Source organism: Indicator indicator, chromosome 6, assembly GCF_027791375.1.
Source record: "Indicator indicator isolate 239-I01 chromosome 6, UM_Iind_1.1, whole genome shotgun sequence".
Lineage (NCBI taxonomy): Eukaryota > Metazoa > Chordata > Aves > Piciformes > Indicatoridae > Indicator > Indicator indicator.
In genome coordinates this window covers 40739605-40808113 of record NC_072015.1, presented here as the reverse complement: position 1 = coordinate 40808113, position 68509 = coordinate 40739605, and the positions used below count along the sequence as shown (strand labels likewise).

Sequence of the window (68509 nt, the reverse complement as noted above, 5' to 3'; positions counted from 1 at the left end):
AGCTGCTGAGCACGGTGGGCTCGGGCCCTACGGTGATGCTTTCTGGACCCTTGCCGCCGCACCCCGCACAACCTTTGCCCCATCTGCCAGGGCAGGGTTACGTGGTGGGGAAGGGGAGGAAGGCAGCTGCTTTCTGCTCCCCGTGAGGACGGGCACAGGGTGCAGGCTGTGCCCTGTTTAACCTCTAGGGATGGTCCCATTGGTGACCAGCCCTGCTGCACGGCAGGGGGGAGGGGGGAGGATGGCCTTGGTTCTGCAACTTGCACCGAACCGCGTTGCAAAGCGTCCTGGAGAAGCAAAGCTCTTGCTCCAAGTGGGGCATGGAGCCATGCCAGGCAGCTTCTTTTTTCCTGTGACATCATAGCCAGGTGCTAATTGAATTGGGATAGAAGAAAACAGGAGAGGTGAAAGGTTCTGGCAGCAGGGACTTTCAGGGAGGGAGCCTCCTGAAACCACTCGAGAATTTGCTACCTCTCAAAGCCATTTAATTATCTGAGCTACGTCTTTCAAACACAGGGCACAAAAAAAAAAATAACAAAACACAACAAAACAAACAAAACAAAACAAAAAAAAAAACAACAAAAAACCACCAACCCCAATCTCTTACTGCTGTGGTTTACAAGATAAGGGCTAACCATTTAATATATATATATGTATGTATTAAAAACAAACAAAAAAAGGACTTTTAGTTGATGATAACTCCAGCATAACCCTCGAGGGCTTTTGTGTTAACCAGAGCTTCTTGAGCATCTGGCAGACCAAAAGCGCCTTTGGCTGCTTTTCCCTCTTGCAGGACAGTGCCAACTGCCACCTCTGGGTCTTTGGGAGCATTTCTAGGTCCTAGGGAGTGAGAATTCTTTGGAACTCGTTTGTACTCAACCTATACTCAAAGCAGTAACCCAGGTGAGAGTCCACCTCCCCTCACCCCCCGGCGTCGCCTTGACCGCGTAGTGAACGAGGAGCTGAGGCTTGCGGTTGCCAAGTGGCTGCAGAAAATTTATAGGCCCCACTCACACCTTTCCGCCTCCCAACCCTGTAAGGAACCCCAACGAGCAGCAGAGCAAAGCCTTTCCCCTCTTGCACCTGGCGAGTTGGCGTTTCTCTGTGCCCCACAAGATTTTTCCCTTCCAGCTTGAAAGCAACTTCAGCTTCAGCTGAGAGCCTGCTGGTCGCTTTGGCGCTGGAGGCGGTGCCCTGATGTTTGTTTAGGGTTTTTATAGCAAAGACTCAACCGACCCCAGAAGAATCCAGCCCAGAAGGCCACTTGGTTCACCACTCGCCTCACCTACCCACGCCAGCACCACTCAGCTGGCTCCATCAGCTGGCTCAGCACCAGCTTTGTACCTGGTTTGAGCCTGACCTGCCCGGTGTCAGTCCAAAAATGCCTCTGTTCTGTTTCACTTTGGGATTAAGCGATTGCTGCTGCTGCTTCTTTTCTCCTACTTCTTCTTTCCTCATTTTGCTTCTTCTTTCCTCATTTCGCTTCTTCTTCTTATTATTATTTTTCTTCTTCTTCTTTTCTTCTTCTTTTTCTTCTTCTTACTTTTCTTCTTTTCTTCTTCCTTTCTTCTTTTCTTCTTTTCTTTTTTCTTCTTCTTTTTCTTCTTCTCTTCATTTTCTTCTTCTTTTCCCTCTCCTTTTCCTTCTCCGTCTCCTTCTCCTTCTTCTTTTTCCTTCTCCTCCTTCTCTTTCTCCTTCGTCTTAGCCTTTGCCTTCTCCTTTGCCTTTGCCTTCTCCTTCACCTTCTCCTTCTCCTCCTTCTCCTTCTGTCCTTCTTATTCTCCTTATTTTCTTCTTCCTATTTTTCTTCTTTTCGTTTTCTACTTCTTCTTCTTGTCATTCTTCTTCTCCTTCCTCTCCAGCTCCTCCTTCTTTTTCTTATTTTCTCCTTCTCCTTTTCTTCTTCTTCAGGGTAAATTTTAATGGGGGGGGGGGAGGTGGAGAAAGAGGAAAGAAAAAAAATTGTTTTCCATCTCGTGCTTTGAAAGTTTCAAATAACAATAATTAACAACAAAAAAATATTTATTCTATTTTTTGCAGATGTTTCCATTAATAATAATAATAATTAATAAAAATACTAAATCACAATCTTTTTTTTGTAAAGAAAGACAAAGAAATGGGTTAAAGCTTTTTATTATTTGCAAAGGGAAACAGAAGTCAATTTCTTTGTACTATAGCTGCCTCTATTTATTGGTGGTTTGCCCCTCGCTGTGCACTATCACTTGACTTTAAGCTGTATCTCTGTGAAGTTCTTGGGTTGATTTTTTTTGGTTTGGTTTTTTTGTTTGGTTGGTTGGTTGGTTTGAGGTTTTCTTTTTTATCTTTTTTAATTTTATTTCATTATTATGATTATTTGAAGGAAAATGGTGCAAATGAGTATTTGAAGTGACTGGAATGTAAATTGTTCACCTCCCTCCCACCCCCCAACCCTGTTCCCAGATGTGATTTTGGAGCTGTTTATTTTGATTTGAAATAATAATAATATAATAATAATAATAATAATAATAATTTTTAAAACCCTTTAGGTAGGGGGAAAAGGTTTTTATTTGGGGATGGTTTGAAGGATTTTTTTTGGGGGTTTCCACAGGATGCTCTGGGTTCTGGTTTGCGTGTGGACAGGAAAATGTAAATAGATGAATGTTTCCCATGATGTAAAAAAAAAACAAACCCAAACAAAACAAACAACAACCAAACAAAAGAGTAAATTAATTAATAAAATAATTAATGCACTGCTTGTACAGAGCTGTGGGTGTCCAGTGCTTGTCTGTCCTCCCAGAGCCACCAAGAGCTTTCATTCGATGCGGTCAGCCATGACAAGAAGAATCTTTCTCTTATGCTGCTTAAGGTTGAGGCTACAAAGCCTCTTATGAAGCACTGGCAGTGCTCAGAGTCATTCCTAAAATCCTAGAAAGGGTTGGGTTGGAAGGGTCTTTAAAGATCATCTAGCCCCATTCCATCCTCCCCATCCCCCTTCCCCACCATGAGCAGGGAGACTTTCCACTAGAGAAGGCTCCTCAAGGCTGGGGGTAAATGTTGCCCTGAGCAGGGTTTTGAGAGTCAGCAAAGTCTCTTTGGACATTAGGGAAAAAAAATTTGAAGGTTAGGAAGCATGAGGAACAATTTCTGCCCCCAAAAAAGGTTGTCTAGGCCTGGCCCAGGCTGCCCAGGGCAGTGGTGGAGTCCCAATGCCTAGAGGGGGTTCAAAGCCCTGGAGATGTGGTGCTGAGGGCCATGGTTTGGTAGTGCCCTGGCAGTGCTGAGTTAAAGGTTGGACTGGAGGATCTTCAAGGTCTCTTGCACCTAAAACCATTCCACAGTGCCACAGCACCCAAGGCCTTGCCAGGTACCAGTGACTCAGCTGGAGCAGGACAAGCCATGGCTCTGCTGCAGGCAAACCCAGTCCAAGCCTGGAACGAAGAGGCTGCTCCCTGCTGACAAGACAGGGACATGTGGCACCAGCTGCAGAGAGCCCCAGGGCTGGATCCCCATGCCACAGGCAGGCAGCAGGAGAGGATGCTCCAGGATGGGCATTTGGCCCAGCACCTCTCTGAGGGGATGGAGGTGTGGGAAAGAAAAGGGCTCCTGCAGGTGCATGCCTGGCCAGGGCCTTCCTCCAGGGGAGGAGGTAGCGAAGAGCTGTGTAGCTGCTCAGGGCACAGCTGGCACTGCCACCATCCACACACAGCCCTGCAGTGTTCCTGGCTGCAGGTGAGGAGCTGTGTGGCTGCTCAGGGCACAGCTGGCACTGCCACCATCTACACACAGCCCTGCAGTGTTCCTGGCTGCAGGTGAGGAGCTGTGTAGCTGCTCAGGGCACAGCTGGCACTGCCACCATCCACACACAGCCCTGCAGTGTTCCTGGCTGCAGGTGAGGAGCTGTGTGGCTGCTCAGGGCACAGCTGGCACTGCCACCATCCACACACAGCCCTGCAGTGTTCCTGGCTGCAGGTGAGGAGCTGTGTGGCTGCTCAGGGCACAGCTGGCACTGCCACCATCCACACACAGCCCTGCAGTGTTCCTGGCTGCAGGTGAGGAGCTGTGTGGCTGCTCAGGGCACAGCTGGCACTGCCACCATCTACACACAGCCCTGCAGTGTTCCTGGCTGCAGGTGAGGAGCTGTGTGGCTGCTCAGGGCACAGCTGGCACTGCCACCATCCACACACAGCCCTGCAGTGTTCCTGGCTGCAGGTGAGGAGCTGTGTGGCTGCTCAGGGCACAGCTGGCACTGCCACCATCCACACACAGCCCTGCAGTGTTCCAAGCTGCACAGGAGGTGTTGCTCCCCAGGCTGCTCTGAGGATTTCTGAACCTTCACCTGCCCCGGCTGCAGGAGCTGTTTATTGGCTTCCTGTGTCAGCTTAGCTCAGGAGACAGCGGCAGGATGACAGCACTCAGCTAGGGAACATTTCCTGGCACCTCATATCACCTCACCTGACCTGAGGGACAGCTCAGCAGTGCTCAAAGCACCACCCAGATCCAAAGCGCCTGAGGTGCAGAGGCAGAAGCACCTCCAGCACTCCCCTGCAGATGCAGCCACCCAGTTCAGAGCTGCTGTTTGTTCTCCAGAGGTGGGAGGAGGCTCAGAGTCAGGGATCTCACCTCCCAGACAGGTGACACCTGCAGACATGGTAGTGCTGGTGGAAGGGTGGCCTCACACCAGAGCCACCACCACCACCACATTGCTGGCCAGGAGCTTGGCAAGAACCAGAAAGGGAGAACAGGGCTGGGGAGGAGCAGCTGAGGGAGCTGGAGGTGTTTAGTGTGGGGAAGAGGAGGCTGAGGGAGACCTCATTGCTCTCTACAACTACCTGAGAGAAGGCTGAAGCCAGGTGGGGTTAGGGTCTTCTCTTAAGGAACAAGGTAGATAGGATGAGAGGAAATGGCCTCAGGTTGCCCCAGGGGAACAATTTCTGGTCCAAAAGGGCAGTCCAGGCCTGGCCCAGGCTGCCCAGGACAGTGGTGCAGTCCCCATGCCTGGAGGGGTTTCCAAGCCTTGCAGATGTGGTGCTGAGGGCCATGGGTTGGTGGTGCTGAGGGCCATGGGTTGGTGGTGGCCTGGCAGTGCTGGGTTAAGGGATGGCCTCAATGATCTTCAAGGTCTCTCCCAACGCAAACAATCCAACGATTCTATGACTTTCTGATCTCATCTCCTAACCTCTCCTCCTTCCCTGCACAGGGGAAACTCAAAGCTCTTTTTCTGCCACCCCAGCAGCCTGCACACCATCCCTGGTGGCCTGTGCCCAGACATCCATCCAGGCTGTGCAAACATCCCTGGGAGCGAGCCTGGCACAGCTGGCACTGCCCGGCAGCCACCACAGAGCCTGCCCCAAGGGCTGGGTTAATGTTCCAGCAGGCTGCACTTTGAGCCAGCTCCAGGCTGCTCCTGCCTCTCCTGCCCTTCAGAGAGCTGTCTCCACCAGCACCTTGAGTGCCTTGGCTCAGGGCTGCTCACACCCTGCAGCAGGGCTGCCTAAGGCAGTGGTGGAGACACCAACTCTGCAGCAGTTTCAAAGCCGTGGAGGTGAAGGGATCTGGAGGGGTTGATAGACCATGGCTGAAGATGAGGCACTATGTGCCCAGGTGACCAATAGGACCACCAGCAGCCTGGCCTGGAGCAGCAATGGTGTGGCCAAGGGATTGTCCTCCTGGACTGAGCACTGGGGAGATCACAGCTTGAGTGCTGGGGTCAGTTCTGGGCCCCTCACACCAAGAAAGACATTGAGAGGCTGGAGCAGGTCCAGAGAAGGGCAAGCAAGCTGGGGAAGGGTCTGGAGAACAGGGCTGGGGAGGGGCAGCTGAGGGAGCTGGGGGTGCTCTAAACAATTCCATGCTACTCTGTTTTAAGAGGAGGTTGACACCAGACAGCTCAGCTCAAAGATCCTGACCTCATAGATTCACAGACTCACCAAATGGACTGGGTTGGAAGGGATCTCAAAGCTCATCCAGTTCCAACCCCCCTGCCATGGGCAGTGACAACAACCCACCAGCCCAGGTTGCTCAAGGACTCAAACACCTCCCTGGAGGGGACATCCACAGCCTCCCTGGGCAGCCTGTGTCAGTGTCTCCCCACCCTCTCTGTGGAGCACCTTTGGGTGTAACTTTGGTGTCCACCAGGCTCAGGCTGCTTTTATTTGGCACCTGAGCAGTCTCCTCCTGCAAGTTGCCAGGGGGCAAAGGTTCTGTTTCCTTTGTAGTGGAAGAGTTCAGGGCCGGATTCTGCTTATCACAAGGAGTAGTAAAGTACAGGGAGCAGAGAGGCTGCTGGGTCACAGCTATCAGCCAGGAGGAGAAGCCAAACACCAGCAGCAAAACAACCCCTGCCCAGCTGGGGCAGGGCTGTCCCACATTCTGGAGGCCACAGCCCAGGCTCTGCCTCCTCTGTGCATGGCTTACAAGAAGGTCCAGGTGGAGACTGGGACACTGCATGGCTTCTGCTGGCATGGCATGGCATGGAATTAGGGGTTGGAAGGAACCTCCAGAGATCATCCAGTCCAACCCCCCTGCCAGAGCAGGGTCACCCACGGCAGGTCACACAGGAACACCTCCAGGACCTTGAAAATCTCCAGAGAAGGAGACTCCACAGCCTCTCCGGGCAGCCTGATGGACCATGGCATGGCTGCCAGAGTGTACAGGAGGGAGGATTCTCTACCTGGAACTGTGCATACACTGAAGAAGGCACCAGTGAGACTGACCGCCTTACTCCTCCAGTAGCTAAGGCTCCTAGTAAGCTCGAGTCTTGTGGACAAGGTCTCGAGTGACAGGAATGAGACAACGGCTTTTGAGCTTGGATAGGAACTGTCAGTGCAAAAGAAATTCCTTGCAAAGTCGTGTGAGACGTCTGAAAACAGGCTGCACATGAGTTCGTGGCTTGCCCCTGCCTGGGGCTGTAGTCCTAGCAAAATCCTTACACTGATCCTTCTTAGCGTGTTCCCCCCTCCCTTAGTTTCATTACTAGCTGATATTTTTTAATCCATACTTATTCAATCTTCTACTCCCAAGCCAGACTATGAGTCATGCATCACTCTTCCTAACCTACTGCATCAAAAGCTTGCAAAACCTCTAACATGCAAATCCAATATAGGTACTAGTAACCCATGCCAGGACCTACCCACTATCCGTCCTACTCGCAGAATGATAACCCCCCCCCCCCCCTCCCCCCCCCCCCCCCCCCCCCCCCCCCCCCCCCCCCCCCCCCCCCCCCCCCCCCCCCCCCCCCCCCCCCCCCCCCCCCCCCCCCCCCCCCCCCCCCGGCCCCCCACCCCCCCCCCCCCCCCCCCCCCCCCCCCCCCCCCCCCCCCCCCCCCCCCCCCCCCCCCCCCCCCCCCCCCCCCCCCCCCCCCCCCCCCCCCCCCCCCCCCCCCCCCAGAAACAAGCAGAGCAGAGAGGGGAGCAAAGGATCATAAGCAGAAAGCTCTTCACTTGGAGGCTGTGCAGCCTGCAGAAGAGCAGCCCCAGAGGGCATCTGAGCAATGCTCAGCAAGAGCTGAAGGAGCTGTGGGGGGCAAGAGGCTGGGGCCAGGCTCTGCTGAGTGGTGCCCAGGGACAGGCCAAGGGGCACAGAGTGGAAGGCAGGAGGTGGCAGCTGAGCAGGAGGAGAAAGTTGTTTGGTGTGAGGGTGCTGGAGGCCTGGAGCAGGCTGCCAAGAGAGGTTGTGGAGTCTCCTGGTGTGGAGAGCTTCCAACCCCTCCTGGGCACTGTGCTGCTGGGCAAGCTGCTGTGGGTGCCCTGGTTGGGCTGGGGGAGATCCAGAGCTCCCTTCCCACCCCTCTATGCTGAGATTTGGGAATTCTCTGCTTCCTTTTGCTCTTGGCAGGATCTGTTACCTGAGCCAGGGTTTGGACACCAGCTGTCATGATTTGGATGTGGGGATGGACTCCCACAGCAGGCTCTCCACAGGGTTTGAGTGCTGGGGACAAGCCCTCTGACCCCAGGTGCCAGCCCCCCCGGCAGCTGTCCAGCTGCAGGGCTGCGTCCTGGCCACAGCTGCGCTCAGCCTTGGCTGGGTCTGACGCACTCTTGGCTCTCCTCAAGGTTTCCAGAGACATTCCTCTGCCTCCTTATCTACAGGTCCCCCACTCCCACATCACTGCAGCCTGGCCAGCAGCACTGCTGTAGTGTGAGGTGTCCCTGGCCATGGCAGGGGGGTTGGAACTGGCTGATCCTTGAGGTCCCTTCCAACCCTGACAATTCTGTGATTCTGCTCACGTGAACTCCGAGGCCAGACGTGGGCATTGTTGTGGCTTCCTTGGAGGAAAATGCAGCCCAGGGACTGAGGTCCCAAGCTCAGCTTGGAAATGCCACCAGAACAGCTCCCAAATGCCTCAGCAGCCCCAGGCTTGCACAGCTGGGTGCTGGGCAGTGAGGGGCAGGCTGGTTGGCACAGAAGGGTGTCAGCACTGCCCGGCTGCCAGCCAGAAGCTGAGAGTCCCAGCAGCAGCTGTCTGGCATCCTGGCCAAGAAGGGCAGTGATGTCCTGGGGGGGAGGGGATGAAGAAGAGTGTGGCCAGAAGGGTGAGGGAGGGTCTGCATCTGAGCAGCCTCCAGAAGCTCAGGGACAGCCCTCAGGGCCAGGGCTGCTGATCTGGTGACAAAGTGGCAGCAGGCAAGGAGATGGAGTCGGCTGAAGCTGTTGGTGGTGAGGGCAGGGGGAGGCCTGGTTTGGTGCAGGCAGGGAGTGGAGGGGCTGTGCTCTGCAGGTGTCAATCCCTGCACTCACAGCAGGTATCTGCAGGAGGCTTTTGAACACATTCCACCAGCTAAGGGAAGAAAGGCTTCTGAGGAAGCCCTTGGAGAAAGTTGGCAGCACATGAGTGGAAATGCCTTGGCTGAACCCAAGCCAGCTGCACTGAACAACAAGAATGAGCTGCAGCAGCAACCACCTGAGCAGAGCTCCTCGGGCTGACGTGACCTGACCTGACCTTGCCTGGAGCCTGGTACAGCAATGCCTGCTGCACACTCCCGTGGGGGCACAGCCAGGACCAGGATCCTGGAACCAGAAACACCATCAGCTGGAAACCAAACCCAGGCCCTTTGCTCCTGACAGCATCTGAGGGCTTCTGTCCATAACTGCTTCTCTCTGCAGCCACACAGCGTGGTGGGGTGGGAAGGGACCTCTGGAGCTCCCCCAGCCCAACCCCTGCTCCAGCAGGGCACCCACAGCAGCTTGCCCAGCAGCACAGTGCCCAGGGGGGGTTGGAAGCTCTCCACACCAGGAGACTCCACAACCTCTCTGGGCAGCCTGCTCCAGGCCTCCAGCACCCTCACACCAAACAACTTTCTCCTCCTGCTCAGCTGCCACCTCCTGCCTTCCACTCTGTGCCCCTTGGCCTGTCCCTGGGCACCACTCAGCAGAGCCTGGCCCCAGCCTCTTGCCCCCCACAGCTCCTTCAGCTCTTGCTGAGCATTGCTCAGATGCCCTCTGGGGCTGCTCTTCTGCAGGCTGCACAGCCCCAGGGCTCTCAGCCTTTGCTCCTCACACAACTGCTCCAGGCCCCTCAGCAGCTCTGCAGCCTCCCCTGGACTCTCTCCAGCACTTCTCTGTCTCTCTGGGACTGGGGAACCCAGCACTGGACCCAGCAGTGCAGCTGTGGCCTCAGAGGGGCAGAAAAAGCTGCCTTGGCCTACCCAGCACAGAAAGCAGAAGTCCCTGCTCTGCAGCAGGAAGATGTCCTTTGGCTGATGCACAGAGGCTGAGCAGGATCTGCTGGGAGCAGGATCTGCTGCTGAGGTTGGTTCAGTGGGGCAGCAAGGACCAGCTGGCCTGCAAGCAGCCCCCCAACACTCACAGCAATCCCCAGTCCAGCCACAGGCAGGATGTGCCCTGCTGCCTAAGCAGCCTGCAGGAAGGCAGGGAGGGAAAGATGGCAGAAGGAAAGGTCCACCAAGGACTGAGACCAGAAGTGCAAAAGAAAACAGAAGACACTGTGCACAAGGTCAGGCAATCAGAAGGCTGAAGGGAGGAAGAGGAAGTGAAATCACAAACTGTCAGAGCAGCTAAAGGTTTTCTCAAGGAGAAAGAGCAAGGGAGGAGATTCAGAGAGGCATAGAATGGGTTGGGCTGGAAGGGATCTCAAAGATCATCCAGCTCCAACCCTCTGCCATGGGCAAGGACACCTCCCCCAGGTTGCTTCAGGCCCCAATCTAGCCTGGCCTTGAACACCACCAGGGAGGAGGCATGCACAGCTTTTCTGGTCAACCTCTCCCAGTGCCTAAGCATCATCATGGGGAAGAATTTCCTCCTCATGTTGGGTTGGAAGGGACCCTCCAAGGGCATCTTGTCCAATCCCTTGCAGTCAGCAGGAACACCTCCAACTAGATGAAGCTGCCCAGGGACACAGAAAGGTTGAGGACACAGTCTCAAGCTGCACCAGGGGAAGTTTAGGCTCGAGGTGAGGAGAAAGTTCTTCATGGAGAGAGTTGTTAGCCTTTGGAATGTGCTGCCCAGGGAGGTGGTGGAGTCACCATCCCTGGAGGTGTTCAAGAGGGGACTGGACGTGGCACTTGGTGCCATGGTTTAGTAGTCATGAGGTCTTGGGTGACAGGTTGGATTTTGGTGATCCTTGAGGTCTTTTCCAACCTTATTGATTCTGTTGAGCTTGAATGTCTCCAGGGATAGAGGGCTCCAAGCCCCCTGCCAAGAGCAGCCTGAGAAGGGATTTGCTCAGTGCCTATCAACACCTAAAGGGCAAGGCCAAAGCTTCCAAACCTGCACCAAAGGTGACAGTGCTCTGTGGGCACCCAAAACCCTTGGAGAAGAACCATCCACGCCACAGGAGGACCTCTACTGACCAACTTTTCCCTCAACATTAACCTCAAGGTTCTATAAAAGTGCATTTCTGTTTGATTTTGTAATAAGCTATGAAAATAAACTCATGAACACCACCCAACCATTGATTTTTCATCTTGAAGGCTAAAGGCAGAGGTTCAGCAGAACCCCAACCAAGGAGCCCTCCAGAGAGCAGAGGCTGAGCCCTTCTGACTCTCCATCAAAGCTAGGCAAGGGCTGGCTGGATCAGGTCTAGAGCAACCTGTGCTGGTGGGAGGTGTCCCTGCCCATAGCACGGGGGTTGAAGTGGATGACCTTCAAGGTCCCTTCCAACCCAACCCATTCCATGATTCTATGAAGCTGAAAGTCGCTGATACCCAACAGCGCAGACCTTGCAGGCTGAAGGCTGCAGTTTCCTCCTCACAACCATCTGCGCATCACCTCAAACTCTCCTGCTCCACCAGTCCCTTCCCCCAGCAGACAACTGCTTTGTTTGGAGAGGATTAGCAGGAACTGGGCATTTTCTCCCCCTGCAGGTCTCATGTTTCAGGGCTGTTAGAAGAAGGGTGGGGGAGTGACACCTGAGTCAGTTGAAACCCGAGCTGCAACTCCTCACATTTTTCAGGAACGAGTCATCTGCAGAGCCAAGGCCTCCTCTGAAGGGTCACCTGCTGCCCATAGCACAGCACAGCACAGCTCTCCTGAGGCTTGGCCACAGGCTGCCAGCATGGGCAGCAGCGGCTGGAGGTGAGCCAGGGGATGCCCAGGTGGCCAAGAAGGCCACCAGCAGCCTGGCCTGGAGCAGCAAGGGTGTGGGCAGCAGGAGCAGGGCAGGGATTGCCCCCCTGGACTGGGCACTGGGGAGACCACAGCTTGAGTGCTGGGGTCAGTTCTGGGCTCCTCACTGCAAGAAGAGCATAGAGGGCTGGAGCAGGAACAGAGAAGGGCAACCAAGCTGGGGAAGGGTCTGGAGAACAGGGCTGGGGAGGAGCAGCTGAGGGAGCTGGGGGTGCTTTGTGTGGCTGAGGGTAGACCTCATTGCTCTCTACAGCTCCCTGAGAGGAGGTTGGAATGAGGTGGGGTTGGGGTCTTCCCCCTAGGAAAAGTGATAGGACAAGAGGAAATGGTCTCAAATTGCCCCAGGGCAAGCTTAAGGTTGGACATGAGGCTGAAGGGTTCTCAAGGCCTGGCCCAGGCTGCCCAGGGAGGTGGCTGGATCCCCGTCCCTGGAGGTGCTCCCAAGAGACAAGAGCTGTGATGCTGAGGACCATGGGGCAGCCCCAGCCTTGGTAGAGTTAGAGAATGGTTGGAGTGGCAGAGCTGAAAGGTCTTTTCAAACCAGTTCTGTCTCCCAGCGCTGCAGCACATCCAGGAGCCAAAAGCTGGAAATCTTAGAGGGGTTGAGATACCCTCCTGAAACTTGGCAATTTGCCATCCAGCTCCCTTTGACCTCTTTATGAAATGTCCACACAGGAGATGGACAGGTCCTCCTGGCTGGCTTTTCAGCATTCCTGAAGCCACCTGACCAACAACTCCTGCTCCTGCAAACCAAATCTAGGTAGGATGAGCTCAAAAATACTTCTGCCTTCCATTGCCTTCACAGATCAAGTTGGAAGGGACCCCCAAAGGGCATCTTGTCCAACCCCCTGCAGGCAGCAGGGACACCTCCAACCAGAGCAGGCTGCACAGGGACACAGCAAGGCTGAGCTTCAATGTCTCCAGGGATGGAGCCTCAACCACCTCCCTGGCCAGCCTGTTCCAGTGTCTCCCCACCCTCACTGTGCAGAGCTTCCTCCTGATGTCCAACCTAACTCTGCCCTGCTCCAGTTCCACACCACTGCCCCTCAGCCTGTCCCCACAGCCCCTTCTGAATAGTCCCTCCCCAGCCTGCCTGCAGGTCCCCTGCAGATATTGAGATGCAGCTCTGAGGTCTCCCTGGAGCCTTCTCCTCTCCAGCCTGAACAGCCACAACTCTCCCAGCCTGTCCCCACAGCAGAGGTTCTGCAGCCTCTGATCATCTCTGTGGCCTCCTCTGGACCCTCTCCATCAGCTCCAGGTCTCTCTTGTGTTGGTGTCCCCACAGTAGGACACAGCCCTGCAGGTGAGGTCTCCCCAGAGCAGAGCAGAGGGGCAGGACCTCCTCTCTCCATCTCTGGCCACACTGCTTTGGATGCAGCCCAGGCTGCCCTTGGCCTTCTGTGCTGCCAGTGCCCATTGCTGGCTCCTCTCCAGCTTTTCCCCCACCAGTAGGACCCTGTGGGAAAGGATCCTTGAGGAAAAGAGAGGGGAGGGGAAGAGAGGAGGCAGATCTCACCCTTTGCTGAGTGAAGTTGGATCCTGCGAAGCTCCTACTCAAGCTGCAAACAAACTACTCTGTGCTTCCATTTGTAAAGAAAATATTTTATTACGTTATGGGAAGGGGGAGGGGGGAAGGGCAATAAAAAGTGTAAATCATCCAAAATTGGTATTTGTTTTTAAAAAAAAAAATAATGGAGGATTTCTTTTAGCCAGCATGTGGGGAATGCTCAGAAGAAGACTTTGTATCATCATCATCATCTAGATATTGCACAGCCTGAAAGGAACATAAAACCCCAAGCCCAACAAATCACTTGAGTTTGGGAACCAGCTCACATTATGAAAATAACAGCAACAACAAAAATAAAACAACAACCCAAAAGCTACAAAGAAAACATTAAAAAAATAAAAATAATGACCAAATAAAAAACAACAATAAACCCAGGGCACCCCCAACCCTCCCCAAACCACCAACTCAAATCTTTTTCTACAGTAGCTTCAAAAGTCTCTATACACCTTGGAATGACCAGAACTCCACTGAAGACCATCTCTCAGTGACATGAAGGAAGCTTCATTTCAGCGATCCCTTGTGCAAATAAGATTAAGAATAACCAAAAAAAACCCAACCCAAAACCAAACCAACAAACCAACCCAAAAAAACCCAAACACCACCAATGCCAAGAAAGTAATGCAGCTTAAGTCCTTTCCAAGGAGTGTGGCCGGCGAGGGCCACGCAGCTTGGGAGATCCCTGCCTAGGAGGAAGGAGGAGAGGCAAAAAGGAAGGGAGGGTGGTGGTGGGGAGGGGTGGTTCAGGCCATGAGTTTTGCCTGCAGCTCCATCTCTGCTGCCCGTTTGAGTGCAACGTCCACCAGGAGCTGGAAGCTGCTGAAGTCCTGGTTGAGGTCGGGAGGGGTAGGCGGCGGAGTGTTAAAGAGGCCGCTCTGCGCGGCCGCGCCGGGCGCCAGTCTGGATGGGTCCTCCTGGGAGGACAGGCAGCTGTCTGTCAAGCTGGTGGTGGCTGGGGGCTGGGGCAGGTCCGTGGGCTGGCCGACATCGGCTGGCTGGCAGAAGTGGAAGGGATGGGTGTCCTTGAGGGCAGTCACAGTGGTGTGGCAGATGACGGAGGGCCGGGCCAGCAGCGCGCCTGGCGCCGGCTTAGCGGAGGACAGAGTCTTGCCCAGCGCGGTGGTGGCGGCGCCGGACAGGAAGGATGCCTCCTCCAGCAGGGGGATGTAGTTCTTGGTGCCCATGGCAGGCTCCACCAGCAGGCTGCCCTCCAGGAGCTTGGTGCCACGCCGTGAGATGGTGAACTGGTTGGGGTCTTTGCCGTCCTTCCTCAGCATGTCGGGCAGCAGCCGGCGCCGTGCGTTAATGAACCAGTTGCAGACCTGGGGAGGCAATGACAGACAGCTGAGGTCCTGCATGCCTTCCATCACCACCACCCATCAGTGTCCCCAGACAGCACAGCTTCCTTCAATCAAACCAGTGCTGGGACACCAGGTCAAGAACTCACACAATGCTCTGGGTTGGGAAGGACCTCAAAGCTCATCCAGCTCCAACCCCCTGCCATGGGCAGGGACACCTCCCACCAGCCCAGGTTGCTCAAGGCCTCATCCAGCCTGGCCTTGAACACCTCCAGGGAAGGGACATCCACATGTTCTCTACTGGATCTACTGAAAAGAGTCCAACAGAGATCTAGGAGGATGATGAAGGGACTAGAACATCTCTGGAAGAGACTGGAACCATCTGCCATGGACAATGGATGGAAACAGAGGTTGTCCTGCTGGGAAGCAGCTTCATGGAGAAAAAACCATGGGAGTCCTAGGGAGCAGTAAGTTCTCCAAGGGCCAGCATTGTGTCTTTCTGGCCAAGAAGGCTAATGGTCTTCTGGGTTGCATCAAGAAGAGCGTGGCCAGCAGGGCAAGGAAGGTTCTCCTGCCCCTCTGCTCTGCCCTGCTGAGGCCACAGCTGCAGTGCTGGGGCCAGTGCTGTGCTCACCAGTGCCAGAGGGACAGGGAACTGCTGGAGAGAGTCCAGGGCAGGCTGCAGAGCTGCTGAGGGGCCTGGAGCAGCTGTGTGAGGAGCAAAGGCTGAGAGCCCTGGGGCTGTGCAGCCTGCAGAAGAGCAGCCCCAGAGGGCATCTGAGCAATGCTCAGCAAGAGCTGAAGGAGCTGTGGGGGGCAAGAGGCTGGGGCCAGGCTCTGCTGAGTGGTGCCCAGGGACAGGCCAAGGGGCACAGAGTGGAAGGCAGGAGGTGGCAGCTGAGCAGGAGGAGAAAGTTGTTTGGTGTGAGGGTGCTGGAGGCGTGGAGCAGGCTGCCCAGAGAGGTTGTGGAGTCTCCTGGTGTGGAGAGCTTCCAACCCCCCCTGGGCACTGTGCTGCTGGGCAAGCTGCTGTGGGTGCCCTGCTGGAGCAGGGGTTGGGCTGGGGGAGCTCCAGAGGTCCCTTCCCACCTCACCGTTCCATGCCTTCCAGCTCTGTGCCAGCACTGCAGTGGGAGATTAACGAATCCCTCCCAGCAACCCCAGAACAAAGGGAGCCCAACCGACAAGCCCTGGCACGCCTGGCCCAGGCCCTTCCCTCCTTCCTGAAGAACATCTGAAGGCTGCTCCGAGGCAGGCCAGGCAGGCTGTGTTCAGGGGTGAGCTCCTGAGCACACTCATTAAGCTGCTGCCATTGTTCCTCAGGCTGGGGTTAATCAGCAACAGCCCAAGCTCTGCTCCCCCCCAGCACAGCCACCCCTCCCACCAGCAGTTACTGATTTTCCTTGTTCAACTGCCTGTGTCCACAGACATAACAGCAGTGACCTCACTGAAGGTTGGTCTTGTTTAAACATCAAACCAGCTTCCTGGCCCAGACAGCAGAGTCCTTAGACTTTGTTTTATTTTTATCCCCCCCCTCCTCTCCCGCCTGTTTACTACATAAAAGGAGGTGCTCTTGAGGGCCTACCACAGAGGAACCTTCCTTTCACTGCCACTTCCAGCATTTCTACTAAGGGCTTTTCACAAGGGCTCCAAGGAGACCTTCTGGTGGCCTTCTAGCAGCAGAAGAGGGGCTACGAGAAAGCTGGGAGGGACACTTGACAAGGGCTGGGAGTGACAGGATGTGGAGCAACAGCATTGAGCTGCAGGAGGGGTGACTGAGACTGGAGATGAGGAAGAAATTCTTGGCAGTGAGGGTGGGGAGATACTGGAACACATTGCCCAGAGAGGTTGTGGAGGTGTTCAAGGCCAGGCTGGATGAGGCCTTGAGCAACCTGGGCTGGTGGGAAGTGTTCCTGCCCATAGCAGCCCAAGCCATTCCAGGAATCAATGAATTAGTCAAAAAAAAAAAAAAACCAAAGCCCAGAAGCCCAGAGGAGAAGCTCATTGTTTAGCATCTCTCAAAACCAAACCAAAGTTGACCTTTGGTTCTCCTGCAGCAACCTTCCACCAGATGGAAAGCAGCAGCTGTCAATAGCTGAAACAGAAACCCAGCACAGAGAGGTGAGAAGTGAGCTCCCCCAGCCCAACCCCTGCTCCAGCAGCACACCCACAGCAGCTTGCCCAGCATCAAAGTGCCCAAGAGGGTTTGGAAGCTCTCCAGACAAGGAGACTCCACAACCTCTCCGGGCAGCCTGCTCCAGGCCTCCAGCACCCTCACATCAAGCAAGTTTTCCACCAAAGATGATGACAGAAGACAAGAATCAAGCATCCAACATACCCCAGAGCCTGGATCCCAAGTGTGTTGGTGTGGAACCACACAAGAGTTTTGGCTGGAAGAGACCTTGGGGATCCTCCAGTCCAACCCTTAACCCAGCACTGCCAGGTCACCACCAACCCATGGCCCTCAGCACCACATCTCCACAGCTTTGAAACCCCTCCAGGGATGAGGACTCCACCACTGTGCCCTAGGCAGCCTGGGCCAGTCCTGGACAACCCTTTTGGGGCAGAAATTGTAATTCATGTCCAACCTAAACCTCCCCAGGCAAAACCTGAGGCCATTTCCTCTTGGGAGGAAGACCCCAAGTCTTGGGAAAAGAGACCAAGCCCTAGCTGGCTGCAGCCTCCTTTCAGAGCCAGAAGGCCTCCAGCCTCCACATGAGGCGGCTTCTGTGTAGCCGGTTTGGGCTCCCCATGCAAGAGGAGGAGCCAGGCCCCTGCTGTGGCAGTACCTGCAGGGTGGAGAGGTGTGTCTGGCGGGACAGCAGGGCCTTCTCCTGCTCGGAGGGGTAGGCGTTGTAGCGGTGCTCGTAGAGCCAGTCCCGCAGGATCTGCACCGACTCCTTGGGCAGGTTCCCGCGGCGCCGCCGCTTGCCTGTGCCCGCCGCTGACAGGTCCAGCGGCACCTCCATGGTGTCATCGTCCTCCGTGTCACTGCCCGAGGCCACAGCCACGCCTGCAGGTGGGAGAGGACAGCAGCAGTCAGAGCATGGGCTGGGCCCAAGGGCAGCTCCTTCAGTCCCCAGCCAAAAGGGCATCACCTCCAGCCCCACGGCCTCAAGGGCATCACCTCCAGCCCCATAGCCGCAAAGGCAGCTCCTCCATCCCCACAGCCTCAAGGGCATCACCTCCAGCCCCATAGCCGCAAGGGCAGCTCCTCCATCCCCACAGCCTCAAGGGCATCACCTCCAGCCCCATAGCCGCAAAGGCAGCTCCTCCATCCCCACAGCCTCAAGGGCATCACCTCCAGCCCCATAGCCGCAAAGGCAGCTCCTCCATCCCCACAGCCTCAAGGGCATCACCTCCAGCCCCATAGCCGCAAAGGCAGCTCCTCCAGCCCCATACCCGCAAGTGCATCACCTCCAGCCCCATAGCCAAAAGGGCATCACCTCCAGCCCCACAGCCACCAGGGCATCACCTCCAGCCCCATAGCCACCAGGGCATCACCTCCAGCCCCATAGCCACCAGGGCAGCTCCTCCAGCCCCACAGCCAAAAGGGCATCACCTCCAGCCCCACAGTCACAAGGGCAACTCCTCCAGCCCCACAGCCAAAAGGGCATCACCTCCAGCCCCACAGTCACAAGGGCAGCTCCTCCAGCCCCACAGTCACAAGGGCAGCTCCTCCAGCCCCATACCCGCAAGTGCATCACCTCCAGCCCCATAGCCAAAAGGGCATCACCTCCAGCCCCATAGCCAAAAGGGCATCACCTCCAGCCCCACAGCCAAAAGGGCATCACCTCCAGCCCCACAGCCACCAGGGCATCACCTCCAGCCCCATAGCCACCAGGGCAGCTCCTCCAGCCCCACAGCCTCAAGGGCATCACCTCCAGCCCCATAGCCACAAAGGCAGCTCCTCCAGCCCCATACCCGCAAGTGCATCACCTCCAGCCCCATAGCCAAAAGGGCATCACCTCCAGCCCCACAGCCACCAGGGCATCACCTCCAGCCCCATAGCCACAAGGGCAACTCCTCCAGCCCCATAGCCACAAGGGCATCACCTCCAGCCCCACAGCCAAAAGGGCATCACCTCCAGCCCCACAGTCACAAGGGCAGCTCCTCCAGCCCCACAGCCACAAGGGCAGCTCCTCCAGCCCCACAGCCTCAAGGGCATCACCTCCAGCCCCACAGTCACAAGGGCAACTCCTCCAGCCCCATAGCCACAAGGGCAGCTCCTCCAGCCCCACAGCCAAAAGGGCATCACCTCCAGCCCCACAGCCACAAGGGCAGCTCCTCCAGCCCCACAGCCACAAGGGCAGCTCCTTTAATATCCCTGCTAAATTCAGTTCTGGGTCCCTCACTCCAAGAAGGACATTGAGGGGCTGGAGAGTATCTAGGGACCAGCAGCAAAGTTGGGGAAGGGTCTGGAGAACAGGGGTGGTGAGGAGCAGCTGAGGGTGTTCAGTGTGGGGAAGAGGAGGCTGACGGGAGACCTCATTGCTCTCTACAGCTCCCTGAAGGGAGGCTGGAGCCAGGTGGGGGTTGGGCTCTGCCCCCAAAGAACAAGTGATAGGACAAGAGGAAATTGCCTCAAGTTGCCGCAGGGGAGGTTTAGGTTGGACATGAGGAAAAATTTCTTCTCTAGAAGGGTTGCCAAGGCCTGGCCCATGTTGTCCAGGGCAGTGCTGGAGTCCTATCCCTGGAGGGGTTTAAAAGCTGTGGAGATGTGGTGCTGAGGGCCGTGGTGCTCTCAATATCCTCATCCCCCAGCTTGGATTGCTACCTCCTAAATCCTTCAACCACTCTGCCCTAGCACCCTCTGGGCTCAGAAACTTTGTGCTCCATCACCTGTCTCCATTGTGCCTTTCAGAGGAGGTTTGTCCTGCAGCCCCGTCAAGCTGAACAAGAAGTAGCAGCACCAGGCCTGTTCTGCTCTGCAAACCCTCCGTTTCTGTTTCCCCTGGCAATCTTTTCCTTCTATCTTCTGCATAGCTCCTACCTCATGCTAAGGCTGCCCAAATTTGCTGCCTGTGGAACGCATCCCACACTTCTCCTCAAGGAGAAAAGGTCAAAAGGTCAATAAGGAAAACCTGGAGACACCCAGCTCAAGCAATGGGTCATTAATGACTTCCTAACCATCTCCTGGGAGATGGAGCTTGTGGGTTTGATAGCTCCTTCCAGATCTGATCTAGACTGAAAGAGCAACACCACCAAACAGAGGGGAAAAGCTGTGTCTGCCCCCACCTCTGGAAGGACTTGCACTTCAGAGGGACAGAAAAGAGGAGGAAAATGGCAAGAATCAGGTGCCTGAGAGTCCACCTGGTGAACTTCTTGAATTTAATTGCACTTTGAGTGTCAACCAACCACAACCACTTCATGTCTGGCTGGGTTTGGTTGTTTTCCAGTGCACCACTTTGCATCCTGATGCCTTTCTTTTTCCTCTTCATCTTGGTGGTTTTCCTCTCATGTTTTCATCTGTGGAAATGCTCAGAGATTCATAGAATGGGGTAGGTAGGAATGGATCTCCAAGATCATCCAGTTAAACCCCCACCATGCCCAGGGACACCTCTCAGCTAGACTCAGCTGCTCAAGGCCTCATCCAGCCTGGCCTTGATGGAACATCCCCAGGCAGGAGGCAGCCACAGCCTCCCTGGGCAGCCTGTGCCAGACTCTCACCACCCTCACACTCAAGAACTTCTTCCTCAGCTCCACTCTAACCTGCTCTGCCTCAGCTCCAAACCATTCCCCTTGGCCTGTCTCCAGACACCCTCAGCAAAAGTCTCTCTGCAGCCTTCCTGCAGGATCCCTTCAGGTCCTGGCAGGCAGCTCTAAGGTCCCCCTGGAGCCTTCTCCTCTGCAGGCTGCACACCCCCAGCTCCCTCAGCCTGGTCTCACAGCAGAGCTGCTCCAGCCCAAGGATCATCTTTGTGGCCTCCTCTGGCCTCTCTCCAGCAGCTCTGAGTCCTTCTCCTGCTGGGGCCACCAGAGCTGGAGGCAGGATTGGAGGTGAGGTCTGAGCAGAGCAGAGCCCAGGGGCAGAATCCCCTCTCCTGCCCTGCTGCCCACACTCCTCTGGCTGCAGTCCAGCACACAGCTGCCTGCTGGGCTGCAGGAGGGCTCTGCTGGCTCCTGGGGAGCTGCTCAGCACCCAGCACCCCCAAGGCTCTTCCTTCAGGGCTGCTCCCAACCCACTCTGCACCCAGCCTGGATCTGTGCCTGGGGCTGGCCTGACCCAGCTGCAGGACCTTGCACTGTGACTCGTTGAACCTTGAGCAGCTGACACTCAAGCCTGTCAAGACCCTTCTGGATGCCATCCCTGCCTTCAAGTCAGTCCCACAGCTTGATGTTACACCACAGCACGGGAAGGCGAAGCTATGGTATGAAAATCGAATTGAAACAAACTAATTAGTGTTAATTAGCTGAGAAAGGCTCAACTTCTGCCCCTTTGGTTGAAGTTGGAGAACATTTTGGAGGCATGCAAGGCAGTGAGGAAACAAACTACAAAATACAACACAGAAAGCAGAATGGAAACCACACTTTGGTGCTCACCACTTCAGGAATCTTACAAACTCACTGTAACTCCCACTAAGATCCTACTTCTTTGCAACTAGCACAACACTAACTTCTCAGTGAAATCAGCTCTTGTTGGCAGAGACATCTCCTAGAAGCTCCAGAAGGAAAAACAAGTCCTTCCCCTTTCTGTGCTCTCAGACTGGTGGGGGGAGGAGGAGGAGAAACTTGGGTCATTCATAACATCGAAACCAAACAAACCTCAAGAGCAAGCAGCAGCTAAAGGTCAGAAGTAAAAGGTTTTATGTGGGCAACCAACCAGAACTCAGAAATTCTGTTTGAGGAAACAAAGTCAGCCTGAAAATAGGGGCTGGAGAGGGTCCAGTGAAGGGTCTGGAGGACACAGCTGGTAAGGAGCAGCTGAGGGAGCTGGGGATGTTTAGCGTGGAGAAAAGGAGGCTGAGGGGGAGACCTCATTGCTCTCTACAGCCCCCTGAAAAGAGGTTGGAGCCAGGTGGGATTGGGCTCTTCTCCCAAGGGGCAAGAGACAGGACAGGAGAAAATGGCCTCAAGCTGTCCCAGGGCAGGTTTAAATTGGGCATCAGAAGAAACTTCTTGACTGAAAGGGTTCTCCAAGCCTGGCCCAGGTTGCCCAGGGAGGTGGCTGAATGCCCATCCCTGGAGGTGTTTCCCAGAGGCAGAGCTGTGGTACTGAGGGCCATGGGGCAGCCCCAAGCCTCAGCAGAGTGAGAGAATGCTTGGACTGGATGAGCTTGGAGGTCTTTTCCACCCACACCCACTCTGTGACTCCATGACTACTTTAAGCTCTGAGTACTTCCCCAAGAAAAGATAGTGAAGGAATGGACATCACCTGAACACCAAAGAAACCCCCCAAAGCCCCACAACACAAAGCGAAGCTGGGGGGATGGTGCAAGTTCTCCTCACACCTGGGGAGGTGGAGCTGAGGAGGACCTCCACCCACACTTCCAAGCCAAGATGCCATGGTCTTCCTTCCTCTATGGATGAGTAGCTCAGGGTAGAGGTTGCCCCAGCATCGTCCAGCTTAGTGTAGACATTGCCTTAACTTCTTTAAGTTCAGTCTAAGTTGCTCAACTGTGCCACAACTCAGTGCAGAGGTTGCCCCAAAAGCCTTCAGCTTAGTGTAAGCTGCCCCAACACCTTTAAGCTCAGGTTAAAGGTTGCCCCAACACCCTCCGGCTCCCAGCAGGTTGCCCAACCTTCCCTGCCTGTTGCTGAGGCACTTTCCCAGCAGGATGACCAAGCTGTGACTGGCCTGGCAGAGTTCCACCAGGAACTTACTCAGTACTGTTTCCATCCCCTGCACTGCTGATTGATGTCAGCAGCCAAGCCTGCACTGACACACCACCAAATTTCTCCTCTGATGACTAGCTCCATGAATTACCCAGTCAGGGCCCAGGAACAATGGGACAGGAGATAAGGTCCACGCTGTGTCAACAGGGTCTTAATTCACGGAGAAAGTATAGGGAACTTGCTTGCAAAACCATGCCCAGGAGCTGCTTTGGCATCTAGCACAGCTTAAGGGAAAGTCCTGCCACACAGCCCAGCCCCGAGGACAGGCCTTGCTCCATCAAACCTTGAGGAGCACTTCCTTGGAACAAAGATCCTGCAGGGACAAGGCAATGGCTCTGCACCAGCAGCTCAGCACCTTTAAACTGAATTTAAATACGGCTGAGAGAGTCCAGGGGAGGCTGCAAAGCTGCTGAGGGGCCTGGAGCAGCATTGTGAGGAGCAAAGGGTGAGAGCCCTGGGGCTGTGCAGCCTGCAGAAGAGCAGCCCCAGAGGGCATCTGAGCAATGCTCAGCAAGAGCTGAAGGAGCTGTGGGGGGCAAGAGGCTGGGGCCAGGCTCTGCTGAGTGGTGCCCAAGGACAGGCCAAGGGGCACAGAGTGGAAGGCAGGAGGTGGCAGCTGAGCAGGAGGAGAAAGTTGTTTGGTGTGAGGGTGCTGGAGGCCTGGAGCAGGCTGCCCAGAGAGGTTGTGGAGTCTCCTGGTGTGGAGAGCTTCCAACCCCCCTGGGCACTGTGCTGCTGGGCAAGCTGCTGTGGGTGCCCCGCTAGAGTAGGGGCTTGGGGAGCTCCAGAGGTCCCTTCCAACTCCCAACAGCAAAACTTCTCCTGAGACTGTTGCTCTCTTTCAGCCAAGAGAAGATCAGAAATGAGCAAAGCCTGCCTGGAAGCCAGCAGCCTGCAAAGCCTTTCTGTGTTTGGCAAACAAGCCCTTGAGCTGCAGTCAAAGTCACCGCCTGCCTAACCGTCACCTACCTGGCCAGGAATGAGTCACCAGGCAGGCTGCCCTTTGCTCGGGTCACATTGATTGTGTCACTAACACACTGAGTTAGTGACACACAAAGCTGCCTTTGCTCCAGCAGCAAGCCCACAGTTTCTACCACCTCTCCTCATCTCCAGAGGACCTGAAGCAGAGGTGGATCTCATCCAGCACCAGTGGTGGAGCTCCCCCAGCACTGGTGCAGCTCCCCCAGTGTGGGCCAGCAGCAGCCAGCAGCCCCACAGGAAGCCATGGTGGGACACGTCCTGCACTGTCCCAGCTGACAGCCCTTGGCAGGAGGAGCAGGAGCCACGTTGTGGCTGTCAAGGCTGTGTTTTCATCAAAGCTTTCCTGCTGATTACAGCCCAGCTTTGTTTCTCCTCTGCCTTGTGAGTAATCAGCCCATGCGCCGCTGGCTTCCTGTTCTAACAGGGACCAACTGAAAGGAGCTGCTGGCCAGGCTCCATCCCGGCCTCACTGCTATTTAACACCATCAATGAAGCCTGGTGGACACCACCAGCAACCCCCAGATGACCTCCTCAGTTATTTCATCTCCTTCTCTTGCGTCTCCTCCTAAACACACTTCATCTAAACAGAGACACTGCTTCTGCAGGGCAAAATCAAGGCAGCAAGAGTTAGCTTGCAGAGGAGCAACAAACCATAGCAGCATGGGGTGGGAAGGGACCTCTGGAGCTCCCTTAGCCCAAGCCCTGCTCCAGTAGCTGGAGCAGCATCGCATTGCCCAGGGTGGGTTGGAAGCTCTCCACACCAGGAGACTCCACAACCTCTCTGGGCAGCCTGCTCCAGGCCTCCAGCACCCTCACACCAAACAACTTTCTCCTCCTGCTCAGCTGCCACCTCCTGCCTTCCACTCTGTGCCCCTTAGCCTGTCCCTGGGCACCACTGAGGAGAGCCTGGCCCCAGCCTCTTGCCCCCCACAGCTCCTTCAGCTCTTGCTGAGCATTGCTCAGATGCCTTCTGGGGCTGCTCTTCTGCAGGCTGCACAGCCCCAGGGCTCTCACCCTTTGCTGCTCACAGAGCTGCTCCAGGCCCCTCAGCAGCTTTGGAGCTGAATTCCTTGTCCTGTCACTGGGCACCACCACAAAGAGCCTGGCACCTACATCTGGACACCCACACCCCAGATATTTATAGACAAATCCCCCAGCACGACTCTGATGGTCAGTCCACACTATCAGTGTCCCACCAGCACCACTCAGCCCATGCTACCTACGACTTCAGAACTACACCAGCAGCATCCCCTTCTTCACAGGACAACTGTTGAGGTTGGAAGAGACCCTCTGAGCTCATCGAGTCCCGCCACTCACCTGCAGCTCACCATCCCACCACTGCTGCTTGAGCCACCACCACCAAACCACATCCCTCAGCACCACATCCATGCTACAGACATTTCTCCTACTCATACTCTACACTAGGATGTGAAAACCATCCAGAACTGCTCAGCCTCAGCACATAGATGCATGAAGGTCTTTTAAACACCTCCAGGGATTGTGACTCCAGCACCTCCCTGACAGCCTGGTCCAGTGCTGAACAACCCTTTCTGTGAAGCCATTTTTCCTACTATCCCAGCTAAACGAATGATTTTATCCTCCAACTTCCCAGCTAGAGGTGTCCTACACATCCTGAATGTTCTGCTGCCCAAAACAAGACCTTAGAGAAAATCACACCTAGTCCAGGCTCAACACCCAACCGTTAACAGCTTGGCACAACTGGAGTAGAGCCATGACCAAAGCTGATCTCCAAAGAGCCTCCTGTTCCTGCAGAAGGAGGGGGAGGCCAAAGTATTTTAGGGAGGCTGAGACAGTCAAACCAGATGGAAAACCTAGGCTGGGGGTCAGGACAAACACCAACTTGTCCCATTGTGTGGAAAAGGGCTTCCATCAAGGAGCAAGAGCAGCAGAAGCACGTTGTTGTTCAAAGCAGATCCAACAGCCTTCTCACCAGAGAGGAATAACCAAAACTCACTGCCAGCCTACCCCCTTGGGGCACTCTGAACTTCCGAAGGATTCAGAGATAAAGAGTAGCAGCTCCCACCTCCCAGCCCCGATCCTGCTGTAACCTAGGTTGAGGAGGACTCCCCCACATGTCCCAACTTGAGCAGATGCCTGCCTGTGCTCCTCAGCAGCTCCTGGCCAGGCTCAGGCTCTTCCCTCTGATCCCTATCAGCTTATTAGCTATAAATGAAACCATCCACAGAGGAGCCCCCGGGGCTTTCAGACACAGGCTGGGAGCTACCAAAAACAACACACCGAAAAACAACCTCCCCTCCCCAAAACCAACTACCCCCCCACAAGCAGCCAAACACTCCCCTAAACCAACAAACCCAGCCAAAATCACAATTCCCCCCCAAATGCAACCAAACACCCCCCAAACCCGAACTCCAAAACAATCCCCCCAAACCACAACCCAAACTAAGTCCCCAAAACAGCCTGCCACAACACCCCCAAACCCACAATGAACACCCCAAAACACAGCAATGCTCCACAACACCTCAAAACCACAACCCTGCAGAAAAAAAGTAACACCCCAAAACACCTCAAAGCCACCACCTCTGGAACCACAACACCCCCAAACCGAACACCTCAAAATCACAACCACCTCCCTCAAAAAACCCCTCCCCCCAAAACATAACACTCCAAAGCAACAACCCCCCCAACTACAACAAATCACCCAACACCCCCCAAAAAAAATCTCAGCACAACTCCACCAAAAAAGTTAATTACAAACACCAACCCCCCCCAGCCAAAAAAATAAAACCACCCCCAAAATCCAGCAAAACCCCAACCCCTTTTTCCTTCGAGTTGAAGAATTGAGAAACCAGGTTGTTTTCTCCCCTGTTGCACAACCTGCACTTCATCGGTGCTAAAACGGTCAGATTTGGGGTTCTGAGTCCATAAACCAGCCAGATTTGGGGTTCTAAATCCATAAACCAGCCAGCTTGGGGGGGCTCTGGCTCCATCAGGCAGCCAGCTTGGGAGTTAGATTCTTTAGTTCGGTGTTTTTCCCCCTCTCCCCCTTTTCCAAAGCGCAAGCAGAGAGTCGTACAACAAAGTCACTCTTTGAGAACTTCTGGAGTGCTCCTCAGATGCCAGGTCACGAGTAGCTACAAGCCCAACCTTTCATGAAACAAAGGCACCCCCTGGCCCTCATTTCAAAGTTTCCCTCTGTGTCTCCACCCCTTTTAATTCCTGCCATGCAAGCCCGCGCCCCCCCCGGCAGCCCACGGCCCCCTCTTCTCTCTGAAGTTGTCCCTCCTCAGCCAGTCACCCCTCATTGTTCTCATTGTTGCGGCCCCCAGCTCAGCCCTGGTGTCCCCCCACCCCCCCGCCTCTGCCAGGCGCACACAAAGCCCTACACATGGACACCTCGGAGCGACGTCAGCGCTTTTCACCCTGCAGTTCGCAGGAGTTTGGTGTCTCAGCAGCTGCCCTGGGGGGTGGGGGGTGAGAGGAGAAAAGGGGAGGGGGGGAGCAGCCCGAACAATGGGAGCGAGCAGCAGGAAACCAGCTCCACCACTGCTGTGCAAACAGGGAGCGCTGGAATGTCCCAAAAATAACTGCGCTGGGTTCGGGCATGGCGAGGGGGGGAAAGAGGGGAAAAGAGAAGAAAGAAAAAGAAAGTGGAAGGGGGGGGCAAAAGAAAAAGGAGGGGGGGGGGCAAAAGAAAAAGGAAGGGGGGGGCAAAAGAAAAAGGAAGGGGGGGCGCAAAAGAAAAAGGAGGGGGGGGGCGCAAAAGAAAAAGGAAGGGGGGGCGCAAAAGAAAAAGGAAGGGGGGGCGCAAAAGAAAAAGGAAGGGGGGGGCGCAAAAGAAAAAGGAAGGGGGGGGCGCAAAAGAAAAAGGAAGGGGGGGCAAAAGAAAAAGGAAGGGGGGGCAAAAGAAAAAGGAAGGGGGGGCAAAAGAAAAAGGAAGGGGGGGGCAAAAGAAAAAGGAAGGGGGGGGCAAAAGAAAAAGGAAGGGGGGGCAAAAGAAAAAAGAAGGGGGGGCAAAAGAAAAAAGAAGGGGGGGGCAAAAGAAAAAAGAAAAAGGAAGGGGGGGCGCAAAAGAAAAAGGAAGGGGGGGCAAAAGAAAAAGGAGGGGGGGCAAAAGAAAAAGGAGGGGGGGCAAAAGAAAAAGAAGGGGGGGCAAAAGAAAAAGAAGGGGGGGCAAAAGAAAAAGAAGGGGGGGCAAAAGAAAAAGAAGGGGGGCAAAAGAAAAAGAGGGGGGGCAAAAGAAAAAGAGGGGGGCAAAAGAAAAAGAGGGGGGGCAAAAGAAAAAGAGGGGGGGCAAAAGAAAAAGGAAGGGGGGCAAAAGAAAAAGGAAGGGGGGCAAAAGAAAAAGGAAGGGGGGCAAAAGAAAAAGAAGGGGGGGAGAAAAAGAAGGAGGGGGAACGAAAAAGAAGGAAAATTGGAAAAGATGAAAAAAGTTTTTTATAAAAAAGGAAAAAAGAAGAAAAAATAGGGAGGGGAAAAAAAAAAAGGAAGAAAGAGGAGCAAAAGAGGGCCCCCCCCGTCCCGTTTGCACTCTCAGCCTACCTCGGGGGGGCGAGCACCTCTGCCGTGCCGCCGTGCTCCCTGCGGAGCACGCCGCGATCAAACACCCTGCAAAACTAACCCCAAACTTCAGCTTTCGGGGCTCCATCCCCCTGCGTGCCTGCTCCTGCCGGGCAGGGGGTGCCTCCAAAGGGCCGCTCCGGGGGGTTCCCCCTCCCCCCGCATTAGCGCATCGCATCTCCCGACATGTGCGTTAATTACTGCAGGGCCATTAACGAGGAGCGGGGCTGCTCTGCCCGGAGCCACAGGAATGTGTTTGGGGGGGTTTGGAAAAGAAACAGCCCAACTCCAGCGCGCTGAACATGCGCGTTTCTTACCGCTCCCCCCTCTCAGACCCTCCACTTTTGGGTCATTTAATGATGTTTTTTTGAATGCAACTCTCCCCTCCTCGCCCAGGCTGGCGCCGGGTGAATCGCGACAGAGAGCAGGAGTCGCGACTGAAGTTGCAACAGCTCGTCCCGCGCCTTTGTGGCCGAGCTACTACAAAAAAGCGATTTAAAAAGCACTTAAAAAGTAAAGTTTTGGGTCTGGGAATTGACACAAAGAAAACTTTGAAAAAGCCTTATTTTAGGAGGGGGGAGTGGAAAAACCCCTCACCCCCGCCTCTTCCTCCTTTGAACCCCCAGCCGAAACTTTTGTACTTTAGGGGTTTTTTTTTGTTGTTGTTGTTGGGTTTTTTTCCCCTCTTTTAAAGGGATAAAGAGAAGGGAAATGAAGCAACTTGAATCAAAACAAGGCAGCTGAAAGTCAAGATGAGCTTTGGGACCCTCCCCACCTCCCGTCCTCGTTTCTCACAAGCTACCCCCACCCCCAGCCCCAACGTGTTCACCGCGAACAAAGAGTCAGCGGAGCTGGGGCTGGGGGTGCCCCAAGTTGGGAAAACGACCCCCCACTCGCATCCCTCCTTTTGCCTGGTGGGCAAACAGACAAAAAGCGATTTAGGGGAGGGCACGGCGGGGGAGGGAGGGGGCTCAACAAGAAGAAAAAAACAAAAAACCCTAAAGTTGTGGTAGGCACAAAGAGGGCGGCTTTGGGCATGTTTTTGACAGGGAGCCAGCGAGGCGGCTGCTCAGACAACAGCCCCGCGTGTTTTGTCTGGGAGAGGAGCATCCACTGCCATCTTCCCTGGCAGGGGGGGGAGACACTGCGAAGGTCTTACAAGGAAAACAAGACCCCGTCTGGCTCGGCAACAACCCCCCCCCCCAGCCCGAGCTGTGCCCGTGGGGAGCGTATTTGGGGATCCCCGAAGCCTTCCCCCCGCCCCCCAGCTACCTTTTTTACTTTTCATCTCGATCGCCGGACAGATCCAAGTTTCTCTTCCCCGTTGTTGTCGGGCGCTGCTCCCCCCTTGCAACTCGGCAGCGAGGAGGCTGAAGAGGGAGAGCGCGGTGATGATGGTGATGAAGCAGCAGCAGCAGCAGCAGCTCGGTGCCAGGCGCCTGTCAGCGGGAGCCGCAGGGCTCTTTGCCTTTACCCCCAGCCCCGGGAGGATGAGAATGGGGGGGTTTATTCCGGTATGGCCGCAGCTGTGGTGGGTTTTTCCTTTCCCCGTTCTCTCCCCCCCCCCTTCCCCCCAACACACACACGGTCCCTTTGTTCCTTTCCACCGGCCCCGGTTGCTTAAAGTGAGGAGAAGCCCGGGAAGGAAAGGTGCAGGGCGGCCGCCTCCCCCCAGCGAGTAACCCAGCGACGCACTGGCACTCGCTGCTGCCTCCTCCTCCTCTCCCTTCTCTCTCCTCCCCTCCCGGCTCTGTCAGACGGGGAGGGACGGCGGAGTAAAACCGGGGTGGGGGGGCGGGTGTTTGCTCGTACCCGCTTGTTCCTGCGCACACAGAACGGAGGTGGGAGGTTTGGGGGGGGAAGAAATCTTCCGTGCCTCCTCTCGCTCCTCGGCTTTCTTCCAAGCAGACGTTTGATCATTAAACTGGAAGGAGAAGGGAGGGAAAAGGAGCAGGGAGGAGGAAGAAGGGGAGGGGGGAATTTTGACAGCTGCCCTTGACTAGCCTCCTCCTGTTGCTGCCGGATGAACCACCCACTCCTTCACCCTCAATAGAGGGGAGAAGAAAGGAGGATCCCTAGGGCTGGAGAAGGAGCGGGGCCCCTTCCCCAGCTCTGCTTGACGTCGGGGGGCATGCATCACCTCCTACCTCCCCTTCCGTAGCACTAAACACCCCCGGGGCCAGCTCTTCACACCCTAGCCTTTACCCCCGTTTTCTGGGGGTTGTTTTGGTTTCTGGTTCCGTAAAGGTTGTTTTATTAATCACCCCCAGCCCAGGTGGGTTATAGTCGCCGTGAGAAAAAAAAAAAGAAGAAAATAAAAACACACACACACACACACACCCGTAATATCTCCGGAGTTTGGCGCCTTGCAGAACAGTTTTATTTTCCTGCGGGATGGATGGGGAGAAACTGGCATCTCCTAGCTGCTCTTTTCCAGGGGAATAACGCGCACCGGTTTCCCCACCGCTTTCCCCCTTCCCAAAGCTCTTCGGAGAAGAATTCCATATGGAAAGGGATTTATGTCGGAGGGTGGACGGAAAGTCCCAGCAAGCCGCTCCCGGCTGTATTTGTGTTGTTGCTGCACCGCCACGTGTTGGGCTGCCGGAGGAGGAGCGGGGGCGTGAGGAAATGGTGGAGCCGAGTTCCTTCGCCCCTCAAGCCCTCAGAGCAGCTCGGGTTCACGGCCGAGGAGGAAGCAGCAGTGCTTTAAAGGCTAAATCCACCCGAGAACCTCGTAACTATTTTGATGTGGCGAGATTACAACAGGGATCAAACGGCCGCGATCGCCCGAGGGGTGGAATGTGACTGCGAGGAGGCCGGCCGGGGAGCCGGCTCAGCTCGGTACTGGCGGTTTGGGGCTGGGGGGGAGAGGGGGTGTTCAACTCGGTCGCTTGTGGTGGGGACCAACTCGGTATTGGCGGCTTGTGTGCGGGTGTCCAACCCGCTTGTAAGGAGGGGCCCCCACTCGGTGCTGCCCGTCGTGCCCGGCTGCTGAGAGAGGGGGCCTTGCGTGGCTATTCGGGGTCGTTACCCGCCCTCGGGCCGCCCTTTCTGCCTTCAGGCCGCTTTCCCGCCCTTGGGGGCCGCCTTTCCTCTGCGGGCTGCCCTCAGGCCTGCCCGGGCGGCGTGAGTGAGCTGGGGGTGTGTGTTTGTTTTTCTCGTGGGGGTGTTTTTATGGTGGAAGCCGCCGCGGGTGGCTGTGTCCCGAGGGCTGGGTACCTCAGGGGGGGCGTGGGTGGGGGTGTGTGTGTCTGTGTGTGTCTGTGTGCGTGTCTGTGTGCGGAGCGGGCCTGGCCTGTTTCGCGCCCGCCACCGTCTGTTGTGTGCGGGGTGTTTTTTTTTTTCCCCTCCCTCTCCTGTTTTGTTTCTCTCGCTGGAAGTGCCGCTTCCCAGCTGGGAGGGCTGACGGCTCACACTGCTGGGTGGTGTTTGCTTTGCCTTTTTTTTTTTTTTTTTTCCAGCGTCCGGGCTCCGATTCCTGCCAAAAAAGCAAAATAAAAGTCATGAGGGAAGTTAACAAAAGAGACGTCAAGGGGCTGAAGAGATTTCCCTCTGCCCACGCCGCCGCGGCCGCCTCATGCTTCCTCATTGTCCTGGGGGCTGCTGCACAGCTGGGACACAAACTCTCTTTGCCTTTTGCTCTCCTTTTTCCTTGGCACTTTTCCCCTCTTTCTGCCTCATTTACCACCCCGACCCCCCACACCCCCTCCACTTTTTGCTCCTCTCGTTTCCCCCCCCCCTTTTTTTTTTCTTACCCCCCTTTTCCCTTCCTTTTTTTCCCAGTCCCCCTTTTTTCTTCCCCTTTTTGCCCCCTCTTTTTCCCCATCCCCTCCCCCCCCCGTTTTTTTTTTTCCCTTGTCGCTTCTTTGTTTCTTTTGCTTCTCTCTGGGTTTTTTTTTTTTAGCTTTTTTTTTCATTTTATTTCCTTTTTGTTTCTTTCTGTCCCTCCCCCTTCTATCTGTCCTCTCCTTTCCCAGTGTCTTTTGTTTTCCTTTGAGGTTAGTTTGGGTTTGTTTTTTGTCTGTGGGCTTTAGACTGGTTTGGGTTTGTTGTTCTTCAGCAAGATCACATTTCTGAGGAGGAAAAAAAAAAGTTTTCTTTTCCCACTGATCTCGGGCTCCATTTTTAAGGGTGTCAGAACCATTCCTTCCAGCTCTGCTGGGCTGTGGGATCCCAGGAACATTCTCCTTGCAGTGGCTGCATGGGGCAATACCTCAGGCTCCTCTACAAATTGTGTCACAGGCTCACAGAACTGCCTGGGTGTGAAAAGCCCTCTGAGATCATCCAGTCCAACATCAACCCAGCACCATCAAATCATGTCCCCAAGTGCCATGGCCACAGGTTTCTTGAACACCTGCAGGGATGGGGACTCCACTGCTTCCCTGGGCAGCCTGTTCCAGTCACTGACCACTCTTGCAGCAAAGATATTGTTCCTCCTGCCCAACCTGCACATCCCCTGGCACAACTTCAGGCCACCTTACCACTTGAAGACTCTTGACCTCCCAGCCTCCACCAGACCAGGCCTCCTTGGCCCCCTGCTCTCACCACAAACAGCTTCAGCAAACTTCATCTCCTTGCCTACTGTGACTTCACACCATATCAGCACCCCTGGCCCTGAAGGCTGTCCGTGAGCTTCTGCAGGCTGCTCAGATGCAGAATCCAAGAATCCCAGTATGGAAGGGTGGGAAGGGACCTCTGGAGCTCCCCTAGCCCAGCTCCTGCTCCAGCAGGGCACCCACAGCAGCTTGCCCAGCAGCACAGTGCCCACCTGGGCTTGGAAGCTCTGCAGAGGAGACTCCACAACCTCTCTTGGCAGCCTGCTCCAGGCTTCCAGCACCCTCACACCAAACAACTTTCTCCTCCTGCTCAGCTGCCACCTCTTGCTTTCCACTTTGTGCCCCTTGGCCTGTCCCTGGGCACCACTCAGCAGAGCCTGGCCCCAGCCTCTTGCCCCCCACAGCTCCTTCAGCTCTTGCTGAGCATTGATCAGATGCCCTCCGGGGCTGCTCTTCTGCAGGCTGCACAGCCCCAGGGCTCTCAGCCTTTGCTCCTCACACAGCTGCTCCAGCCCCTCAGCAGCTTTGCAGCCTCCCCTGGACTCTCTCCAGCAGCTCTCAGAGTTCACCGAGTAGTGCTGGGGGAACATCTCCAAAAAGGAAACTCCCTGAAATCTCCCAGCACTTAAAATCCAGCAGAAGAAGAGACACTGGCACAGGTTGCCCAGGAGGTGGTGGATGCCCACTCCCTGGAGGTGCTCAAGGCCAGGTTGGATGAGGCCTTGATGATCTCGAAGATCCCTTCCATCCCAAACCATTCCAACAATCCACACTTACTGGCCTTCTGGATTGCAGGGCCTCAGGGGATGTCTAGGAGGTAGAGAAAAACAGCCAACACCTCTTAGCTGTCACCTTAATACGTCTCACACACCTTCCTCAGCAGTGACAACTTCATTCTCTTTAGTCATCAAAGATCGCTGCGGGGCTCCACCCAGGTGAGCACATCAGCTCATCCCCACCACCTGCAAGATGGGTGCAGCAATCCCTGGGTGGCCAAAGCTGCTCCTTTGGGCTGGAGCCTCTCCAGCAGTCACTGACACAGCCGAGTCCCACCTGCAGATGTTGGTAGTCAATTCCAAACCCTTACCAGCAACTTTGGAGCTCGAGGGGGTGAAGCTGGCTCCAAAGATGAAGAAAATGATCATGGTGGGGCAGCAGCTTTGGTGCTCCAAGCATCTCTCCAGAGATGCCTCCAGGTGCAGCAGAGCCAGCAGAGAAAGCTGTTCCCAAGTCACAGTGAGAAAAGGTCCCCAGGAGCCAGCAATGTGCCCTGGTGGCCAAGAAAGCAAGGTCTTCTGCTGGGAGGCATGGAGAAGAGTGTGGCCAGCAGGTCAAAGGAGATTCTCTTCACTCTCTGCTCTGCTGAGGCCAGAGTGGCAGTGCTGGATCCAGTGCTGTGATCCCCAGTCCCAGACAGGGAACTGCTGGAGAGAGTCATGGGGAGGCTGCAAAGCTGCTGAGGGACCTGAAGCAGAGCTTCCAAACCCCCACTGGGCACTGTGCTGCTGGGCAAGCTGCTGTGGGTGCCCTGCTGGAGCAAGGGGTTGGGCTGGATGAGCTCCAAGTTCCCTTCCCACCCCACCATACTGGGACTGGGGCCTTGCCCTTGCATTTCCAACCTTTTCTGTCAGAAGTTTTTTCCCAAGTGCTGGCTCTGCAGGCAGGAGGGGATGACCTGGACCATCTCTGTGATTCCTAGTGTCATCAGGACTGCTCCAGTCCTCCTTAAGGACCCTCCTTAAGGCTTTGTCATCTTTCTGTCATCATCCTCTCCTGCAGCTCCTTCCCCACCACTGCCATGGAAACTTTTGGAAGCTGTGATCTTTCAGCCTGGTGGAGTCATCCTGAGGTAATGCAGGTCATCAGCTGGAACAAGCATGTGCTGCTTAGTCATGGAGTGAGAGACATCCCAAGGGAATGTTCCAGCTCTTGGAGTCCTGCAGGCTCTGGAGGACAGCGATCTCCTGGAGCTAAGTCTTTCTGGAGTGGGAGAGGGCTGCTTCACTTCCTGTGTCCCCAGCTGCCTGCTCAGCAGTTATTTACACACAGTTATTTAAACAGCTGACCTCACCGGGGCTTGCCCAACGGCTGCTGACACCCAGGGACACAGCTCCCGGGGCTGAAGTTCACCTGAAGGCCCTGCAGCAAGGTCTTCCCTGGGAGCTGTGAAGAGTCCGAGCACTGAGCTGACAGAAACTGGACACACACAGAGGGGAAAGGGGCTTTTATGGCTTGTAGAATCTTGGGACTGTTTGGGTGGGAAAAGCCCTCCAAGATCCATCCAGTCCAACATCAGTCCAACATCAACCCAACACCACCATGACCACCAAAATGTGTCCCCAGGTGCCATGGCCACACAGTCCTGGAACACCTCCAGGGATGTTTCTCTCCCAGTTCATCCTTTACGCAAGCACCTAAAAGCCTTTCACTTGTCAGCGGCCTGCATCTTCCCCTCCTGCTCAAGGCCTTCCAGATGCCTGGAGCTTGAGGCCTTCTGGTGAGGGAGGTCTACCACAGCTGGGGCCTCAGCTGCAGATAAGATCCCAAGCAGCTGATAAGGCAGGCTTTGCACATTCCCAGCAGCTCAAACAGCTCAGAGGAGCTCAGGGGCTGGTGGTATCTACACAGGACATCAGAGCTCAGGCACTTCAGGCTGTTGGCTGGGAGCACAGATCTGACCCTGGGTGCATGGCAATAGGACAACACATGGCAAGATGGCCATCTGGGGGCAGGAGGGGAAGTGTGCTGGGAAAGCAAGAGATGGTTGGGGATGATGTTCTTCCTGGGGATGCTTGGAAGGCCATAGATTGTATTGGCTTGGAAGGGACCCTCCAAGGTTGGCAATGAGCAGGGACAGAGTCACAGAATGGGTTGAGTTGGAAGGGATGTTAAAGACCATCCAGTTCCAACCCAGAGACCTCCCAGCAGCCCCGGCTGGTCAAATCCTCATCCAGCCTGGCCTCGAGTACCTCCACAGAGCACAAACTGATAGAACCCAGGAAATTCTATCTGAAACAGGAGAAACGTGTTCAGTGTGAGGGTGCTGGAGGCCTGGAGCAGGCTGCCCAAAGAGGTTGTGGAGTCTCCTTCTCTGGAGAGCTCCCAACCGCCCTGGCCACTGTGCTGCTGGGCAAGATGCTGTGGGTGCCCTGCTGGAGCAGGGGTTTGAGGTCCCTTCCAACTCCACCATTCTATGATTCCTTGAGCAGCATCTGCTGTGAGTCAGCAGCATGTGCTCAGGTCATCTCCAGCTCTCTGCAAACTCACCAGAAATGGGTTTAGACATAGAATCAGCCACTGGGTTGGAGTGAAGGGATCTTTTCAGGTCATCTAGCCCCAGATCCCCACAGTCAGCAGGGACCTCCCCAACCAGAGCAGGCTGCTCAGAGCCCCAAACAACCTGACCTGCAGTGGTGCCAGCCATGGGGCAGCTCCCACCTCTCTGGGCAGCCTGGGCCAGGCTCTCCCCACCCTCAGTGTCAAACATTTCTGCCTTCTCTCTGCTCTCAATCTCCCTCTTGGAGTCCAAACCATCCCCCCTTGGCCTGGCACCACAGGCCTTGAGAAAAAGTTTGTCCCCAGCTTTCTGCTCACCCCTGCAAGCACTGAAAGGACACCAGAAGGCCTCCTGGAGCTTTCTCTTCTCCAAGCTGAACAGCCCCAACTGTCCCAGCCTGGCCTCACAGCAGAGGGCTTCCAGCCCTCCCAGCACTGCTGTGGCCTCTTCTGGCTCTGCTCCAACAGGTCCCTGTGCTGAGGGCTCCAGAGCTGCCCAAACACTGCAGGTGGGCTCATCCATGCCATCCATGCCTTGCAGGTGACCTCATTCTCCTCCCTTCTGTAGCCATTAGATATAAGAGCTCCACCTGGGCACACGTAGAAGGTGTAGTTTGAGAAGGTGCAGCAGCGGTGCCCTGGTGTCCTCTGCGTGACTGCAAAGCCCAGGAGGAGCCGCTGGTGAGGTCCTTGTGGGCTGAGCGGTGGCAGGAGTTGGGATGCCACCTGCTGTTGGCTGCTGGCAGTGTCACGGCACAGATGCCGCAGGAACTCCAGCACAGGATGGGGGTCGGTGGTTTTCATGCAGCTGTGGGAGAGGCTCATCTGCTGTGGGCAACTCGGAGACAGGGGACAGCAGGAGCTGTAGAGCTTTTTCTGACAGCTGGCTGTGGTTTCTGTGTGGGGCTGTCCTGCTCAGAAAGCAGTCTTGGCTCAGCCATTGGGTTGGAAGGGACCTTCAAGATCATCCAGTTCCAATCCCCTGCCATGGGCACGGACACCTTCCACCAGCCCAGCTTGCTCAAGGCTTCATCCAACCTGGCCTTCAACACCTCCAGGCTTGGAGCCTCCACAACTTCTCCTGGCAACCTATTGTGGTGCCTCAGCAGTGGCACAGGATTTACTACCCCAGGTTGGCAGGAAATGGGAGTTGCCAAGGTGGCAAAGGACCCCCTCAGCTACCTCCTCATGATTTAAAACACTTAACGAGGAAATTTGGGGCAGGAATCATTAAAGTGCAGCAGAAACTGAAGGATGGAAACCTCTGCCTGGCTGTGCTCAGGGAAGCAAGCACTGGAGTACCCCCAGCAGCGTAACCAACGCTTTATTTTTAAGGCCAAAAGAGGTGACAACAGGACTGCAAAAATATTTACAGCTCTGGTTGGACAAAGAGTGGGCTCCTAGCGTGTGAAATCTGTATGCTGTGCTTCACAGAGCAGGCTCTGAGCTGGGGAGGGGAAATTCATCTGAGTAGGGAGCAGCAGCTCTGGCATCTTTACCTGGCCTTCCATGATCATGGAGGGGTAGGGTAGGAAGGGACCTGTGGAAATCACCCAGTCCAACCCCCTGTTCCAGCAGGGCACCCACAGCAGCTTGCCCATCATCACAGCACCCAGCTGGGGATGGAAGCTCTCCAGACAAGGAGACTTCACAACCTCTCTGGGCAGCCTGCTCCAGGCCTCCAGCACCCTCACACCAGAAAAGTTTCTCCTCCTGCTGAGGTGGCACCTCCTGGGTTGCAGTTTGTGCACAGCGCTCCAGTCTGCATCTGTCACTGTGTCCCCTCTCCCTGCCCACACTTCTAGTTCACACAACACCCTAGGTCAGGAGAGTCCTTACGAGATCATCTGCTCCAACCTCCACCATTCTGCCACCGAAGTGCAGCCCCAGAGTCCTCAGAGGGAAAAGTTGGAAGGTGAAAAACAGTTGCAGAAAGGGTGCTGGCAAGAAACAGAGAGAAGAAGACCAGACGCTGTAGGGTGAGCCGGGCGGCGCGGGGCGGCTCAGTCGTCCTTGTCGCGGGCGCCGTGCTTCAGGATGCGCGTGAACTCGATGTAGTTGAAGTTGCCCTTCTTGTCGATGGGAGCCTCCCGGTACAGCTCGTCCACCTCCTCGTCCGTGAACCTGTCGCCCATGGTGGTCAGCAGCTCCCGCAGGTAGTCCTCCTGGATGAAGCCTGTGTGGCACAGAGAGAGAGGGGTTGGGCACCAGGCCGCTCTGGGGTCACCGAATGGGTTGGGCTGCAAGGGACCTTCAACCTCGTCCAGTTCCAACCCCCCTGCCGTGGGCAGGGACATCTCCCACCTGCCCAGGTTGCTCAAGGTCTCATCCAGCCTGGCCTTGAACACCTCCAGGGAGGGGGCAAACCATAGCCTCCCTGGGCGACCTGTTCCAGTGTCTCCGCACCCTCACTGCCAAGAATTTTTTCCCATCTCCAGTCTCAATCTCCCCTCTTCCACCTTCAAACTACAAAAGCTGATAAGAGTCAACCATCCTGAGGTCTCAAGTTCAACTCCCATAGGAGTTATTGCATTAATTTTAGGATGCAGTTCCAGAGATGAGGCATCCACAACCTCCCTGGGCAACCTGTTCCAGTGTCTCACCATCGTGTCACAAATTTCTTCCTAACCTCCAGTCTCAATCTGCCCTCCTCAAGCTTCAATCCATTCATGTTCAAGCAGATGATCTCCAAGGTCCCTTCCAACCCAAGCCACTCTGTGATTCTATGATGTTAAGAACACATCACTGGAGGTGCTTCCTCTAACCTTCCAACCACACTGGGACTCTGGGACTGTTCTGAAGCCCGTATTTTCAGCATTACAAATCAAAACCCAACAGAAGAGCAGAACTCAGCTGCTGAAAGCTTGAGGATAGCCCAAGACACCAAAGGAGCTGTGGAACCGTGATCCTCAGATGATCACCAGGATTCCACTAAAACATTCAGCATGCAGAGATGCAAGATAAGCAGCTCAATCTTATCAGCTTCCCGGGGGCCTCAACTAGTCACTTATTGTTTGCACAAAGCCAGAAGGTCACAGCTGAAAAGAGCTGGTAGCACAACCATGGGCTTTATATCCTAAGTAGCAGCCTCTTCTTCTGGTGCCCACAAAAGATCCCAGAGTGAGTCAGACAACCTGTGGAGAGACAATAATTAACCTAACAACAACTTCCTTCTCCAGGAGAGGCTGATGAGATGGCCCTGCAGAGGGAGGAAGTCGATTAGCATCTGAATAGGGCCTCTCCAAAAGAAGGGGCTGTTTGCCTCCACCTCAGCAGGACGGAGATGCTCTTTGAAAAGGTGCTAAAAATACACAGCCTGGAAAGAGCTGCTAGGAAAAAAGGGATCCTGGCCTGGGAAAGGCTGGGAGCACACGGCCTGGCTGCAAGGGTACTGGTGGACACTTGAAAGTTGTAGGTGTGGTGACCTCTCTAGCACAGAGACTACAAAATTACACCTCTTCAAAATGCTGCTCACACCTCTACAGCTCCCTGAAAGGAGACTGCAGGCAGGCGGGGGTTGGTGTCTGCTCCCAAGGAAGAAGTGAGAACTCCTCTCAAGATACAAGAGAGAAAAACTCTTCTCTAGGAATGTGTTAGACTCGATCGTCTTAAAGGTCTTTTCCAACCAAAACAGGTCTATGATTCTATGACAAGAGGAAACGGCTTCAAGTTGCCCCAGGGGAGGTTCAGGTTGGACAAGAGGAACAATTCCATCCCCAAAAGGGTTGTCAAGGATTATCCCAGGCTGCCCAGGGCAGTGGTGGAGTCCCCGGGATTTAGAAGCCATGGAGACAAGGTGCTAAGGGCCATGGTTTAGTGGTGACCTCAATCATTCTGTCTCCTTTTCATAAGCTAAAAGCAGCTCAAGTGCAGAATTCAGCTGTGGATCAGGGCAAGTTCTCACCACATGCTAGAAGGTGCCAGCTGGGTCCCACCTCACTTTAAAGGTGCAACAATCACCCAAATAAACAACATTAAAGTGCCCCAGCAAGCAGCTGAGCATCAACCACATACCTGTGGCCTCCTCATCGAAGCAGGCAAAGGCATTCCTGATGACATCCTCGGGGTCGGTGCCATTCAGCTTCTCCCCAAACATGGTGAGGAACATGGTGAAGTTGATGGGCCCTGGAGCCTCGTTCATCATGGCATCCAGGTACTCATCCGTTGGGTTCTTCCCTACAAAGGAAGGCAGTCAAGGTTACTTTAGCTTCCAAACTAAGAGGTCACAGAATCCCAGAATGGGTAGGGTTGGAAGGGACCTTAACGATCATCCAGCTCCAACCCCCCTGCCACGGGCAGGGACACCTCCCACCAGCCCAGGCTGCTTGAGGCCAGATCCAACCTGGCTTTGTGGATGCCCTGTGGAGGGGGCATCCACCACCTCCCTGGGCATCCTGTTCCAGAATCTTCCCACCCTCACTATCAAGAATTGCTTCCTCATCTCCAGTCTAAAGAGTCAGCCACCCGAGGAGCACCACAGGGATGGCAACAGCTCTCCTGAGCTGGCCCAGACTGAATCACTGTCAGCAGAGCAGCACAAATCTGCTGCACAGCCACAAGCAGAGAGGTGACCTTACCCAGGGAGGCCAGCATGTCGTGCAGGTCCTCTTTGTCAATGAAGCCATCCCTGTTCTGGTCAATCATATTGAAGGCCTCCTTGAACTCCTGGATCTGCGACTGGTCGAACATGGCAAAGACATTGGAGGTGGCGCGCTGAGGGCGCTTCTTGGTGGTCTTCGTCTTGGCCCTTTTGCTGGACATGGTGGCTTTAGGACACTAGGGAGAGAAGTAAATGGGGTAAATTCAGAACTAGGACTTCCAAAAAAACCAGAACACCCAAGCCCAAACAAACCCCATCTCTAAGGTTTAATGATAAAGTTCTGAGAGGGTCAACACCTCTGAGAGATTTCTACTACCTTCGTCAGAACATGCTGCTTGCTGTAGGTGACCTTTAGAGCTACCCTTCCAAATCAAACCACTCTATTCTACGATTCTGTATTTATTTTATGCTGAAACTTCGACCCATTTAATCTTTTTTTTTTTTTTTTATCTGCCTAAAAAAGAAGGCCTAGAGCCACATCCCCATCCTTAGGCTTTCAGGCCTCACAGATGAAGAGAAAATGGCGCCGGGGAAGGCTGGTGGGGCAGGGGGGGGAGGGTGTTCCCTTTACCTCGCCACTCTTTGAGGTTCCGTTAGCCACCTTTCCCCCTTTGCTTTTGTCGCCGATTGAGCCTGAGGCACTGGCAGCCACGGATGCTGCCGGTGTCTCAGCCAAAGCTGGCGGCGAGTGCTGTAAGGCAGAATCCCGCCCGCCGCCATTTCTTTGCCCTCAGCAGCGCCTTCCCCAACCTCCCCTCACAGCCTCTTCTTGCCTCACCGGCAGCACCCGAACCCTTCCATCCTCACCCCGATGCTCGCTGTGAAGGAATCCCCGGTCCGAAAGAAGCCGAGACAAGGAGGAAGCGACGGTAAACTACCCCCCGCCCCACACACACAAACACGCCCACCCCCGGTACTTCCCGAAAAAACCATCGCCTTCCCGAGGGGTGGAAAGGGATAAACTGAGGGGTTGTGGAGGGAGAAGAGAAGGAAGACAGGGAAACAGCAGCGAATGGCAGCGAGGGAGTTTGCCTCACCATTTCCTCCCACTCTAAATCCTCGTCCTAAGGGTGGCTGCGTCGGGGATGCCCCCAAAGTGGCTTCCTCCCCTCCCCGGGTTCCAGCGATGGCGCAGCCCGGGGGAAGTCGCTGCCGGTGCCGGCGCTGGATACCGGGAAGGGCTGGAAAGAGCTCCGCTGATGGGTTTTGAGGTGAAGAAGCCCGGAAAGGTGGTGAGATAGAGGCTCTCTCATCATCTCCCCGCACCCTAAATCCCCGTCCCCAAAGCAGCTTCCCCCCTTCCTCGGTTGCCAGCAGCGAGGGTGCGGCCCGGGAAAAGTCCCTGCCGGTGCCGGGTACCGGGAAGGGCTGGAAAGAGCAACAGGCATGGGTTTTGAGATGAGGGAGAAGCTCAGAAAGGTGGTGAGGTGGAGGTCGCCTTACCATTTCCCACCACCCTAAATCCTCGTCCTCAGGGTGTCTGGGTCGGGGATATCCCCAAAGCTGCTTCCTCCCCCCACCAAGCAGCGATGGCGCAGCCCGGGGGAAGTCGCTGTCGGTCCTGGGTACCGGGAAGAGCTGGAAGGAGCCTCGGGGGTGGGTTTTGAGGGAGAAACTCAGGAAGGTGCTGTGAAGGATAAATCCCAGCTCACAGAGGGACAGCTCCAGGCTGAGGACTGCCAGCACCTGCTGCTAGGTTGTGGGTTTGAGGGGTGGAAGGCGTCTGGAGGACTTGTTGGGTTAGCAACCTAACTCTTGTGCTGGGTGAGGTTTTTTAGGTGCCTTGTTGGAAATGGAGCTGTGGTCCCTGTTCCTGAAAGCCTTAGATGGTGACCGTGGAGTTAACATGTTGATGGTGTCCTAGCAGTGAGGTAAATAAAGCCCTGGTCAATTTCTAACTTGCTGCCTGAATGGAGGAGAGTGGAATCCCAGCATGGCTGGGGGGCAGAAGGGACCTCTGGAGCTCCCCCAACCCAACCCCCTGCTCCAGCAGGGCACCCAAAGCAGCTTGCCCAGCAGCACAGTGCCCAGGAGACTCCACAACCTTGCTGGGCAGCCTGCTCCAGGCCTCCAGCACCCTCACACCAAACAACTTTCTCCTACTCCTCAGGTGGCACCTCCTGGCTTACAGTTTGTGTCCTGTGGCCTGTCCCTGGGCACCACTGAGCAGAGCCTGGCCCCATCCTCTTGCCCCCCACAGGTCCTTTATCTCTTGCTGAGCATTGAGAAGATCCCCTCTCAGGATCCATGGAATGCAAATAAGATCTTGGCTTAGTTCAGCCCTTGGATCATATTTCTGTTGCCTCCTTTTGGTAGAGTTAGCAAGATGAGGTCAGGAAGCTAAAGCAGAGGCATGTGGCCATCAGTGACACCAGCAGCAGATTAACTGCTGGTCTCCAAAACATCCCTGAGGCTGCTTTGATTGTTGCTCACAGGTTATTTAGACTGAGGTTGTCTGAATGCCTTTGGTGTGTTCACAGAGGTATTCCAAACCCCTCAGGAACATCCCAAAGAACATTCCAGTTGAGCAAAGGCTACCAGAACCATGTGCTGGGAAGAAGCATGACACAGAGGTGTATGGCTACTGCAGGCTTGTGCCAGTCTCAGGCCCCCTGTCCCATTTTGTTTCTCCACACACGATGGTGATCCTAGAAACAAGGCAGCTAAAGATAGTTCTGAAGTCAGCAGTGAAATGGATCTAGTCTCTGAGCACTGCTTCCATGACAGCAGCTGCTGAATTACAATGTCAGCTGTCCTCATGTCCTGAAATGCTGCAGTGCTAGCTCCAGTTCTGGGCTTCCCAGTCCCACAGAGACAGGGAACTGCTGGAGAGAGTCCAGGGGAGGCTGCAGAGCTGCTGAGGGGCCTGGAGCAGCTGTGTGAGGAGCAAAGGCTGAGAGCCCTGGGGCTGTGCAGCCTGCAGAAGAGCAGCCCCAGAGGGCATCTGAGCAATGCTCAGCAAGAGCTGAAGGACTTGTGGGGGTCTGCACTGTTTGGTGCCCAGCCAAACAATCAATAAGAATGAAGCCAAAGCTTTGCTGTTCTGCAGCTGGGAGTTTACTTGGCAAAACCTTCCCAGAACCTCAGCATGGTCGGTTTGGAAGGGATCTGTGGTGCTCCCCCAGCCCAACCCCCTGCTCCAAGCAGGGCACCCACAGCAGCTTGCCCAGCATCACACTGGCCAGGGGCATTGGAAGCTCTTCAGAGAAGGAGACTTCCTGTATATGGTAAAGGTCTTCTCACTGTTGAGAAGATCAGAGATGTTCCTCACATCAGATGGCTTTTAAGCAAGCAAGGCAAATTTTTTGCAAGAGCTGTGCTGATGCTGTGGTCTGAGATTATCAAGAGAAAGGTTCTCTTGCCTTGTAGCATGACCATGGCCTTCCACAGGCTACTGCAAGCTTAAAAGGGGAATTAATCTCACCCACAGAAGTGTAAAAGTGGTAACCTCTTGTCCTGGAACCATGTGCTGACCTAATTTACATGGCTTAAAGACCCCAAAAAAGCAGCATTTTGCTTCAGCTAGAAAACTTGGAGATGCTGAGACACCATCTATGGTGAAGAGGGTTTGTGTGGTTAGGAAACAGGAACCCTTGTATCCATGTAGAGATCATCACAGGATGGCTCAGGTTGGAAAGGACCTCAGAGCTCATCCATTCCACCCTCCTGCCATGCCCAGGGACACCTCTCAGCTAGACTCAGCTGCTCAAGGCCTCATCCAGCCTGGCCTTGATGGAACACCCCCAGGCAGGAGGCAGCCACAGCCTCCCTGGGCAGCCTGTGCCAGACTCTCACCACCCTCACACTCAAGAACTTCTTCCTCAGCTCCAAACCATTCCCCTTGGCCTGTCTCCAGACACCCTCAGCAAAAGTCTCTCTGCAGCCTTCCTGCAGGATCCCTTCAGGTCCTGGCAGGCAGCATTAAGGTCCCCCTGGAGCCTTCTCCTCTGCAGGCTGCACACCCCCAGCTCCCTCAGCCTGGTCTCACAGCAGAGCTGCTCCAGCCCAAGGATCATCTTTGTGGCCTCCTCTGGCCTCTCTCCAGCAGCTCTTGTGTCCTCCTGCTGGGGACACCAGAAATGTGTGTGAGGTGAGATCTCAGCAGAGCAGAGATCCCTCTCCTTGGGAAGACAGCTCCTTGAGAGAGGACTTCCATGGCTGGTGCATCAGAGTGATACCCTTCCCAGTTCAGCCTTCCCCAGTTCAGCTTTCCCTAGTAGCTTTGTTGTCATGTAGACCTTGGGGCCAAGCCCTTCACTGCTGGAAGGCCACCAGAGCTACAGAGGCAGCCAGGAGACCATTTAAAAGCAGCAAATGTGTGAGGAACGTGCAGACAGCTGAGGCTGCTTACCGAGGGCTGTCATCAGTCATTCACTTCCAAAAATAAAAGGCACTTAGCTTCCAGAAAGAGCTCCAAGGTTCTGAGCCTGTCAAAGATCTTAGCAGCCAAACCCTCAGACCCTGCTCTTTTCTCCCTACTCTTGCCCTGGTTGAAATTAATGAGGTTCTCCTGCACCCAAGCTGCTGGTAAAAAGCTATCAGGCAATAAAAACTGGGTGTGATGTCTACTTAGGAATGACAAAAAGTCCTCTGCTGGCCCTTGGGGAAGAACCGACCCTGGTCAGATCCCACTGCAGAAACCCAGCGTGGGAGATGGCTCCAGCACGGTGTTTGCAGCCCCTAGCAGAGGCCCAGAGGCACTTTCTCTTTCTAGCAAATCTTTATTGCAAAATGTTTTTTTTCCCTTACAAAAACTGTAAAAATCACTCCCCCAGCAAAGCTGAGATTGCTCTGCAGGGCAGCAGCTTTGGCCCCATCTCCTTTCCCCCTCTCCCCCTCCAGGATTCTCCCCATTTCCAGTCTGATTACAGTGGTATAAACGGTGCCTGGAATGGCCCAGAATTGATAAACAGACTGAGATAGGCAGGAGCTGAGAAAGCTAAATGCATGCAGGGAGGGCTGGCAGGAGCAGAGGCTGGAGAAAGAGGGCGGCTGTGAAGCGGGGGCGGCGCGGGGCGGCTCAGTCGTCCTTGTCGCGGGCGCCGTGCTTCAGGATGCGCGTGAACTCGATGTAGTTGAAGTTGCCCTTCTTGTCGATGGGAGCCTCCCGGTACAGCTCGTCCACCTCCTCGTCCGTGAACCTGTCGCCCATGGTGGTCAGCAGCTCCCGCAGGTAGTCCTCCTGGATGAAGCCTGTGTGGCACAGAGAGAGAGGGGTTGGGCACCAGGCCGCTCTGGGGTCACCGAATGGGTTGGGCTGCAAGGGACCTTCAACCTCGTCTAGTTCCAACCCCCCTGCCGTGGGCAGGGACACCTCCCACCTGCCCAGGTTGCTCAAGGTCTCATCCAGCCTGGCCTTGAACACCTCCAGGGAGGGGGCAAACCATAGCCTCCCTGGGCGACCTGTTCCAGTGTCTCCGCACCCTCACTGCCAAGAATTTTTTCCCAATCCCAATCCTCTTTTAGTCTGGAGAAGACTGAGAGGGGATTTAATAAATATTTATAAATATCTGAGGGCTGGGGGTCAAGAGGGAAGGGAAAGGCTCTGCTCAGTTGCACCCTGGGATAGGCCAAGGGGCAATGGATAGAAACTCCAGCACAAGAGGTTCCACCTCAACATGAGGAGGAACTTCTTTCCTGTGAGGGTCCCAGAGCCCTGGCACAGGCTGCCCAGGGAGGTTATGGAGTCTCCTTCTCTGGAGGCTTTCCAGCCCCATCTGGATGTGTTCCTGTGTGACCTGTGCTGGATTCTACGGTCCTGCTCTGGCAGGGGGGTTGAACTCGATCCTCAAAGGTCCCTTCCAACCCCTAACATCCTATGATCAATATCCCCTCTTCCACCTTCAATCCACAAAAGTTGACATAAGAGTTGACCCATCCTAACATCTCATATTCAACCCATGGGCTTAGTCATAAGAGGTACTGCGTAAGTTTCCTTAGGATGCAGTTCCAGAGGTGAGGCATCCACAACCTCCCTGGGCAAACCTATTCCTTTGAACACTTCCAGGCTTGAAGCCGTCACAGCTTCCCCAGGGAATCTGTCCCAATGCCTCACCCTCATGGGGAAGAATTTCCTCCTGATGTTTCATTTCAATCCAGCCTCTGCCAGTCTGAAGTCAACCTGAATGTTTCCGTGATTCTGTACGCTTGGATGTGGTGCTTGGGGCTATGGTTTAGGGGTGACCCTTGTACAGTAGGGTTCTTGGTTGGACTTGGTGGTCCTGAGGGCCTTTTCCATCTGAATGTTTCTGTGATTCTGTACTCACTCCTTGTCCTGTCACTCCCAGCCTGTGTCAGAAGTCCCTCTCCAGCTCTTCTGTAGCCCTCTTCACACACTTGAAGGCTGCTCTAAGGTCTCCCTGGAGCTTCCTCTTCTCCAGACTGACCAACATTCCTTCCCTCCAGCAAGTCACCTTGACTACCAAGGTTCAACAAACACGACCTCACAGATTGCATTAGCTTGGAAAGGACCCTCAAAGGTCATCTTGTCCAACCCCTGTGCAGCCAGCAGAGACACCTCCAACTAGAGCAGATACAGGCAGGACTTTCAGTGTGCAGAAAGCAGAGTATTCAGAGCTAAATCCATCACCACTTCCATGAATCCAGGTGTTCATTGGTGCAGAAGTAACATAGCCATGAGAGCTTCTGGCTTTCTACAGCTCCCCAAAAGGAGGCTGCAGCCAGGTGGGAGGTCTCCCAAGCAACAAGTGATAGGAGTGGAAACGGCCTCAAGTTGCACCTGGGGAGGTTTAGGTTGGGCTAGAAGAAAAATTCGTTCCCCACAAGGGTTGTCCAGGCCTGGCCCAGGCTGCCCAGGGCAGAGGTGGAGTCCCCATCCCTGGAGGGGTTTCAAAGCCCTGGAAATGTGGTGCTGAGGGCCATGAAGAATGTGGGCAGTGTTTTAGAGTTGGATTCAATGATCTTAGAGGACTCTTCCAAGCTCACTGACTCTGTGCCTCTGTGGACACCATTACTGCAGCCACATACCTGTGGCCTCCTCATCGAAGCAGGCAAAGGCGTTCCTGATGACATCCTCGGGGTCGGTGCCGTTCAGCTTCTCCCCAAACATGGTGAGGAACATGGTGAAGTTGATGGGCCCTGGAGCCTCGTTCATCATGGCATCCAGGTACTCATCCGTTGGGTTCTTCCCTACAAAGGAAGGCAGTCAAGGTTACTTTAGCTTCCAAACTAAGAGGTCACAGAATCCCAGAATGGGTAGGGTTGGAAGGGACCTTAACGATCATCCAGCTCCAACCCCCCTGCCACAGGCAGGGACACCTCCCACCAGCACAGGCTGCTTGAGGCCAGATCCAACCTGGCTTTGTGGATGCCCTGTGGAGGGGGCATCTACCACCTCCCTGGGCATCCTGTTCCAGAGTCTTCCCACCCTCACTATCAAGAATTGCTTCCTCATCTCCAGTCTAAAGAGTCAGCCACCCGAGGAGCACCACAGGGATGGCAACAGCTCTCCTGAGCTGGCCCAGACTGAATCACTGTCAGCAGAGCAGCACAAATCTGCTGCACAGCCACAAGCAGAGAGGTGACCTTACCCAGGGAGGCCAGCATGTCGTGCAGGTCCTCTTTGTCAATGAAGCCATCCCTGTTCTGGTCAATCATATTGAAGGCCTCCTTGAACTCCTGGATCTGCGACTGGTCGAACATGGCAAAGACATTGGAGGTGGCGCGCTGAGGGCGCTTCTTGGTGGTCTTCGTCTTGGCCCTTTTGCTGGACATGGTGGCTGGTGGCTCTAGGGAGACAGAGCCAAGCTTTAGCCTTATGAAATCATAAACCAAGCAGCTGGATCAAGGAAGAAGCAAGCACCCGAAAGCAGACGTTTATTTGGGTGCCTCCTGCTCCTGTTCCTTCCCTTGCAACATCTCTTGCTGCTAACATGAGGGTCATTAGGACTTGGGGACTGGCGCTGTGGGCCAACAGCAGCCTACAGTGGAAACCAAACCAAAGCCTGCTTCTTGAGATGGACCTCACACAGCTCCTGTGCTGCTGAGTCTATGCTCTGGCTACACCTTCCTACACCTTCCACAGACTCCAATGACCTCCTAACGCAGCGGTTTAGGAGGCACTGTTGACCCATCATGATGAAGGGCATTGGTCTGCAGTGGTTAATCAAATCCAGCAGTTTGCTAAAGGGACAGTTAGGAAGGAAAAAGAAAACCAAACCAAACCAGATCAAAAACAGATCCCAAAAAGGGATTTTCAACTCTGAATGGTGTTTGTGAGAAGAGCTGCTGTGAACAGAGCAGAAAGTCTCAGGATCCAGGGTGCATAAAGAAGAGTTGTGACCAGCAGGGCAAGGCAGGTTCTCCTGCCCCTCTACTCTGTTCTGGTGAGGCCACAGCTACAGTGCTGAGGCCAGTGCTGTGCTCCCCAGTCCCAGACAGGGAACTGCTGGAGAGAGTCCAGGGGAGGCTGCAAAGCTGCTGAGGGGCCTGGAGCAGCTCTGTGAGCAGCAAAGGCTGAGAGCCCTGGGGCTGTGCAGCCTGCAGAAGAGCAGCCCCAGAGGGCATCTGAGCAATGCTCAGCAAGAGCTGAAGGAGCTGTGGGGGTCAGGAGAATGAGGCCTGGCTCTGCTCAGTGGTGCCCACAGACACAACAAGGGGCAGTGGGCACAAAGTCCACTTCCATGGAGTCACATAAATGCCAACAATTTTCAATTGAAGCATTAATTAATTGGATAGCTTTAATTAGATGAACTGCTCAGAGACACAGCAGAGATCTGGCTGCTTCTCAGTTGGACCAAAGTTGGGTATTTTCTATTAGAGCCCTGGAAAGCAGGTCTGAAGGCACCAACCTGGGCTTCATCCTTCTGGAATTAAGAAAAGTGACTCCCTTCCATGGTGGAGCAACCCCAAAAGCCCCCCCCCCCCCCCCCCAAAACAGTTAGTTTGTGAAGGTTTGTCTAAAAAGAGCCAGGTTTACCTTGCTTCGGAGCAGGGACCTGAGAAGCTGTACCAAGCATCTGGATCATGAAAGGAAATTCCATGGTTGGGACCTTTTGAGTCTCTCCACAGGGAGCCTGACTGTTTTCTCCCTGCTAATTCCCCCCTTTTAAGTCCTCTGTGGACATCCAGCCTTCTCCTGATGTCCTATAGCAGCCCCAGCTAAAAATAGCAGCTGCAGCATCCCCTGGCTAGGCTGGGCTGCTCCTCATGGCTTTCACTGACCACAAAGCTATCTGAGATGTTTGGCCTCCAGCAGCGCTCCAGCATCTAAAGCCAAACTCCTGACGCCTGGATACGGATGAGGACAGCTGACAGCCAAGCAAGGGGGCTTTGGAGGGGCAGCCAAGGTTTGGCCAGAACTTCAGCCTTCTTCTGACCTCCAAAACCACTCTGAAACATGGAGTTACTGGTTAAAAGCTCCACTGCTTGGAATAGGTCTCTGTGAGTAAGTGTTCTGTTTGTGGCCTAGTCAGTGACCTGACATGAAGGGAGACCTTCTGACTCTCCACAACTCCATGAAAGGAGGCTGGAGCTAGCTGGGGCTTGGTCTCTTCACTAAAGGAACAAGCAACAGGACAAGAGGAAATAGCCTCAAGCTGCCCCAGGGAAGGTTTAGGTTGGACATGAGGAACAATTGCTTCCCCAAAAGGGTTGTCAAGGTCTGGATACAGACTGGTTTCAAAGCCATGGAGATGTGGTGCTGAGGGACATGCTCTGCTGAAACCTCACCTCCAGTCCTGCCTCCAGCTCTGGTGTCCCCAGCAGAAGAAGGACACAGAGCTGCTGGAGAGAGGCCAGAAGAGGCCACAAAGATGATCCTTGGGCTGGAGCAGCTCTGCTGAGAGGCCAGGCTGAGGGAGCTGGGGGTGTGCAGCCTGGAGAGGAGAAGGCTCCAGGGGGACCTTAGAGCTGCCTGCCAGGACCTGAAGGGATCCTGCAGGAAGGCTGCAGAGAGACTTTTGCTGAGGGTGTCTGGAGACAGGCCAAGGGGAATGGTTTGGAGCTGAGGCAGAGCAGGGTTAGAGTGGAGCTGAGGAAGAAGTTCTTCAGTCCCAGGGTGGTGAGACTCTGGCACAAGCTGCCCAGGGAGGCTGTGGCTGCCTTCTGCCTGGGGGTGTTGAAATCCAGGCTGGATGAGGCCAGCTGAGTCTAGCTGAGGGGTGTCCCTGGGCATGGTTGGAATGGATGAGCTCTGAGATCCCTTCCAACCTGAGCCATTCTGGGATTCTATGAAGTCTGTCAGGGAGAAGGTGAGAAATTGGAAGGTGTTCAGGAAAAGAGGACATCCAAGCAGTTCTCCGAAGAGCCCAGTTCAGGGTGAAGCAGCTCCAAGTGTTTACCCTCAGTGCTATCTCTGTGTCAGCTGTGGATGATGTCAGGAGCAGGAGCTGCCCTCCTCTGAGTCAGGCACTCAACCCACTGATAGTCCAACTATGTCTGCTTGCTGAGCTGAGTAACCCCACAGGGAAAGATAAACCCTAGAAGGAGACAAAGCTGAGCAGCTAAAGAGCTTGAAACAGGCAAGACAGGAAATGTCATGACCCACCAAGAGTAGCGCAACTTTGATCTGTTTAGAGGCAGGGAGCGGAAGTTCTGCTTCAGAGAAGCATCACAGGAGCTTCTCATTGACTCTGGAATAAATTACCCTGAGTGGTTGTGGATGTCCACTCCCTGGAGGTGTTCAAGGCTAGGCTGGATGAGGCCTTGAGCAACCTGGGCTGGTGGGAGGTGTCCCTGCCCATGGCAGGAGGTTGGAGTAGATGATCTCTGAGATCCCTTCCAACCTGAGCCACTCTATGATCAGGTAAAGGTAAAGGACAGGGGGCAAGAGGATGGGACCAGATCTTTCCAGCGGTGCCCAGTCTTCAAAATAGTCCCAGAATGCCAGTATGGTTGGAAGGGACATCTGGGCATACCTAGTCCAACCCCTCTGCTAAGAGCAGCCCGAGGGGATCAATGCTCAGCAAGAGCTATAGGGCAAGGGCAAGGGCAAAGGAGTGGGGCCAGACTTGTCAGTGGTGCCCAGGGACAGGCCAAGGGGCAAAGACTGGAAGCCAGAAGGTGCCACCTGAACAGGAGGAGAAAGTTGTTTGGTGTGAGGGTGCTGGAGGCCTGGAACAGGTTGCCCAGAGAGGTTGTCTGGAGAGCTTCCAAGCCCAGGTGGGCACTGTGATGCTGGGCAAGCTGCTGTGGGTGCCCTGCTGGAGGAGGGGGTTGGGCTGGGGGAGCTCCAGAAGTCCCTTCCCACTTTGCCGTGCTGGAGTTCAGAGATTCCCAATCACATCTTTGGCACTGATGAATTGTTGGCTGTCTGGCCCCTGTGCATCAGTCTCTCTGTTGTCAAGGTGGATCTCATGATGCTTTTACACTGTCCCAAGAACACCACACAAGAACCATAGAAGAATCACACCCAAGGAAGCACACTCAGTGCTTTATTCTATCCCTGCCCATCAGTTAGGAATTCATTAAAGGCAGCTCTAGTAGCCACCTTCTCTTAACCCATCAAAGTCCCCCTCAAAGCCAACCCCCAGGTTGTGCCCATGGCATCAATGGCATTCGCCCACCAGGGCCAGGGTGGGAGCAGGACGAGATGGTGAGGCCAAGGCTCTGCGAGCTCCATAGAGAGCAGGTCACAAACCCCACCCTGTGCAGCCTGACGGACATCCCAGCGCATCCCTCAGCCACAAGCTTCGCTAACCGCCTGTGCAGGACTCTGACTGCCCCAAAAGCCTTGGTTTTGGCAGTCAGCACAGCTTCTGTCTGCAAGCTCAGAGTGCATACGACCATGAACTGTCCTGGAGAACCTTTTCTTCGGTCATAATTACTGCTGAAACCAGCAGGAAAGGAGACCCGCGACCTCTGCCGCCACCTCAGCCGCTTCCCACCGCAGGAGCTCTCACCCCAGCCCTTCCCCTGCGCTAACCACGGAGAGGAAGGGTCTGGAGAAGGTGGGGAAGCAGCCTCCCCCCTCCCACGGTGAACCAAAGGCCCAGCAGGCCGGGGCGGGCTCCCCGCCAGGGCCCCGGCAGCACCCAGACAAGGTCCGAAGGGCACCCCCCCGCCTTGGGGGAGGCCGAAGTGAAGCTCAGGCCTGACCCAGCGCGCCCCCAGCAACCCCCCGATTCCAAACCCCGCATCCCAGCTGCCGGGGCTCACCTGCAGGCTACGCGAAGGGGTCCTGATGCGGGCGCGGCCAGCAGCAGCAGCGGGAGGAAGGCAGGGAGGAAGGCAGGCAGGAAGGGCTGGGCCGGGCGGGCGGCTGCCACCATCCACGCCCAGAGCTGAGGGGGGGATGGACGCGGCCGGCGGACTCGGCGCTACGGCGAGCGGGGTACAGCTGCCGAGGCGGAGTGGCCGCGGTCGCGGTTCCGCTTACTTCTTCCCGACCATCCCCTCTCCGCTCCCCGGGAGGCTGGGACCGAGGAGCCGGGCTCAGGCTCTCCGCTGTTTCCACCCCCCGGGAGCGGAGTGTTGGTGCCGCCGGTGAGGTCACCACATTCCTGAGCCGCTTCTGCCCTTGTAAGGCAACGGCGGGGCTGGGCGGGGCTCTACTGCTCGCCGGCAGCGCCTTCCCGTTAGTGCCTCCCAAAGGCTCACACAGCCCCAGCGGGAGCGGGGCCTTTGGAGCTGCCCCAGCCCAACCCCTGCTCCAGCAGGGCACCCACAGCAGCTTGCCCAGCAGCACAGTGCCCAGGGGGGGCTGGAAGCTCTCCACACCAGGAGACTCACAACCTCTCTGGGCAGCCTGCTCCAGGCCTCCAGCACCCTCACACCAAACAACTTTCTCCTCCTGCTCAGCTGCCACCTCCTGCCTTCCACTCTGTGCCCCTTGGCCTGTCCCTGGGCACCACTCAGCAGAGCCTGGCCCCAGCCTCTTGCCCCCCACAGCTCCTTCAGCTCTTGCTGAGCATTGCTCAGATGCCCTCTGGGGCTGCTCCTCTCCAGGCTGCACAGCTCTCAGCCTTTGCTGCTCACAGAGCTGCTCCAGGCCCCTCAGCAGCTTTGCAGCTTCCCCTGGACTCTCTCCAGCACTTCCCTCTCCCTCTGGCACTGGGGAGCCCTGAACCGGATCCAGTGCACCACTTCTAACCCCCCTTTGAGCATCCATTCTCTAGGCACATAAGCAACTTCAGAATCAGACATAAAGGGACTCAGGCTGATACTTGCTCACAGCCCACAGCGCTCATCTACTCCCTCCTGGGATTGTAACTCAGACCTGGGGCAGGACACGTTCCTGCTCCCGGCAGCTGCTGTACCGGCTGCCACCAGCAGGGGGAGCTCCTCACCCGTGCTGCAACCGGGAGCCAGGCTGAGGGAGAGCCGCAGGGGACCCTGGAAATGACATCAATCGATTTGGGGCTAAATCTGCACCTGCCCCATCCTGGCTGCTTCTCACAACCCCATGAATGCTCCAGCCTGGGGCAGAGTGCCTGGAAACTGACCATCAGAAAAAGACCTGGGGATGTTGGTGGACAGCAGCTGGAGATGAGCCAAGGTGTGACCAAGAAGGCCACCAGCATCCTGGCCTGGAGCAGCAATGGTGTGGCCAGCAGGACCAGGACAGGGATTGTGCCCCTGGGCTGGGAACTGGTGAGGCCACACCTTGAGTGCTGGGTTCAGTTTTGGGCAACTCCCTCCAAGAAGGACATTAAGGGGCTGGAGTGGTCCAGAGAAGAGCAACAAAGCTGGGGAAGGGGCTGGAGAACAGAGCTGGGGAGGAGCAGCTGAGGGAGCTGGGGGTGTTCAGTCTGGAGAAGAGGAGGCTGAGGGAGACCTCATTGCTCTCTACAGCTCCCTGAGAGGAGGCTGGAGCCAGGTGGGGGTTGGTCTCTTCTCCCTGGGAACAAGAGATAGGGCAAGAGGAAATGGCCTCAAATTACACCAGAGGAGGTTTAGGTTGGACATGAGGAACAATTTCTTCCCCTTGAGGACTGTCAAGGCCTGGCCCAGGCTGCCCAGGGCAGTGTTGGAGTCCCCATGCCTGGAGAGGTTTCAAAGCTGTGGAGATGTGGCCATGGCCTGGTGGTGATTTGGCAGTGCTGGGTTAAGGACTGGACTGGAGGATCTGAAAGATCTCTTCCAACTAAAAGCATTCTGTGATTCCATGATTCTGTGCCTCTGGCTCCCTTGCTGCAGGTTGGGTTTCCCACTGTTCCTGCATCCTGCTGCTTGCTTCAGTGTCACTTGTTACCCTCTTCATTAGCAGCACAGCAACAGGAAAAGGAAAGGAATGGCTGCAGCAGGAATTCCTGGAGCTGAGCAGCAGCTGTTCTTAACCCTCCAGCTGTCACCAGGCAGCTGTTCTCAGTTGTCAGGCCCTGCTGGAGTCAGGAGAGGGCTTCGGGGGAGCGGGGCGGGGTGTGAATGCTTGGTGAAGGAGCATTGCTCTGTGAGCAGGATGAGGCACATCTGAAATGGGGTGAGAAATGGTCCCTGTGGGGCTTCCTTTAGTGGCAGTTCCAGAGCTGCAGCAGTGATGATGAATACATGTGTTAGAAAGCATGGAATCACAGCCTGGGCTGGGTTGGAGGGGCCTTACAGATCAAGAAATCATGGAACTGTTGAGGCTGGAAGAGACCTTTGAGGTCAGCAAGTCCAGATGCTCACCCAGAGCTCACAACCCCACCAATACTAAACCACTGCACCACGTCTCTCAGCACCACATCCCTCAGCATCCACACATCCTTTAAACACCTCCAGAGACAGGGACTCCACCACCTGGGCCAGTGCCTGAGAGCCCTTGCTAGGAAGAAATTGTTCCTCATGTCCAGCCTAAACCTTGCTTGGCACAACTTGAGGCTGTTTCCCCTTCTCCCATCACTTGTTGCATGTGAGAAGATCCCAAGTCCCACCTCACTGCAGCCTCCTCTCAGCAGCTGTAGAGAGCAATGAGGTCTCCCCTCAGCCTCCTCTTCTCCACACTGAACACCCCCAGCTCCCTCAGCTGCTCCTCCCCAGCCATGTTCTCCAGACCCTTCCCCAGGCTCATTGCCCTTCTCTGGACACACTCCAGCCCTCAATGTCCTTCTTGTAGTGATGGACCCAAAGAAGTAGTTTGATCACCTAGTTCCAATCCCATGCAATGGGCAGGGACACCTCCTACTAGGCCAGGTTGCTCAAGGCCCCATCCAACCCAGCCTTGAACACTTCCAGGATGGAACAGGTTGCCAAGGGAGGTTGTGGATGCCCCCCAAGGGAAAATCCAGATGGCCCAGGCCCTGAGATACCCACAAACTCTCTTTTGATGCCTCCAGACCCACTTCAGATGCCCACAGACCCCCTTAAGAGGGCTCCAGACCCCCTCTACCTGCTCACAGACCTCTTTTAGATGTGCCTACACCCACTTTAGATGCTCACACACCACTTTAGATGCCCCCTAGAACTCCTTAGGTGTCTCCAGAAGACTTGATATACTCATACCAATTTTAGATGCACACAGACCATTTTAGATGCCCCCCAAATGCCTTTTGCTACCCCCAGACTCACTTTAGATGCCCACACACCTGCTAAAGAAGGCCCCAGACCCCCTCTAGAAGCTCACAGACCTCCTTTAGATGTCCCCAGGCCCACTTTAGATCCCCTCAGTCTGCTTTAGATCCCCTCAGTGCCCTTCAGATGACCCCAAAGGACCTTTTGATATACCAAGACCCATTTTAGATGCCCCCAGACACTTTCAGATGCCTCCAGACCCCCTTTGTCACCCTCTAAACCCCTTTAAATGCCCCCAGCTTGCCTTTAGATGCCAGGGAAGACATGGCTGGGGGTCCTGGGGCTGCAAGGACACCAAAAACTAGTGTGAGACCCCCCCAAATCCTGCGGAACCCCAAAACTGGAAACTCCACAGAGACCCCTAAACCTCACCAACACCCCACCACTAACTTCCTCGGCACCCTCCAGAGACGCCCCGGGAACCCTCAAGGGATCCTCCAGAGGCCCCCAGACTACTTTAGGCGCCCAGAAAATCACTTTAGATGCCCCCCCCCCCCAACCCTTTACCTGCCTCCAAACCCCCTCTAGAGGCCACTCAGACCCCCTAGCAGCAGGAGACAGCGAGCAGTACCTCTCCATGCCCACCAGGAGGCAGCAGTGAGTGTGACAGCCTGCGGCACTAGGGGAGCCGAGCCCTTAGCAATGCCACAGAACAACGGTGGGGACCCGAGAGAGACCCCAGAATCATTCCTTCGGGACCCTCGTGAGACACCACCCCCCGGAAGCCCCCAGGAGACCTTCCAGAGGCCCCCAGATACCTCTATATTTCCCCACAACCCTTTAGATGCCCCCAAATTCCCCTTTGATACCCCCAGACCCACTTTAGCTGCCTGCAAACCCCCTTAAAAGGGGCGGCAACATGGAGCGGTTCCGGGCCCTCTCCTGCCCCTGTGTGTAGGGAGCAGTTCAGCTGGGCTCTGGTCAGAGGTTTTTCCATTCAAATGTAAAACAAACAAACAAACAACAAAAAAAACCCACAACAAAAAAACCACCTCACAACACACACCCTGGCTCCATGCTGCTCGGGTCCGTCAAACTCGGCTGCTTCCGGCTTGGCTCGGCTCCCTACGGCGCTGTCTGGCTCGGCTGACTTCGGTTGCTTTCTGCTCCACTCGTGGCCATCAGACTTCACTCCGCAGTGCCCGCGTAACAAGGTGGCGCTCTAAGGCACAGCACTGAGCACTGGCAGGGCGGCACACGCCGCTGCACAGCTGCAGTTACAACAATTGAACACACGGCGGCAGCACTGAGCACTGGCAGGGCGGCACACGCCGCTGCACAGCTGCAGTTACAACAATTGAACACACGGCGGCAGCACTGAGCACCGGCAGGGCGGCACACGCCGCTGCACAGCTGCAGTTACAACAATTGAACACACGGCGGCAGCACTGAGCACTGGCAGGGCGGCACACGCCGCTGCACAGCTGCAGTTACAACAATTGAACACACGGCGGCAGCACTGAGCACCGGCAGGGCGGCACACGCCGCTGCACAGCTGCAGTTACAACAATTGAACACACGGGGGCAGCACTGAGCACCGGCAGGGCGGCACACGCCGCTGCACAGCTGCAGTTACAACAATTGAACACACGGGGGCAGCACTGAGCACCGGCAGGGCGGCGCACACAGCTGCGTGAGCATTTTCCTCCCGGCGTCCCGTGAAGGGTCCCTGGCTAATGGTACCTTCACTCACTGAGTCACCGGCCCCAGCCCAGATTCTGGTACAAGCAACTACCTCCTAAATGTGTTGGACAGACACGGCCAGATCCCAATGCTGTTGGTGGCCTTCACCTTCCCTTTTCCTCCCTTCACAGCCCCACCAGCTCTTGGGCTCCCTGCTTGCTTAACAGTGGAATACTCTCTCCCACCAGAGCCCATACTCTAAAAAAACCCCAAACCACATGAGATGAGTTTTGTACTACGCATCCTGCATTTTTTATAACCATGTCTTATGAAAATGTATTCTCCAGTAGCAGTTTCCAAGTTCCTGATACAAAGGTCAAAACGTTAAAGGGCCTTTGGGGATCCATTATTGCATTAACATTGCAAAGCATGTGCTACTGACAGCTGCCAGGGCTGGCTGTTGACCTGAGCTCCAAAGCCTTCCCAGGCTGAATTAGTTCTGGACATCTGAAATTTCCTTTTCACTAGCTGTTGAGCCAGGCTGGCTCCTCTCTCTCCTTGCCAAGGTACTGATGTCAACTGCAGATTGCCCTCTTCTTAGAGGTTAACAACTCCTTGCAAGGCAACAGCTGACCTGTGGTTTTATCACTTGCATGATTATTCTGGAGCAGAGTAATTTGGTGCAGGGTGGGTGATTAATCTTAAGCTATTATCTTCTCCACTGCTTCCTGTTGAATGAACCTTTCTTTAAGCACACCGTAAGCTGGTGTTTGGTCCTGTTCCAAAGCAGGGGGTTCCTCCTCCTGTAGTAGTGGTTGCTCTCAGGACAAGCCCTGACTGTAGTCCACAATTCCTTCTCTACAAGGCCACTTTCCTGACTGCATGCTGCAGTGGGCAGGGCTGTAGGCAGCCTCCCAAATGTGAAGGACTGCTCATTTATAAACTAACTATCTGGTTTGACTTGCAAATTCCTCTGCTGGAATTGCAGTGTGGGAAGCATTTATATGAGTTTTATGGTAATGAGGTGGTCAGAATGAGACCCAAGGGAGAAGTTTCAAGAGACAGAACTCCCAGTGCCCACCCCTTTGTAGAAAAATAACTTTGCTGATTGCCAGGAGATGAATGATTTGCTAGTGGTGACCCATCCACAGTGCCCAGTGCTACACATCCATATATTTTTTTTGGCAGAGACAGCAACAGTCGCTCTGTACTTGAAGCATTTGAGATGGGCACATTGCTCTCTGTGTGCTGACTTGCCTCTTAATACCATCAAAAGTGGAGGAAGGCCTGAGTTACAAACATCAGCTTTGTGCTGGTGGATGCTGATCTATGTGGATGAAGGGCAAAGGAGAAGAGGAAGAAAACGCAGCAGAGAGTATTGAGCACTTGGTGATGTGATCTGGGCAATGGGACTCCTGCTCTTCTCACTGAATCACAGAATCACAGAATGTTAGGGCCTGGAAGGGACCTCCAGACATCATCCAGTCCAACCCCCCTGCCCGAGCAGGATCACCTAGAGCAGGTCACACAGGAACACATCCAGATGGGGTTGGAATATCTCCAGAGAGGGAGACTCCACAACCCCCCTGGGCAGCCTGTTCCAGTGTTCTGTCACCCTCACAGGGAAATAATTCTTCCTCCTGTTTCCATGGAACTTCCCATGCCTCAGCTTCCACCCATTGCCCCTTGTGCTGGCATTGGGCATCACCCAGCAGAGCCTGGCTCCAGCCTCTTGGCACTCACCCTGCACATCTTTATCAACATGAATGAGGTCACCTCTCAGGTTCCTCTTCTCCAACCCTCCCTCAGTCTCTCCTCACTGGTTCTGGTAAATTTTCCCCGCAGCAATGTAATGTGATTGCTGAGGCAGAGATCCATGTATCTGAATGCCCATTTGGGGAGGAATCTGTTTACAAATTCTTTTTTAAAAAATTAACCTCACATTGCATTTTCTGACTCATACTGTTAGATAACACATTTCTCTGAAGCCTGAGAGTAGACCCCAATCTGCAAAAACTGAAGGAAAAAAGAAAAAACAAAAGAAACAAAAACATAACATTACAAAAACGAAGGAGTTGTCTTTCAGAATCTGCAGACTCAACTACTTTTAAAGGCAGCTGCTGTTAAGTGTTGCTTGTATGCCGGCAGGATCCTTTTTAAAAGGTTTTGTGGTGTGAAGAGCTCCTTGTAGAGGGTTTTCTTAATGCACCAGGAGAGAACAAGAAAATGGTTTTCTCACCACAGGCAGCCATGGGGCTCCCTTAGAACATCCTGTACCCAACCTGGGAGGAGAGTCTCTGTGTGGCTCAGAGGCTGAGCCTGGGGCATGGGCTGTAAGAAAAATGTGTATTTGTATGTATTTTATTATTTAGTATTTCCTGGCAGTGGGAATCTTGAAACACTGCCACAGCTTATTCACAAAGTCTATTCACAGGTTCAGTTGTTCTGTTGTGGGCTTTACATTCCACATTTAAAGACAACTGAATGGTTCAAGCACAGATCTACCCTTTCCAATACAGCAATTCCCATTGGACATACAGGTCTATGAGCTGTGGGTTTCCCACCAATGGGATTCCATAGCAGATCAGCCTGGGACTCACCACTTGCTCCTCTGGCTGGTATCTTCCCAGATGCTGTGGCTATGATTTGAGCAGTCCTTGGCTCAGAGAGGGCTCAGGGCCTCTCTCTTGTGTGCTCTGTCACTGGGCTGTAGCCTCTTCTGGGATTCAATTCCCTTGGAGCTTTTCCCCTTTCTGCCTTGGTCCAGGTGCAAGGCCTTGGTGAAGTTGTTGGTCTGCTGGAGCAGATTCTTCAGCTGCTACTTGGGCAGCATTTGGCTCTTGTCACTGTCTGGGTGAGCACAAGGCAGGTTGTCTGACTTCTTGACTGGTTTAAATACTGGCCCAAGACAATTAATGCCCTTTGGTAATGCAGGACCCTGATCACTGGACCTATGGGATGGGACATAGCCAAACATGGCCAGGGGCACACACAGTTCACAGCTGTGTGACAAAGTTAATCACACCTGGTAGATGTTTATCTGGAGCCCAGGAAGTGTCCAGGTTTGCACATTCAGGGCTGCTTACAATGTTAATCACAGGTGCTAGACATTTGCCTTGGCCCTCTGGAGCCCAGGAAGGGTCCAGGTTAGCACATTCAGGGGTGCTTAGCCATTGTCTGGGCTAGGGCATGTTTGGGGGTTTGACCCTGCAGGACACCCTCCCCCCCTCACCTGTGACACCAATATGCTTCTTCCAAGTGCCCCTTGGGCTGATTCAGGCTCCCCTAATGTGCCTGGAGGAGATGTGTCTGGAGGCTCAGCCCCACCCCAGTGTGGAAGGTTGACACCCCCCTGGCTTGCTGGAGGCAAAGCACTCTGGTGGTAGCAGAGGGTCTGTGGAGCAGGAAGAGACCCAACCCTGGAGCTGGCATGAGAGTGATGGGTTGAAAATTCCCCCTCCAATATAAAATTGCCAGACAAGCTCAGTTAGAAAGCAAATGAAGCTGCATTTACAAGCAAAACTACAATCTAGAAATGAAATGCAATGAATCTGTACAAAATAGACAACGTTTGCAGGTATTTGCAATTGATAACCAGCACAAGAACCCCCCTGGACAAACCAGGGGGCTGCTGATAGCTTCCCCTTCCCTGCTCCCTTCCCTACCCACCCTGTACACACAGGACAAGAGAATGAGCAGAGAGTTGTTTGCTAATACTCAGCCACAACAAAGCAATGCAGCCAAGGTCAGCAAAGCCAGCAGAAGCCAGAACTTAGTAGCTGCCAGAGTGAGGAAGTGAAAAGAGACAGAAAGTTAGTTTGCAGATCTAACTTTTAGGTTTGTTATCTGTCCATTGGGATTATTGGTGAAGTACTGTGTCCAGTTCTGGAGCCTCTATTACAGGAAGGATCTGGAGGTGCTGGAAGGTGATCAGAGAAGGACCATGAGGATGATCAGAGGCCTGGAGCTGCTCTGCTCTGGAGACAGCCTGAGAGAGTTGGGGTTGTTCAATCTGGAGAAGAGAAGGCTCCCAGGAGACCTTCTTGTGGCCTTCCAGTATCTGAAGGGGGCTACAAGAAAGCTGGGGAGGGACTTTTGAGGGTGTCAGGGAGTGATAGGACTGGGGGGCATGGAGCAAAACTAGAAATGGGGAGATTCAGATTGGATGTTAGGAAGAAATTCTTCCCCAGGAGGGTGGTGAGACACTGGCAGAGGTTGTCCAGGGAGGTGGTGGAAGCCTCATGCCTGGAGGTTTTTGCAGCCAGGCTGGATGTGGCTGTGAGCAACCTGCTGTAGTGTGAGGTGTCCCTGGGCATGGCAGGGGGGTTGGAACTGGCTGAGCCTTGAGGTCCCTTCCAACCCTGACAGTTCTATGATGCTATGATATAGACCTTATCATTATTTTCCTTTTCACATCCAATAGTGGTTTATTTATGTTCTACTGCATTCTGATCAAGGTCTGTAGAAAATCTCCTAGGCACAGCCTAAAACTACCCTCCTGCCCTGTGCCCATCTGTTCCTAGGGACCCTGGGCAGAAGTCAGGGCTGTTGTGCTCCTGGGGCTGCTCTTACTTAGTGTGATTAAAGACCAGCCTGGGTGTACACCTCACAGGCTCACAGTATGTTAGAGGTTGGAATGGACCTCTGAAGATCAACAGCAGAACTGATGTGTCTTGAACAGTGTCAGAACTACAGGATTTTCCTCTCCACGCTCTTCCTGAATGTCCACTAATCTGCATTTCCATGGAAGATAGACCTGAGCTCTGGAAACTAAACCCATGCAGAAAAGCAGCTGGCTGCCCCCCGGTTTGCAGGGAAGATCACAAATATTGCTGAAATATGAAGTGTCTGAAGAGTTGTTTCCTTATTGTAAGTAAGTAAGTAATTAAATAAGTAAATAAATACATAAATTCTATTTACTCCTCTGGGTGCTTAAGCTCACACAAGCAGATGCTTGCATGTGAGTGTGTGCTGATCAGGATGTTAGGGGTTGGAAGGGACCTTTGAAGACCATCAAGTCCAACACCCCTGCCAGAGCAGGACCAGAGAATCCAGCACAGGTCACACAGGAACACATCCAGATGGGGCTTAAAAGCCTCCAGAGAAGGAGACTCCACAACCTCTCTGGGCAGCCTGTGCCACGGCTCTGTGACCCTCACAGTGAAGAGTTTCTCCTCGTGTTGAGGTGGAACCTCCTGTGCTGGAGTTTCTATCCATTGCTCCTTGTCCTATCCCAGGGTGCAACTGAGCAGAGGCTGTCCCCTTCCTCTTGACCCCCAGCCCTCAGATATTTATAAACATTTATTAAATCCCATCTCTGTCTTCTCTTCTCCAGACTGAACAGCCCCAGGACCCTCAGCCTCTCCTCACTGGACAGTGCTGCAGTCCCTTCAGCATCCTGGGAGCCCTCCCTTGGACTCTCTCCAGCAGATCCCTGTCCCTCTTGAACCTGTTTCTGCACAAATCCTCCCTTCTCATCTTCACTCAGGTGCCCTGTGGGAGTGCCACCACCTGTGGGCTCTTGCAGAGTCCGTGGCATCTGAAGATGCTCTGCCAGACACAGCAGAACATTGAGCCTTTGGCTGCGTTGGCCTGAGCCCCAGTGCCTGCTGGTGCAAGCGTGCCCTGTGCCCACGGATGCAGTGGAGGTGCAGGAGCCCAAACAAGCAGCAGCAGTGTGGTAGTTTCAGGCTGTGCCTAGAAAATTTTCCACAGATCTTGAACAGAAAGTGGTAGAGTGTAAATAAACCACTGCTGTGTGTAAGAAGGGAAAATAATAACAAGTTCTGAACAATGCCATTGGACAGATAACAAATATAAGCTGGCAACGAAAACTAACTTCCTCTTTTTGGCTTTCTTGCTCTAGGAGACACTGACTTGCTTCTGCTGGCTCTTTGCTGACCTTGGCTGCATTGCTTTGTTTTGGCTGAGTCTGAAAAATAATTCTCTGCTCTTTTCTCTTGTCCCTTTGTCTCCAAGGAGGGTAAGGAGGGGAGCAGGGAAAGGGAAGCTATTAGCTCCCCTGGTTTGTGGCCAGAGGGATTCTTGTGCTGTTTATCAATTGTAAATCCCTGTAAATATTGTAAATATTATGTGTTTTGTACATATTAATTGCATTCCATTGTAGATTGGCTTGTGCTCCAGACCCCTCCCCAGCTTTGTAGCAGGGAACTGCTTGAAAGAGTCCATCCCAGAGCCACCAAGCTGCTGCAGGCAGTGGAACATCTCCTGTGAGGCCAGGCTGAGGGAGCTGGGGCTCTGCAGCTTGGAGCAGAGGAGCCTGAGGGCTGCCCTCGTTGCTGGTGATAAAGATGTGCAGAGCTGGAGCCAGGCTCTGCTCAGGGATGTCCAAGGACAGGGGCAAGGGCTGCAGGGTGGAACATAGCAGATTCCATGTGAACATAAGGAAAAACTTTCTCACTGTGAGGGTGACAAAACACTGGAACAGGCTGCCCAGAGAGGTTGTGGAGTCTCCTTCTCTGGAGACATTCAAACCCCACCTGGATGTGTTCCTGTGTGACCTGCTCTAGGTGATCCTGCTCTGGCAGGGGGCTTGGACTGGATGATCTCTAGAGGTCCCTTCCAACCCCTAACGTTCTGTGAGTCTGTGATTAGCAACGTGCAATAGTTCCCTGGGAGTCACAGCTACGCACTGCTCAGCAAAAGCAAGGCAGTAGCTGTGAATTAAAGCACCTCTAAGTGCTTTGCTCACAGATCTCTGTGGAATTAATGAGCTGCACCCAGTTTTGTTCCACTTTGCTCCTTCCACAAAAACATCTGAAGAGAGAAACCCCACAAGCCCCTCTCATTTTCTCCATTTTTTCTCTAGTTAAAAAAAAAAAAAACAAACAACAAACTAGAGTTTAATTTCTCTGTGCTTTTTCAGGCTTGTGTCACCTAACTGGAGCAGAGAAGCTATTTTCTTCTTCAAGATGAGCTCCCCTTTCATTGCAGACTCATTGAGGCTCAGGACAAACACAGAATGCCACAGGGATTTGATATGATCCAGCACTGCTCCCAGTTAACCATTTTTCAGCTTCATAACCATCCGGGGGTGCTTTGTCCCCGACCCTCTGCAGAAATGGGGAGGAATGAGCTTGAGAAAGTATTTCCTATCGATTTAATGAACCCAAATGCAGATTTGGAAGGCATGAGGAATCACTGGAGACTGCACTTCACACCTTAAGGCAAGCTTTAACGCTTCAAGTTTCTTCATCAGTGCTTGGGAACTTTTGTTGCCTTTCCTGTGACTGTGCTGGCACTGCCCAGTGCTGTGCTCTGGAGCAGCAGTGCACACAGGAGGACAAGAGCTCTGCCTCTTCCTCCCCAAGGAAAATCAAGGCACGACATCACCTGCACTTGAGTGTAACAGGTTTCAGAATCATTTACTGCAGCAGGAGGAAGATTTCTTTTGAAGAAGAGCTTTTGGCTGGTTGCAAAGTCTCCTTTGGTTACCTTCTTGTTGAAGGTGAGCAATGTGTGTTTCACTGAGTTTTAGTTCAGTTCAAGGGTTAGTAATCATCTTGAAACTAACAACTACAGAAATTTCCTAACATTTCATGTCAATAATTGCACATTTTCTTTTTTTTTTTTTCCTGAAGCATAGTTGTCTTTTTCTATCTCTGTGTTTAGCCTGCACCTCAAGCTAAACTACAGCAAGCTGCTCTGACACCTGGTGACCCCTCAGCAGGCAAAAAGGGGAGACTGGGAGAAGGAGAAGAGACCCACAGTTTGGAAAGGAAACAGATGAAACAGGGGTGAAAATACCCTCCAACTGATCTGAGAAAACTACCCCCAAAATACAAATCACCAGAGCAGCTCAGTTTGGGAGGGAAGCAAATGAAGCTCTATTTACAAGCAAACTACAATCTGGAAATATGAAATGGAGGGAATATGTACAAACTATACAATGTATGTACAAACTGTGCAATATATGTACAATAGAGAAATATATTTATAATTTATAAACAACACAGAAATTCTCCAGAACCCCCCTGGATGGCTCTTGGGGACCCATTCACTTCTTCCCCCACTCCCTCCCTCCTACCCATTACTTCACACAGTAGTCAAAACAGAATACCCCTGGCAATGTCGAGGGAGAGAGAGAGAGGAAGAGGGAGGGAGGGAGGAAGAGGGAGGGAGAGAGAAAGAGGGAGAAGGAGGGAGGGAGAAAGAGGGAGAAGGAGGGAGGGAGAAAGAGGGAGGGAGAAAGAGGGAGGGAGAAAGAGGGAGGGAGAAAGAGGGAGGGAGGGAGAAAGAGGGAGGGAGGGAGAAAGAGGGAGGGAGGGAGAAAGAGGGAGAAGGAGGGAGAAAGAGGTAGGGAGAAAAAGGGAGGGAGAAAGAGGGAGCGAGGGAGAAAGAGGGAGCGAGGGAGAAAGAGGGAGGGAGGGAGAAAGAGGGAGGGAGAAAGAGGGAGGGAGAAAGAGGGAGAAGAAGGGAGGGAGAAAGAGGGAGAAGAAGGGAGGGAGAAAGAGGGAGATGGAGGGAGAAAGAGGGAGAAGGAGGGAAAAGAGGGAGAAGGAGGGAAAAGAGGGAGAAGGAGGGAAAAGAGGGAGAAGGAGGGAAAAGAGGGAGAAGGAGGGAAAAGAGGGAGAAGGGGGGAGGGAGAAAGAGGGAGGGAGAAAGAGGGAGGGAGAAAGAGGGAAGGAGAAAGAGGGAAGGAGAAAGAGTGAGGGAGAAAGAGGGAGGGAGAAAGAGGGAGGGAGAAAGAGGGAGGGAGAAAGATGGAGGGAGAAAGAGGGAGGGAGAAAGAGGGAGGGAGAAAGAGGGAGATAGAGGGAGAAAGAGGGAGAAAGAGGGAGATGGAGGGAGAAAGAGGGAGATGGAGGGAGAAAGAGGGAGAAGGAGGGAAAAGAGGGAGAAGGAGGGAGGAAGAAAGAGGGAAGGAGAAAGAGGGAGGGAGAAAGAGGGAGGGAGAAAGAGGGAGGGAGAAAGAGGGAGATGGAGGGAGAAAGAGGGAGATGGAGGGAGATGGAGGGAGAAAGAGGGAGATGGAGGGAGAAAGAGGGAGATGGAGGGAGAAAGAGGGAGAAGGAGGGAAAAGAGGGAGAAGGAGGGAGGAAGAAAGAGGGAAGGAGAAAGAGGGAGGGAGAAAGAGGGAGGGAGAAAGAGGGAGGGAGAAAGAGGGAGATGGAGGGAGGGAGAAAGAGGGAGGGAGAAAGAGGGAGGGAGAAAGAGGGAGATAGAGGGAGAAAGAGGGAGAAAGAGGGAGATGGAGGGAGAAAGAGGGAGATGGAGGGAGAAAGAGGGAGAAAGAGGGAGGGAGAAAGAGGGAAGGAGAAAGAGGGAGGGAGAAGAGGGAGGGAGAAAGAGGGAGGGAGAAAGAGGGAGGAGAAAGAGGGAGGGAGAAAGAGGGAGGGAGAAAGAGGGAGATGGAGGGAGAAAGAGGGAGATGGAGGGAGATGGAGGGAGAAAGAGGGAGATGGAGGGAGATGGAGGGAGATGGAGGGAGAAAGAGGGAGATGGAGGGAGAAAGAGGGAGAAGGAGGGAAAAGAGGGAGAAGGAGGGAAAAGAGGGAGAAGGAGGGAGAAAGAGGGAGAAGGAGGGAGGAAGAAAGAGGGAAGGAGAAAGAGGGAGGGAGAAAGAGGGAGGGAGAAAGAGGGAGGGAGAAAGAGGGAGTGAGAAAGAGGGAGATGGAGGGAGAAAGAGGGAGATGGAGGGAGAAAGAGGGAGAAGGAGGGAGATGGAGGGAGAAGGAGGGAAAAGAGGGAGAAAGAGGGAGGGAGAAAGAGGAAGGAGAAAGAGGGAAGGAGAAAGAGGGAAGGAGAAAGAGGGAGGGAGAAAGAGGGAGGGAGAAAGAGGGAGGGAGAAGGAGGGAGGGAGAAGGAGGGAGAAAGAGAGAGGGAGAAACAGGGAAGGAGAAAGAGGGAGGGAGAGAGAAGGAGAAAGAGGGAGGGAGAAAGAGGGAGGGAGAAAGAGGGAGGGAGAAAGAGGGAGAAGAAGGGAGGGAGAAAGAGGGAGATGGAGGGAGAAAGAGGGAGATGGAGGGAGAAAGAGGGAGATGGAGGGAGAAAGAGGGAGATGGAGGGAGAAAGAGGGAGATGGAGGGAGATGGAGGGAGAAAGAGGGAGAAGGAGGGAAAAGAGGGAGAAGGAGGGCGGGAGAAAGAGGGAGGGAGAAAGAGGGAGGGAGAAAGAGGGAGGGAGAAAGAGGGAAGGAGAAAGAGGGAGGGAGAAAGAGGGAGGGAGAAAGAGGGAGGGAGAAAGAGGGAGGGAGAAAGAGGGAGGGAGAAAGAGGGAAGGAGAAAGAGGGAGGGAGAAAGAGGGAGATGGAGGGAGAAAGAGGGAGATGGAGGGAGAAAGAGGGAGATGGAGGGAGAAAGAGGGAGATGGAGGGAGAAAGAGGGAGAAGGAGGGAAAAGAGGGAGAAGGAGGGAGGAAGAAAGAGGGAAGGAGAAAGAGGGAGGGAGAAAGAGGGAGGGAGAAAGAGAGGAAAGTTGCAAGCAGAAGAGACAGGAGAAGAAAAGAGATCAAGAGCTGCTTATGCCTCTGCTCTATATTCCTATTAGCAATTCAATGAATTCTATAGACCTTAGCATTATTTTCCTTTTGTTTATTTATTTTCAGTCTTTGCAGTCAGGGACTAGACTAAGGCTCCCCCTTCAAACTGTCACAGACAGCCAAACTTACACCAACATGAAGTTTTACTCAGCCCAGTAAAGGTATAGCCACCACCACTACAAAGAGGAAGGCAGTCCACAGGAAAAGGAGGAGCAGAGTAAGCAGAAGCACAAGCAGCAGAAAGCCTTTAGCAAAATTTCCCCTTTATACTGAGTGTGATGTTGATGGGATGGCATAGACCTGAGAGCAAATGTAGGGCAGCTGCCTGCTGACTGTGGCTGGCCTGCAACTCTCTCTCAGCCAAACCAGGCCAGCCCTTGAAGTGATGCCAAGGGTTTCTACATCTGCTGATGGAGACCATCACCAACCAACTACTCTTCTGGAGAGCAGGGCAGAAATTTCTTCAACTAAAATCACTCTTCATAAAGGCTGAACTCAAGGCTCCCCTGAATCCGTGACAGAGCTCATCAGCAGATATTTAGCTCATAGGTTAATGACATTGAGTGTTTGGAGGCATGGGAGGTGTTAACTCATGGGTGCTAAACCTCCACCACTGGCAAAAGACTGGAGTCAGATTACCAAAAGTGATCCCCTGACCCTGCTGAAGGCATTAGGATTTGGGCCTTGGACATCAGTGGGGTCAGGTATCTGTTCTAAAGCTCA

The 68509-nt window shown here is 54.4% G+C and overlaps 3 protein-coding genes across 3 annotated transcripts; all 3 read right to left on the bottom strand.

Moving 5' to 3' along the window:
• Positions 1–13870: 13870 nt before the first annotated feature.
• TGIF1 (TGFB induced factor homeobox 1) lies at positions 13871–26535 on the bottom strand. Its single transcript, XM_054381856.1, is given in 4 exon segments — positions 13871–14449; positions 17215–17437; positions 26427–26512; positions 26515–26535. Coding segments are annotated over 4 exon segments (909 nt in total).
• A 10354-nt stretch (positions 26536–36889) lies between these two features.
• On the bottom strand, positions 36890–41064 carry LOC128967645 (myosin regulatory light chain 2, smooth muscle minor isoform). Its single transcript, XM_054381829.1, has 4 exons — positions 41021–41064; positions 40191–40389; positions 39628–39789; positions 36890–37789 (listed from the first exon to the last, which is right to left on the bottom strand). The coding sequence occupies exons 2-4, from the start codon at positions 40372–40374 to the stop codon at positions 37617–37619; spliced, it is 519 nt and encodes a 172-aa protein (XP_054237804.1). The 5' UTR covers positions 40375–40389; positions 41021–41064; the 3' UTR covers positions 36890–37616.
• Positions 41065–44946: 3882 nt separating this feature from the next.
• LOC128967665 (myosin regulatory light chain 2, smooth muscle minor isoform) lies at positions 44947–52390 on the bottom strand. Its single transcript, XM_054381855.1, has 4 exons — positions 52331–52390; positions 47764–47961; positions 47201–47362; positions 44947–45406 (listed from the first exon to the last, which is right to left on the bottom strand). Exons 2-4 carry the CDS (start codon positions 47945–47947, stop codon positions 45234–45236), a joined length of 519 nt encoding a protein of 172 aa, XP_054237830.1. The 5' UTR covers positions 47948–47961; positions 52331–52390; the 3' UTR covers positions 44947–45233.
• Between the last annotated feature and the right edge of the window lie 16119 nt (positions 52391–68509).

Coding starts and splice junctions, on each gene's coding strand:
- LOC128967645 (XM_054381829.1), bottom strand. CDS start 40,374: ATGTCCAGCAAAAGGGCCAAGACGAAGACCACCAAGAAGCGCCCTCAG. Junction 39,790..40,190: donor CGACATGCTGGCCTCCCTGG/GTAAGGTCACCT, acceptor CTTCCTTTGTAG/GGAAGAACCCAACGGATGAG. Junction 37,790..39,627: donor CTTCGATGAGGAGGCCACAG/GTATGTGGTTGA, acceptor TGTGCCACACAG/GCTTCATCCAGGAGGACTAC.
- LOC128967665 (XM_054381855.1), bottom strand. CDS start 47,947: ATGTCCAGCAAAAGGGCCAAGACGAAGACCACCAAGAAGCGCCCTCAG. Junction 47,363..47,763: donor CGACATGCTGGCCTCCCTGG/GTAAGGTCACCT, acceptor CTTCCTTTGTAG/GGAAGAACCCAACGGATGAG. Junction 45,407..47,200: donor CTTCGATGAGGAGGCCACAG/GTATGTGGCTGC, acceptor TGTGCCACACAG/GCTTCATCCAGGAGGACTAC.